The sequence below is a fragment of the Akebia trifoliata genome, chromosome 13 (genome assembly GCF_017979445.1).
Source record: "Akebia trifoliata isolate Shusen 1 chromosome 13, ASM1797944v1, whole genome shotgun sequence".
Taxonomy (NCBI): domain Eukaryota; kingdom Viridiplantae; phylum Streptophyta; class Magnoliopsida; order Ranunculales; family Lardizabalaceae; genus Akebia; species Akebia trifoliata.
The window spans coordinates 28,932,483-29,004,571 of record NC_141387.1 but is presented as its reverse complement, the minus strand read 5'-3'; the positions used below and the strand labels follow the sequence as shown (position 1 = coordinate 29,004,571).

Below are 72,089 nucleotides of genomic sequence, written 5' to 3'. Positions count from 1 at the left end.
ATTGGAGATCTAAGGCTGCACAAATGTGGGATAGACCATCAGAGAAAGAACAAATGGCGATCATATTGAAAAATCTTTCACAAAGGTATGCTCAGCATTTAGTCACCCAATACCTCCCCACATTCGAGTCCCTGTTACAAGCCAGTAATCAAATCGAGGATGCCTTCTCTTCCGGGGTCCTTTCCAACCCTTCAGACAATAAGCTCAAAAAACCCTTCCCCAATTCCAAGCCTAGTACTAATCATGCCTATGTAGCCAATACATCTGCTACACACATCCATTCCACTACCTCACCTATTAACGAGCCTAATTCTAGTCAACCTCGGCCGCATAGGAAATTCACTAATCTTAGGATGTCTTTGAACGTTATTTTTCAGAAACTATTAAGTAAAGGGCTCATTACACCTCTTCAACCTCGACCTCTACCAAGTCCACTCCCCGCCTCTCATAATCCCAACTCATTTTGTGAGTTTCAACAAAATCTTGGTCACCTTACTAATCAGTGTGTTGCCCTTCGTCACACCGTTCAAGACCTCATCGATGCCAAAAAAGTTACCGTCCCTACCCCTAAGCAACCAAATGTTACCACCAATCCTTTACCTACGTACCAACCTCCCCAAACCTTGAACATGGTATCCAATACCCATCTCCCATTTGACCCTGTCATCGTCATCCACCCAGTCAATCCTAAATCACCTAGCCCTCCGCTTATTGGAATGATAGTCCTCAAGGAAGTTCTCACCACTGGCTGTGAACCATTCAACTTAACTTCAGGTGGAATATATTGCTTGTCTCTATCTCATCGTGATAGCTCTACTCTCATCACTCAAACGGACTTGGAAGAATCTAGTTTTTTAAAAGATGAAAATCCTTACTTATTGGATCAAGAATGGGAGCACTTCTCCCTCTATTGCAATGAATGTGAACATGTGACTCGAGAAGAAAGAACCTTCAAAATATTTGAACTCAATACGACCTTGGCCAAGGGAGAGGAATCAAGTCTGAATAAATAAATGATAGAAAAGGGCAAAGAATCCGAAAAAGAAGTTTAAGACCGGCAAACTAGCACAGAATTTCTCAACATTGTCCAGTTGTTCTTCGAAAATTACTACGCTTCAGTTGTATCGGTTGAAGGCGATGTCTTGAGTCCTTAGTCTATAATCAAACCCATTATGGGTACTTGTCTTTATTTTTTTCATGAGTCATGTGGTTATTTCGAGTCTAGTTTTCTTATTTCGTAATATTTTATTCTTGTTAGATCGAGTCTAGCCTTTTATGTCTACTGAGTCAAGTCAGTTTGTCGAGTTTGCAATGGTATCTGTCGTCCCATTTAAATTTAATTGAATAAAAGAAATTTTTGAATACCTCGAGGGCATTAACGAGTTAATTAATAATCTTGCTTTAGGAGAGGATCCTCCAACAAGGAATCCCCTCAGGTTCAACCTCTAATCGAGGAAGCAAAGGTCATTGACCTCAGAAAAAATAATTCTCAAAAAATTCAAATCGAAACTGACTTATCCCCAAAGGAACACGAGGAGATGATGAATTTATTTATAAAACTCAAAAGACGTGTTCACGTGGTCCTATGAGGATATGTTGGGTAAGCGTGGGTATTGTTCAATAAGAAATGGGTACATATCTTACGAACTAGAGCGGAATCATATAATCAAAGGACGAGTCACATTATTGCTGAATTTCTCAAAAATGGAAAGGAATCCAAAGTGGAGCACTGTTAAGGCAGCTAATAAGAATCTTGAAACTTCTATCACAAATGTGTTAGACACATTGAGATTGATAAGAGAAATCATAGTTCACGCCTTCAACATGTGAAACTTCGACTCAATTTTCTATAAAGACTACTCAGGGTGTTATATTATGTAGCATGAAAGGAAGTTTGAAATGGAAAGTTCGTTTCTTAAAGTACTAATAAAATACCCATCGTTAGAAGCGAATTTGATTTACTGCCATTTTGATACGAAAGTGAAAATGCGGGACATGCAAGTTGAAGATTAAGCCGTTAAAGAAAATTGCAAATCCAACAAGGAAGGTCATCCAGTCACCAAGATAAGACTATTTGGAAAAGCTGTTAGACTTCAAAGATTATCACGACACCAAAATGCAAGAATCAATCAACCTTGGCCAGATCGAGCGGTACTATATCTAAGGAGGCCATCTTTGGCCGAACCAATTTTCATATTATCCAGCTCAATATTTCCTTTTTCAGCCCTTTTGTAGTCTTTCAAAAAAAAAATATTGCCTTTTTCTTTTCAGTCCGATCACCTAACCTAGGGCAGGGAATGTATTTGAACTACGTTTTGGTCTGATCCAAAAATTTTGGAGTACGTAGGCAACCTGAGAAGTTACTTCAGGCCCGACCACATCAAAATAAAAAAATAGATTCCCCCACGAAGAAAAAATTCAAAAAGAAAAAAAAATAAAAAAAAAGGATATTGTCATAATGGGGAAGAAAATTCAAAGAAAAAGAAAAAAATTTAAAAGAAATGCCACACCAAGGGCATTTGGGTTTTTGAGCCTCAAAATTCTTTTTTTTTTATTCCCAGTCCTAAGCTTACCTATGAAAGTCCTCCTAAGTACCATGCGAAAAAGTCAAGGAAGGAAACAAAGTATGATCAGACAGATAACCCGCTAAAATGAAATATCAAATTAAAAAACTCAAAATTCAAAACCAAAAATCTTAAGTAATTGACCAATCAAAACGAATAAAAATCCAATTGATCGTACAAAACGAATCCAATCGATAAGAAATAAAAAATTAAAGCTAAAACCAATCGACCATAGGGGACTATTATACTACGAGTAGCAGGGAATCCCCACCATCATTCTCCAATTTGAAACATAAAAAAAAAAGTAAATACGTGTTAATCAAAAAATTAGAAAGAGAAAAAAATTGAAATAGAAACATGTTTCTATTTAAAGAGAGACGTCTCTCTCTAAGAAAGAGGCTGGACTTCTTCTTCCTTCACGTCTTCTCCAACGCCTCTCTCTCAACTCTCTCTTCTCTTGGCTGCTAAAAGGTTGAACGTGGCCTCTCTTTCCACGTCTCTTCCCCAACGAATTGGCTGGGTTCACACACGTCTCTCTCCCTGCTCTCCTCCTCTCTTCTCATTGTTAGACCATCTTCTTCTCCAATGAAGTTGCTATCCAACAGACCTTTTCTATCACGTGTATCTTCGACTACAATAGCCACATCACCGATGTCCTCACAGCGTTGCAAACCTCTTCACTACTTCCTTCATCGCCATCATCTCCATTACCTCACCACAAAACATAGCCAGCCTCACTCCACTACAACCCATCTCTCAACCCTCATCACTAACGCCCCAGTAAACTCCTCTTTCTGATCTCTCCTCCATGTTTCTCAGCTACTGAATCTGCTCACTCTACACTTCCACGTTTTTTAGCCAATAAACATGCTCTCTCTATTTCCCATGCATTTCAGCCATTAAACCTTTTCTCTCCCTACGGCATTCATGTCCTAACAGCCCATTACGACCTTGTTGCAGTCGCCTCTTTCCTCTCTCTGTCATACAACCCCCAGCACACCCACTTCTCTGCTTGGGCTTTTCGAGTTACTACCACAGCTCTATTACCGTGTGTATGATAACGTCTCTCTCTTTGTGCTTATTTCCCAGCAACTAGCACTCGTGATTCTTTGAGTTATACCTGAAGGAACTAACTCATTATTCCCTGTCCAATAGGTAAATTTATTTTTATTTGTTTTTGTTTTTTTTTTTTCTTTTTGCATGACAATAGGGTTGGGAGAACTTTTTATTATTTAGTTTTTTTTTCTATGTAGGTTTCTAGGTGTTTTATTTTTTTATTTTTTTTATGTTGATGGGATTAAGGGTTTCTTTATATTTATTTTGCATATTGATTGGATTTGGAGAATATTTTGATTTTTGATCTTTTGATTTTTTATTTTTTTATGCATTCTTTTTTTTATGTTTTATTTATTCTTTTTCGTATTGATAGGTTACGAAATTTTTTTATGCATCCATCTTGTTTATTTTGATTTTGTTATTGTTTATTTTATTTCTTGCACATTAGTAGGATTAAATTGTTTTTTTTTTGTTTTGTGTATTTTTTGTGTTTGCATATCAATAGGATTAGAAAGGTTTTTTTTTTTCTCTTTACGTTTTTTTCTACCTTTTTGTGTGTCCTTGGATATTAATAAGGTTAATGAGTTTTCTTTAGGTACTTTTGTGTTTTTATATTGATAGGATTAGAAGGGTATTTTATTTATTTATTTTTGCATTTTTTTTATGAGTTTGTGACGACATGATCTTCGCGTCTAGGCATGATGGCCCTATGTGATTTTTTACAATGAATTTGGGATGAGTTGGTGATGAGTGTACCCTTTGACTTGATGACTATGCATGTCGTGAATAATAATGGTTTTGAGAAAAATTGAGAATTAAATACGCATGCCCGTTTGGTCAATTTAAAATTGGATGAATGTGAGTTTCTTTTGCGTTATCTATACTTCCAATTTGGTGATTTGTTGTGAATTCTTGAATTTCTACTTTGAGACTCCATGATCTAAAATCCTTCTTTGAAAGTTATAAATTGTTGGAATTTCTTACTCAAATTTGTTATTCCAAAAAGGTGTAAACAAAATTTACATTGGAAAATTCAAATTTGGAAAGTTCACTTTCATGGAAATTTGGGAGTTTCAAATTTAGAAACTTACATTTTTTGGGATGTTCTATTTTAGAAAATGTATCTTTTTAAAATTTTAATTTGGGAATTCAGCATATATCTCCTGAATTCTAATTTAGGAAATTTCATGTTCCTAATTTGAAAATATTATAAGTCCCAATTTGGCAGGTTTCTATTTATAATCTCTTCGATTAGAATATTCTCTTGAGTTTCTATTTTATACAGTTTGGGAAATACTTGCAGGTGGGATTTCTTAATTGATTTCAGGTCATGGAGCTAATTAGGGCTTTTTCAAATCCTTCCATATTTTGTGGAATTCAAAGAATAATCATGTAACAGTTGGGACAATTTTTAGTGATAGGATTTATTTGAAAATCTAACATAAATTGATGATGATGATTGGATTGTGACCTTTACCGTAGTCTTTGTATGTTGACCACAGGATGATTTTGGATTGTAGTAGAGATCGATCATCTTGATCGAGCGGGTTCGGTGCCTAACGCTTTCCAAAACCCGTAATCTGACCTCTTACCCATATCTTTGATCCGTGGATCGATCCATATCCATTTGGAGTTATTTATGGTTCCTAAACCTAAACTAGGTGGTGACTCCCATTTCTCAAAAGTCCCCCATTTATAAATCGGGCGAAAACGGGGTCGAGGCGATTTCACTCATTGATTTTTAATTAGATTGACTCATTGATTTTGTGATGTTAACGGATCAATTCTTTGATTGATTTTTAATTGAATCGATTCATTGATTTTGAGATATTAATGGATCAACCCATTGATTATTAATATTATCGGATTGATTTACTTATTTTGTGATGTTAATGGGTCAAATCTTTGATTTTGCAAAATGTATGGGCTAATTCATTAATTTTGGCACACGTGGTGAGTTAAGAAATCAAAATTTCTTTGATCAAAATTGTCGAGTTGACTCACCGATTTTGTGTACATTGGAAGTTTAAAATTAAATTTTCTATGAAATGGGCATATGGGTCGACTCGTTGATTTTGCCTACATTGGAAGTTTAAAATTAAAAATTTTCATGAAATGGGCATGTGAGTCGACTCACTGAGTTTTGTATCTGAAATTTTATCTGAAATTTGGCATGTGAGTTAACTCACTGATTTTGGTGCATGTAGCGATTCAAAATACCAAGTTTCTTTAATTAATAATTTGTGGATTAACTCAGTGATTTTAGTACACGTGGCGATTCAAAAAATCAAATTTTTTTATTAATAATGTGTAGGTCAACTCATTGATTTTGGTGCACGTGGTGATTCAAACAAAAAAAAAAACAAGTTTGTTTGATTAAAATATGTGGGCTAATTCATCGAAATTTTTTTTTTGTGCACATAGGAAGTTTACAATCGGATTGTTTTTATAAATTTTGTCAATGAATCAATTCACAAACTTTCTATACATGGCATTAAAAATCGATTTCATGCTTTTCAAAATATGACTGAATTGATCCATTAATTTTTGGTGCAACGTAAGTCTTATTAAATCGTGGGATTCTGCTATGCGAAATTCGAGAAATCATGTAATTACTTTAGCCGTAAGATTTGTTTAGCAAATCTGATGCAATTTGATGAATATTGGACCCTAGTTTGACCTTTAGTTTTTGAATGTTGATCGTAAGATATTTTTGGATCATAGTAGAGACTGATCATCTTCATCAGGCGGGTTCGGTGCCTAATATCTTCCGAAACCCATAATCTGACCCCTTACCCATTATTCATAGACCAACCTAATTCATTTTAGAGTTATTTATGGTTCCTAAACCTAAACTAGGTGATGACTCCCTATTCTTTAAAAATCTCCAATTTTATGAATCGGACCCCTATTCGCTATTTAGTGGACGGCCGGGTCAAGTGGATTTCAATTATAACTTCTTAATAGTGTTTGCTTACATTCATAAGGTAATTAGGGTTCATGAAACTAACCAGTAATAGTTATACTCTAATTATATTGCCCTCCTAATTTATTTTAGATCAAGCATTGACTAAGTTGATAGATTGTATGATATCATCCACCTGACCATGATATCTTCTCTCATCATAGACATGACATCCGTTCTTGGGTTGATTCTATGTATATTTATAATTTTACAACAGTAAAAAAGGGAAGATTACAATAGGTTGAATAGGCTGTCATTACTTAAATCAAGAATTGTTACCAACTGTGATTGCATAAATATAGGGATAGTTACGGTAACAATTGAAATATTATCCTTCTATAGATATCTAGTAGACAATTATATAGGTTTTATCATCCCTTATGAATAAAATAGATGCCAATTATATTAATAAAAGGAGATACACGTAATCACAAACATGCACCCTCAATATGCAGGTGATCCACCAAGTTATCAATCCTGAATACAATTCACTTATAAAGAAAAAATGAATTCAATTAAAATTTCAATATCTTACATGATTGTACTTAGGTTTAAAAAGAAATATTTTATGTGTCAAAAAAATTGAAAATTGACAAAGAAATTTCGTAATTAATTGATCTTAGTTAAGCCTTATTTTATACTCTACGCATAAATAGAAAATTGTAAATGTTAATTTACCCAAGTCATCTAAACATCCAAAACTGTGTCTTACCACAGACATTCTGATGAGCCACACTGCTAATGATTAATGAGTTGGTGTATCTCATGCCTCCTTATAAGATGATGTATTATTGTTCGATAGAAGTTTCGACATTGGAATAAAAAAATTCTAATAGAATGATGGAGAAAAAAGTCTACAAAGCGAACAAGTAGTTCAATGCAAAAGCATAATGAAAATAGAGGATTATGAAAAATTCTAAATTCATGTGAAGTGAAGAATAACGAAGGGACGTGGAAGCACTAGGCTAAATAGCCCTTCCAATGGAACATGAGTTTTTATTGGGCCAATGAGGCTTGATAATAGGGGATTTAGAGGCTTCAAGATGGGAGCTTAAAGAGGTGAGCATGATCATGTGCCTTTTAGAGGCACGAGATACAGAATTTAAGCGCTAAAATTTCAGATATTCGATTGGTTTCCAATAGGATTGGTCTCTAGCAATTAGACTTAAGCCAATTGAGGTCACTTAAGTTGTGTCAAGATGATAATGGAAATTTAGTTAGGAGAAGTGAACAGGTGAGAAGGAATTTGGTTACCACAATGTAAACGTGGAGAAGATAGACCATTAGAGAGAGATGGAATATTTTTATATGATCACTTTTGAAGAAGAAGGGGGTTTCTTATCATCGGCTAATACGAGAGATGTCAAGGAAGGCTGATCAGTTGAAGTTGGAGTCTTATAAGGACTTGCCTTCCTAGACCTCTAATTAAATAAGCAAGCCTGTTACAAAAACTAACTCGCCTTCTTCTAATTCTAAGGGAAAAGTTAAAGGAAAAGGACGGAAGGTCTGTTTTATATTCTTCGTGTGTCTTCTACTGACCCAAATATTCAACAGTTATTCTGATTCCATAGGTAAAGAATCTAGAGAATAAGTTACAAAATTTCCCTCTGTGAATGAATTACTTCCCACTGAACACTCTTCAAGAGATGCAGGAAATCCCTTACCCATTCTTAAAATATCCAGGCATGAACTATGATGTCGTGCAAAATATCTTGAGAAAACAAAGAAAAGAAGAAGATAATTATCAATTAATTTCATAAGTTTGACGCAGAACTTTCTCAATGACTTGAAGGGACTTATATTCTATGAATTTTTATTTTGATAGAAGTATTTATAATTGAGATTAGGCTTGAGGGAATATTTGTAGAGATGACAGTTTGTTGAATTTCGAAGCCTTTTGTTTGATTATGGAAATTAATTGCGGAAAAAGATGATGGAAGATGATTTGTTTTCTGTTTAGAATACCATTTTTATCTAATTTATTTTTACTACTTGATAGTGTTTGCTTACCTTCATAAGGTAATTTGGGTTCATGAAACTAATCAGTCATAGTTATTCTCTAATTATATTGCCCTCCTAATTTATTTTAGATCAAGCATTGACTCAATAGATAGATCGTACGACATCATCCACCTAACCATGATATCTTCCCTCATCATAGACATGACATCCGTTCTTCAGTTGATTCTATGTATATTTATAATTTTTACAATGATAAAAAACGAAAGATTACAGAAGGCTGAATGGGATGTGATTACTTAAATCAGGGGTTGTTACCGACTGTGATTGCATAAATATAGGGACTGTTATGGTAACAATTAAAATATTATCCTTTTATAGATATCTAATGAGCTTGTGTATCTCATGCCTCCTAAGAAGATGATGTGTGCTTGTTCGATAGAAGTTTCGAAGCTGGAATAAAAAAATTCTGATAGAATGATGGAGAAAAAAGTCTACAAAGCGAACAAGTAGTTCAATCCAAAAGCATAATGAAAATAGAGGATGATGAAAAATTCTAAATTCATGTGAAGTTAAGAATGACAAAGGGACGTGGAAGCACTAGGCTCAATAGCCCTTCCAATGGAACATGGGTTTTTATTGGGCCAATGAAGGCTTGATAATAGGGGATTTAGAGGCTTCAAGATGGGAGCTTAAAGAGGTGAGCATGATCATGTACCATTTAGAGGCACGAGATACAGAGTTTAATCGCTAAAATTTCGGATATTCAATTGGTTTCCAATAGGATTGGTCCCTTCCAATTAGACTTAAGCCAATTGAGGTCACTTAATTTGTTTCAGGATGATAATGGAAATTTAGTTAGGAGAAGTGAACAGGTGAGAAGGAATTTGGTTACCCCAGGGAAAACATGGAGAAGATTGACCATTAGAGAGGGATGGAATATTTTTATATGATCAATTTTGAAGAAGATGGGATTTTCTTATCATTGGCTAATATGGGAGATGTGGAGAAAGGCTGATTAGCCGAAGTTCGAGTCATATAAGGACTTGTCTTCCTAGATCTCTAATTAAATAAGCAAGCCCGTTACAAAAACTAACTCGCCTTCTTCTAATTCTAAGGGAAAACGTAAAGGAAAAGAACGGAAGGTCTGGAAAAAGTCTACAGTCCAATTCGATATATCTCTTTCAGCATGGAACGCGATAAGGCAGAAATATTCAAATATAGGGAGATCAATATAGGAATTCATAAGTTTCGAGGTTTAATTGATGGACCCAATCCGTGTGATGACTCTAGTTCAGGTTTGTAATGGCTTTTCAGTCTAGTTAGTGATTTGTTAATGTTCCTGCTGTCGCCTCCTGGATATTTTCAATTTGAAACATCACTTGTTTATGTTGCAAACTTGGGAATGTATAGTAGGGTTAAAAGACTAATTACAATCAGTGGGTGGTGTTTGGCGATTTTAATACTATCAGTGCATTCGTTAATGGATGACTTAATCAGTGCAATTGGGTCTCCTATCAATTGCGCCTGCTTATGTCGGAGAACTGATTGCATGCTAAAGCTTAGGATGTGGGATGTTGTCTATGTATAGGGTACTACTACGTTAAAAATGTCAAAACGGCGAAAAAAGTGGGGAATAGGGGAAGGTTTGGGAGGATTGAGAGCAGAAAAATGATTTCCAAGTAAAGACTCCATGATGTTCAGGGACAAATCCATATGAATCTGGCATTTCAGGAGAAGACTGAATTTGCAGATGTAAATAAAGTGTTCCCCATCAAGGAATCAGTCTTTACAGCATTGATTTGCATATGTAGAAGAGAATGCCAGGAAACGATGGACTACATTTAATGTTCAAATAATGCTATGATTATTTTTGGCCAAGCATGCAAGAGAATGCATCAATAAAACTTTTTGTACAAGGGTGTTTAGGATGAAATAGGGAATTAGGACCAGTATTAGTTCCTCCAAATTATTAGACAAATTTTCACTCATTCATCAGCCAACCAAGGAGCATAGAGCTTGATTGAAGCATTACAACTTGGCAAAGAAAATCAGAATATCTATGTGACTAAAAACAAATATACCAGCAGCCTACACCACGCCTTACTTGTCTCTGAATTAAAAGTGTATCCACCACCTGCCAAACCAGGATCGACAATGCTACGGCCATCAACATTGATTATAAACCAATCTATTGATGTCGTCTTTGGCTTCCTCAACTCACAACATCACTAAAATATGTTTATCATCAACACCACCTATTCTTCTCAGACTTTGACTTTAAAATTCTGCCAACTCTCTTCACCAAGAAAAGGTGCTATTCAATCGAAAATTCGAAAAAGATAATATCATTTAGTAACTGATTTCTCCATCCTGGTACCATTTTGTCAGATATGGGCCACATAACTCAACACTACAAATAATCCACATGCTCCACAATTATTAACTTCCACAATTAATTGAGTAAATATAAATTGAGAATTTCATTCTATGTTTAAAACATAATAGATCTTATTTATGTCTAAAATCTCTAAATTAGTCGCTAATTGTGATATATATATCTTGCATCATATCTTGAAATAACACAGCAAAGGAAAAGGGAACTTATCAATCGATTCGATAGATGTAATGTGCATGCATCACTACAAAAAAATTGCAAAATAGGAACAAATATTTAAAACGGCATTAAGCCGTTTCTATTTAAAGACAGTATTAAACCGTTTTACCTATTAAAGCCGTTTCTTTTTAAAAAGAGTATTAAACCGTTTTACCTATTAAAGCCATTTTAATCATGTTTTAAACATCCTATTTCCATCTCATTCTATGGCAACGAACCACTCTCTCTCTCCTCACATTACTGCTGCAACCACTTCTCTCTGCCTTCATTTTCTTCACCTCCTAGCACAGTTACTTCGCTCAGCCTTCATCTCCATAACTCAATGCAACGTCCCCTTGCTGCACCTCACCACCATAGCCGATGTACTACCCCCTCCACAACTCCCTCTCTCTGTCTTCATCTCCCTCACATACCAGCAGCAATGCCTCGGCTCTCTCTGCCCAGAACCACTGTTACAACCACACCACGTTCTGCCCAATCTCTTCAACTCACTACTACAGCACCTATAAGAACGTCTCTCTCTGTCCTCATATCTTGCATCTCCACAGCAATGAATACTCACAATTCTTTTGGTCATACCTGAAGGAATCTCTTTTATTTTTTATTCTCTTCTTTCTTTCCTAATTCTACATGGAAAATTCATTATTTTTCTCTACTTTAGCGTGTTAAATCTGCCCCTACATTGACATCTCACGTTAATTTTTGGCATCATGATCCTCATAAAGTTTGTTATGAAAAAGATTATTTTCCTCTTTGGAATTGCGACGCTATATAATATTTTATCGTGTTTCAAATAACTCACCATAGGGGAGATACATATTTCTTTATATTTACTTGTTGCAAATTAATAGGATTAGGAGAATAATTTGTGTGCATCTCTTTTATTTTTTTATTTTTATGTTAATAGGATTATGAGATTTGTTTTTGTTAAAATGTTACGATCATTGTGCTCAGATTGGATTTGTATGACTTATGATGATATTCAAACTCCTTGCATTATTTTAGGGTTGAAAAATATATTTTTACGATGAATTTGTGATGAGTTGAAAATTATTCCATGTCATAATTCATTTCCTAACTTGATGAATATGCAGGTCGGTGAATGATAATTGATTGTTCGGAAAAATCAAAAATTATGTATGCATACCAGCTTGGTTAATTTCAGAATTGGATGAATGTGTATTTTTCTTCAAATTTGGAAATTTTGTATGCATTAATATTTGTCAATCTCCAATGTGGTAAGAATAATAATGTGAATGTTTATTTTTTATTGTTATTTTTTAAATTTCCATCTTGGTGACTTGTTGTAAATTCATAATTTTCTAATTTAGGACTCCATGTTCATAAAATTCTTCTTTTGGGAAGTTATATTTACAAATTGTTGGAAGATTCATATTTCAAACTTTCTAATATGAAATTGCATGATTTTCTATTTTGGAAAATTATATATTCATAAGTTTTTAATTTAGAATTTTAACATTTAAATAATTTCCCAAATTAGGAGATTTTACATTTCATATTTAAAAATTTCACGTTCATAGAAATTTGTGATTTTCTAATTCGGAAATTCTATATTTTAAAGTGTTCTATTTTGAAAAATTCATGTTTTGCAAATTTCTAATTTGGAACTCATTATATATTTGTTATTCTCTATTTTAAAAAATTCATTTTTATGAATTTCTAATTTGGGAATTCATCATATTTGCAAATTTCAGATTTGAAATTTTTTCTTAACTTGGAAACTTTATAAATTGCTAATTTAGAAATTTTACTTTCATAGTTTTCTAATTTTAAGATTTTTACAAATTTTTGTTTTATTCGATTTGAAAAATGTTGCATATGTAGATTTTCAACTGAAAGATATTGCCATGTGAATTTTAGAGAATGAGATGAAATTAGGGCATTTCCAAAGTTTTTATTTTTGCTTGGAATTCGAGAAATCATGTGATGCTTGGAAGAATCTTAGCCATAAGATTCGTTTAGCAAATCTAATATAGATTCACAATGATTGGATACTAGTTTGACTTTTAGTGTTTGTATGTTGACCATAGGATAATTTTGGATCGTAAAAGGACCAATCACCTCGGTCGGACGGGTTCGGTGCTTAACACCTTCTAAAACCCATAATCTAACTCCTTACCCATTTCTCTGATCCGTGGAACGATCCATCTTCATTTGTAGTTATTTGTGGTTCCTAAACCTAAACTAGGCGGCGACTGCCATTTCTCGAAAATCTCCTATTTACTAATTTGACTCCTCTTTACTATTTAGTGAAAAATGGTCGAAGTGATTTCACTTGTGTTTTGTTTTTTCTATTTGTTTTCTTATTTTGATTGAGTCGTTTTCTTATGACTCTGGTTTTATCATGTTTTGATGGAATAAGGTCATGAAAGTTTAAAATGGACTGCATAATGTGTTTAGCATTCCTAAGCAAACTGGGTGGTGGGACACTTGTTAATCTGTTATCGTTGAATTGTTTAGAGCTTGACGTTGTTGATAAAGGTGTTGAATGTTAGAGATGACAGCTAAAAAGGTAAGCTTAACCTTCATTAATAATATTTCTAGAAATTGAAAATGGGGTCCTTTTCCCAATTAACTAGAATACTTATATTTATCGTGGGGAACAAATATACCCAACGATAGAAGAGACAAATATTCTTTCCTTAATTGATGGCATCATTTATGCCATATGTTAAACGAATGTTGGATTGTGATCAAATTTGGTCACAGATCCGTGAGCAAAAATTCACTCTCTAAAACTTCAGCCTATACCAAAGAAAAGGGGGGGGGGGGGGGGGGGGGGGAGTTAATAAAACATTATACCACTCTCTTAGCAAATGAATATGAAAAGAGCAGGTGCTTAATCGACTCTACGTCCTTACAGCACACTGCTCATTATACGTCAAATCGTTGGATCTCTCTCTAAAAGTTCGGCTTATCAAAAAACAAATAAAAAAAAAATAACCGGGGGGGGGGGGGGGGGGTTAATAAAACTTTATACCACACTCTCTTAATAAATGAATAAGAAAAGAAAATTGCTTAATGGACTCTACGTCCTTATAACACATTGCTCATTCAACCTCAAATCATTCACTTGGATGATAGAAGAATAGTTTCAACAAAACTATCTAATCTTGACATTGTATAAAAATGAAATAACAAACATAATCAAAATCTATGATGGAGATGATTGCTTAAAGTGTAACAAGACATAATCGAAATGACGACAAAATTCACTATTATTATTGTACCTTAGACAGAACTTCTCTAAACTCATAGATCTAGCTGAGATGGAAGGAAAAATATTCAGGTTATCTAGAGATGAGCACATGTTTTTGATCTATCTTCTTGGAGAATCCCCAGGAATTTTAATCAACATTAGCATTTTTTCCTAGTTTATTTGTTGTTTTGTTAAGGTGCATTGAATGCACCTTTGAACTTATTTTGTAAAATCTTTTATTAAGGCATTTTTGGAAAGAAAATAAATTTTCAAGATGTAATTAATACACTTTAATGTTAGCCTTACGATACATGTTCACAAAACAATCCTAAAAACATGAAATTAAATTTTCTTTTCGAACAAATTATCAGAGAAAGAAAGAACTTTCCATGTCAGCCAATATTCAATCAATCGAACGGATGAAATAGGATGATATTCCCTAGGGAACCTTCTAGTGAATTAGCCGTATGATTGAATAGATGGCTGAGTCCTTGTAACTGAAACCCTAAAACAAGATTATAAATACCCTATTTTCAAAAGACTCATCATCCCTAGCTGCTTCAAGCAAAGGGATGAAAAGACGATCTTTCACAACAATGGCTACTTCTCTCTCTCCCTCAAATCGCTGGTAAGATGAGATTCCATTAGATCCCGAAGTCTTTGATTTTGGATTTTAATATCTTGTTTGAAGATAGGATACATTTTAACCATTTAAAATGAGGTTTTATTTAACAGTACTGCACTTGTTTTATGAACCATCTATTCAGAGAATCTGTTGAAATTTCCTTCCATTTTAGCATATTTCCTTATTTCAGAAGTAGCCTTTCAATTTTTTAAATAAAACCTAATTAATGTTACAAACAATGGTACATCTTTTTGAAGGAAATAGTAGCTTCAATCCACATTTTAAACGTCTCTATCTAACTGACAATTGGTATAGCCTAATCCTTAGAAGATCTCTATTCATCTGAAACTAAAACTATTTGGGCTTTTCAATCAATTGAACGGCTAAATAGATGGTTGAAGCCTTGGAATTGTAACCCTAAAGAGATGTTACAAATACCCAAGTTTCTAAAGACTCAATTTGTCTTGCCTTTGGTTTTGGAGTTTAATCTTTCATAGGAAGATAGGATACATTTTAATTTGTCTTTGTTTTTCTTTTCAATGCAGGAAAAAAAAATAGAGAAAAAGGATTTATACTGAAAGATTGACATGGATCGATGATTTACCTGACCTTGACATCCTCCAAGAGATATTGTTCGAAAAAGATAATTCAAAGAGACCAGGGATTGTAATAGTAGATTATTTGGTGAGGTTGGGATTGCGGAGTGTAGCAAGCCTGATCCACTAAGGATGGAGAGGGAAATGTGGCATGGAGATGCAAAGTTAGAGACCATATCGATGATTTCTGATATGTGTATGAGTGGTTGCATGGATGAGTCATTTTTTTTTTGTTATAACGATAGGTGGTTTAGGCTTCATTTTTCAACCTGGTGGTCTTTATTTTTGTTTTCGAGAAAGCAGCCATTTGAGCAGTAGGTCCTCCTCTAGGGTTCTATTGTTCGTCTTCTTCTTAATATTACTTCTCAAATTGGGTCTCATTTTTATGTTTTTCTTTGCATGTGCTACTTCACAAATTTCCCAAGCCGAATCTTGTAAACGTAAGCTCATTTGCATTGTCAAAATAGGCGCAATTCTCAGTTGTGTAGTTGTTAATCGATGTAAATAAGTCTTTAAAATTTATTTATTTTTGTTGCTAAAACACCAACACAATATATTTTATTTTGTAGGTGTGCCTTCTACTGACCAAACATACAAGAGTTATTTTGATTCCATAGCTAGAGAATCTAGAGCATAAGTTACCAAATTTCCCTCTGTGAACACATTACTTCCCACTCAACACTCTTCAAAAGATGCCAGCAATCCCTTAGCCTTTCTTAAAATATCCAGGCATGAACTATGCTGCTGTGCAACATATCTTGAGATAACAAAGAAAAGAAGAAGATAATTATCAATTAATTTCATAAATTTGATGAAGAACTTTCTCAATGACTTAAAGGGAATTATAATCTATGAATTTTTATTTTGATTGAAGGATTTAATTGGCATTAGACTTGAGGGAATTTTTGTAGAGATGACAATTGGTTGAATTTTTAAGCCTTTTGTTTGATCATGGAAATTAACTGAGTAAAGAGATGATGGAAGATGATTTATTCCGTGAAAAAAACTCAAGAATAACAATTGTAGTGGGGGAAGTTCAGATTAATTAGCCCCCATGCCTGGAAAACATCCGGATGGTGGATATAGGGAAAGGAAAGAAGTTGGGTCAGGGGCAAAACTTGAGAAAAAACGAAGAGATTTTTGCTTGGTTGATAAACAAAATGTCGGGGATAAGCCCCGAAATGATCTACCATCACTTAAACGTTGAGCCGACTATGAAGCTTGTAAAGTAGAAACCAAGAAGACTAGTAAATCATTTCAAAGAACTAGTAAATGCAGAAGTGAACAGACTGATCAGAGTAGGATTTATCAGGGAAGTGCATCTCCCTTATTGGATAGCTAATATAATGGTAGTATAAAAGAAGAATGGAAAAGTCAAGGTGTTTATCGACTTTACAAACTTAAGTAAGGCCTGCTCGAAGGATTGCTTTCCCTTGCCAAGGATCGGCCAGTTAGTAGATGCCACCTCAGGTCGTGAAAGACTATCCTTCATGGATGGCTACTATGGTTACAATAAGATTCAACTCAGTCCTGTAGATATAGAGAAGATGACCTTCATCACCAAGCAATGGCTATACTATTACATGCCCTTTGGTTCATCACCAAGTAACAGAGTTCTTCAGAGATTTATTAGGCAACACCGCGGAAGTCTACCTTAACAATTTACTAATGAAGAGCAAAAAAAAATGAGGATCATGTTGCTAACTTGGAAGAGGTCGTCTCTCGAGAAAGGAAGGTCAGAATGAAGCTTAACCCCAAAAAATACACTTTTTTGGTTAGCTTCAGGGAAGTTCCTTGGATACTTGGTGAGGGGGATTGAAGCAAACCCGAACCAAATTATAGCACACTACTAGAAATGCTATAGCCAAAAATGCATAAACAAGTTCAAAAGTTGTCAGGGAGGGTCACAGCAATAAATAGGTTCATTTCTAGGTCTTCTGATAAATGCAAGCCTCAGTACCAGTTGTCACAAAAGAACGCCAGGTTCATATAGATAGAGGAGTGTGAACGTGCTTCCACAGAGTTGAAGAAGTACTTGGGTCGACCGCTTAAACTCTCCAAACCCAAAGTTGGGGTGGAGCTTGGGCTGTACCTGGCAATTTCACTAATATTATGAAAAACCCTAGTAAGATTTCTTGGGTATTTTTATTTATCAGTTTGGTGAATGAGTGTAATCTCTAATTGCGAGTTCTTTTTCTTCATAGTGGAATTAGTGTGATTTATGGACGTACCTCCATGTAGAGGGAAGCACATAAAATTTGGGCGTTTTTTTGTGTGATTGCATTTTGTGTTTGATTTTTTCTATTTGTTTTCTTATTTTAATTTGAGCCATTTTCGTATGACTCTAGTTGTATCATGTTTTGATGGAATAAGGTAATGAATCTTTAAAATGGATTGCAAAATTTGTTTGACTTTCCTAAGCAAACTAGGTGCTGAAACACTTTTTCATAGTCTTATCATCGAATTTTTTACAACTTGACGTTGTTGATAAAGGTGTTGAATGCTAGAGATGCCTGCTAAAGAGGTATGCTTAACCTTCATTAATGATCTTTCAAGCATTTTAAAATAAGGTCCTTTTCCCAATTAACTAGAGAATTTATATTTCTCGTGGACAATCAATATACCCAATGACAGGATAGAGAAATATTCTTTCCTTAATTGATGATGTCATTTATGCTATATGTCAAATGGGCGTTGGATTATGATCAAATGGGGGGGGGGGGGGGGGGGTGGTGATAAAACATTATACCACTCACTTAGGAAATGAATAAGAAAAGAATAGCTGCTTAATCGACTCTACATCCTTATAACACATAGCTCATTCAACGTCAAAACTTTCACATGGATAATAATTAAAAGATTAGAATAATAGTTTCAACAAAACTATCAGAGCTTTACATTGTATAAAAATGAAATAAAAAGCATAATCAAAACTCAATGCTAGCAATGATTGCTAATGTGTAACAAGATATATAATCGAAATGATGACAGAATTCACTGTTATTATTTTTCCTTTGAAAGGACTTCTCTAAACCCAAAGATGTAGCTGAGATGGAAGGAAAAATAATCAGCTTATCTAGAGATGTGCACATATTTTTGATCTATCATCTTAGAGAATCCCTTGGAATTTCCTTCAACATAGTGTACTTTCCTATTTTATTTGGTGCTTTGTTAAGTGCTTTGGTTAGAAAATAAATTTTATAGGTGTATTTAATCCACTTTAATGAGAGCCTTACCATACATTTTAAGGAAAACATCCTAAAAATACCAAATTAAATTTTCTTTCTAAAGAAATTATTAGAGAAAGAAAGAGCTTTCCATATCAGCCGCTATTCAATCAATCGAGTCATTCAAGGCTTTCAATCAATCGAACGGATGAAATAGGACGATATTCCCTAGGGAATGTTCTAATGAATTAGCCGTATGATTGAATTGATGGTTGAACCCTAAAACAAGATTATAAATACCATATTTTCTAAAGACTCATCCTCCCTAGCCACTTCAAGCAAAGACATGGAAAGACGATATTTGAAAACAATGGCTACTCTTCTCTCTCCCTCAAATCGCTGGTAAGATGAGATTCCATTAGATCCCAAAGTCTTTGATTTTAGAGTTTAGTCTCTTGTTTGAAGGTAGGATACCTTTTAACCATTTAAAATGAGATTTTATTTAAGACTACTGCACTTGTTTTATGATCCATCCACTAAGAGAATCCATTGAAATATCCTTCCACTTTAACATATTTCCTTATTTCAGAAATAGCCTTTCAATTTTTTTTAAAAAACCTAATTAATGTTCATGGTACATTGTTTTTATATGGAAATACTTGCTTCAAGCCTCATTTTAAAGGTCTCCATCTTACTAATGGTTTAGATTTGAGTATTCCAAAAGAAGCTATATAGGCTAATCCTTAGAAGATCTCTATTAATCTGAAACTAGAACTGTTTGAGGTTTTCAATCAATTGAATGGCATAGTAGATGGTTGAAGCCTTGGCACAGTAACCCTAAAAAGATATTACAAATACCCAATTTTCTAAAGACTCAATTTGTCTTGCCTTTGATTTTTGAGCTAGGGTGAGATTTCTTAAGATCTCAAAGGCCAAAGCCTATGATTTTAGAGTTTAATCTGTCGTAGGAAGATAGGATACATTTTAATTTATCTTTCTTTTTCTTTTCAATGCAGGAAAAAAGAAAATTGACAAAAAAGAAAACTGATGTATACTGAAATATTGACATGGATAAATGATTTACTTTACCTTGACATCCTCCAAGAGAGATTGTTGAAAAAAGATAATTCAAAGAGACCAGGGATTGTAATAGTAGATTATTTGGTGAGGTGGGATTGCGGAGTGTGGCAAGCCAGATCCACTAAGGAGGGAGAGAGAAATGTGGCGGGGAGATGCGAAGTTAGAGACCATCTCGATGATATCCGATGAGGTGCATATTGAATGCATGGCTGACTCATTGTTTTTCATTATAACGATAGGTGGTTTAGGCTAGATTTTCTAACCTTCTTTTGGTTTTCGAGGAAGCAGCCATGAGAGCTGTAGGTCCTCCTCTAGGGTCCTGTTGTTCGCCTTCTTCTTAATATTATTTCTCAAATTGGGTCTCATTTTTTTGTTTTTCTTTGTATGTGCTACCACACAAATTTCCCAAGCCGAATCTTGTAAATGGAGGATCATTTGCTTCGTCAAAAAATGCGCAATTCTCTGTAGTATAGTTGTTAATGGATATAAATAAGTCTTTTAGAACTTTTTTTTTTTGTTGCTAAAACACCAACGCAATATGTTTTATTCTCTTGGTGTGTCTTCGATCTAGTGACCCAAACAAACAAGAGTTATTTTGATTACATAGCTAAAGAATCTAGAGCATATGTTACCGAATTTCCCTCTGTGAACACATTACTTCCCACTCAACACTCTTAAAATATCCAGGCATGAACTATGTTGTTGTGCAACATATCTTGAGATAACAAAGAAAAGAAGATAATTATCAATTAATTTCATAAATTTGATGCAGAACTTTCTCAATGACTAAAAGGGACTTATAATCTATGAATTTTTATTTTGATTGAAGGATTTATAATTGAGATTAAACTTGAGGGAATTTTGTAGAGATGACAGTTGGTTGTATTTCTAGGCCTTTTGTTTGATCATGGAAATTAATTGGGGGAAGAGATGAAGGAAGATGATTTGTTATGTGTTTAGAGTTTCATTTTTGTATAATTTATTATTGTAGACACCCTATTTTTGCATCTACCTAATTTGACAATTCTTCACCGGATTGTTGTAGATTCCTAATGATGAGCATAAAGAAGTCAAAGGCTTATGAGTACTATACTTGATTCCTTTTACTTTTAGTTTTTTTTTTAGTAACCCAAGTCGTCACGACTAGACATCAAAATTTATGCCCACTTAGGTTCGATACACAGTTCGATAATTTCGAGACTTCGCTACGCTTGAAAAATATGACTTTAGACTTAGAAATAATCAGATAGAGACTGAAATAAACCTCGCACTAAAATTTGTAAAAATCACCAAAATGACGAAAATACCCCTCATATATTTCAAATGACGTTAAACCTCATCACCGCAGTCATAGCTTCATCACGTTTTCTACCATTAACCATCTTCTCCAGCAGCCACACTCGCACCACATTAGCTGCCACTAAAGTCTTCTCTAACACCTTTATCAGGTCATCTGCCATTAAACCTTGTGGCACCCATCACTATTATAATTTTTAGTCATACTCTCTTTGCTCTTGGACACCTCTCTCTACTCTCCTTACTCTTCATTCGGTCCCTAACTGCCATAACAACAACCATAATCATAATCACATTTTTATTTATTATTATCTTTCTTTGGTATACCTCGTAGCCACATTGAACCGCACGGCACAACTCATAAGTTATTTCGAGGTTTTTTTGAAGGAATCCATGGATCCGAAATTATTTGACGAAGGTAATTTTTCTTTTTTACTTTTTTATTTTATTTTTTATTTTCTTGATTTCATTTTTTATGCTTCTGAAATCGATTCATCGATTTTTTTGGTATACGTGGCACTAATACCTTGCAGCCACATTGACCCGCACGGCACAACTCATAAGCTATTTCGAAGTCTTTTTGAAGGAATCCATGCATCCAAAATTATTCGACGAAGATAATTTTTCTTTTTTACTTTTTTATTTTATTTTTTATTTTCTTGATTTCATTTCTTTATGTATCCAAATCAATTCATCAATTTTTTTGGTATACGTGGTACTAATAGTAATCTTTGAGTTTTCAAAGTATTAGTGGATCGATTCATTGATTTTAATGTTGATAGATCGATCAAGTTAATTTTCATACAAAATTAAAGAGCCGGCTCATTGATTTTTAATTAGATTGACTCATTGATTTTGTGATGTTTACGGATCAATTCATTGATTGATTTTTAATTGAATCAATTCCTTGATATTGGGATATTAATGGATCAACCCATTGATTATTAATATTATCGGATTGATTTACTTATTTTGTGATGTTAATGGGTCAAATCTTTGATTTTGCGAAATGTATGGGCTAATTCATTAATTTTGGCACACGTGGTTAGTTAAGAAATCAAAATTTCTTTGATCAAAATTGTCGAGTTGACTCACCGATTTTGTGTACATTGGAAATTTAAAATTAAAATTTCATGAAATGGGCATGTGAGTCGACTCATTGATTTTTGTATCTGAAATTTGGCATGTGAGTTAACTCACTGATTTTGGTGCATATAGCGATTCAAAATACCAAGTTAAATCGATTTCATGCTTTTCAAAATATGACTGAATTGATCCATTAATTTTTCGTGCCACGTAAGCCTTATTAAATCGTGGGATTCTGCTATGCGAAATTCAAGAAATCATGTAATTACTTTGGCCGTAAGATTTGTTTAGCAAATCTAATGCAATTTGATGAATATTGGACCCTAGTTTGACTTTTAGTTTTTGAATGTTGATTGTAGGATATTTTTAGATATAGTAGAGACTGATTATATTCATCAGGTGGGTTTGGTGCCTAATACCTTCCAAAACCCATAATCTGACCCCTTACCCATTATTCGTGGACCAACCTAATTCATTTTGGAGTTATCTATGGTTCCTAAACCTAATTTAGGTGATGACTCCATATTCTTTAAAAATCCCCAATTTTATAAATCGGACCCCTATTTGATATTTAGCGAACGGCCGGGTTAAGTGGATTTCAATTATAACTTCTTGATAGTGTTTGCTTACATTCATAAGGTAATTAGGATTCATGAAACTAACCAGTAATAGTTATACTCTAATTATATTGCCCTCCTAATTTATTTTAGATCAAGCATTGACTAAGTTGATAGATTGTATGATATCATCCACCTAACCATGATATCTTCCCTCATCATAGACATGACATTCGTTCTTGGGTTGATTCTATGTATATTTATAATTTTATAACAATAAAAAAGGGAAGATTACATAAGGTTGAATAGGCTGTCATTACTTAAATCAAGGATTGTTACCAACTATGATTGCATAAATATAGGGACTATTATGGTAACAATTGAAATATTATCCTTCTATAGATATCTATTAGACAATTATATAGCTTTTATTATCCCTTACGAATAAAATAGATGCCAATTATATTAATAAAAGGCGATACACGTAATCACAAACATGCACCCGCAATATGCAAGTGATCCACTTAGGTTTAAAAAGAAATATTTTATGTGTCAAAAAAATGGAAAATTGACAAAGAAATTTCCTAATTAATTGATCTTAGTTAAGCCTTATTTTATACTCTACGCATAAATAGAAAATTGTAAATGGTAATTTACCCAAGTCATCTAAACATCCAAAACTGTGTCTTACCACACACATTGTGATGAGACACACTGCTAATGATTAATGAGTTTGTGTATCTCATGCCTCCTTATAAGATGATGTACTATTGTTCGATAGAAGTTTCGACACTGGAATAAAAAAATTGTGATAGAATGATGGAGAAAAAAGTCTACAAAGCGAACAAGTAGTTCAATGCAAAAGCAGGATGAAAATAGAGGATGATGAAAAATTCTAAATTCATGTGAAGTGAAGAATAACGAAGGGACGTGGAAGCACTAAGCTCAATAGCCCTTCCAATGGAACATGAGTTTTTATTGGGCCAATGAGGCTTGATAATAGGGGATTTAGAGGCTTCAAGATGGGAGCTTAAAGAGGTAAGCATGATCATGTGCCATTTAGAGGCACGAGATACAAAGTTTAATCGCTAAAATTTTAGATATTCAATTGGTTTCCAATAGGATTGATCTCTACCAATTAGACTTAAGCCAATTGAGGTCACTTAAGTTGTGTCAAGATGATAATGGAAATTTAGTTAGGAGAAGTGAACAGGTGAGAAGGAATTTGGTTACCACAATGTAAACGTGGAGAAGATAGACTATTAGAGAGAGATGGAATATTTTTATATGATCAATTTTGAAGAAGAAGGGGTGAAATCGCCTCGACCCTTCTTCATTAAATAGTGGATAAGGGTCCGATTTATTAATGGGGGACTTTTGAAAAATGGGAGTCGCCTCCTAGTTTAGGTCTAGGAACCGTAAATAACTCCAAATGGATATGGATCGGTCCACGGATCAAAGATATGGGTAAGGGGTTAGATTACGGGTATCGGAAGGTGTTAGGCACCGAACCCGCCTGATCAAGATGATCAGTCTCTATTATGATCCAAAATCATCCTATGATCAACATACGAAGACTACAGTCAAGGTCACAGTCCAATCATCATCATCAATTCATGTTGGATTTTCCAACCAAATCTCATGGCTAAAAATTGTCCCAATTCTCACATGATTCTTCTTTGAATTCCACAAAATATGGAAGGGTTTGAAAAAGCCCTAATCAGCTCCATGACCTGAAATCAATTAAGAAACTCCACCTGCAAGTATTCCTCAAACTTGTCCAAAATAGAAAATCATGAGAATGTCCTAAATAAGAAGATTACAAATAGAAACCTGTCAAATTGGGACTTAATATTTCCAAATTAGGAACGTAAAATTTCCTAAATTAGAATTGGAAGAATGTATGATGAACTCCAAATTAACAGTTTTTTTAGAAAAATGGAATTCTCCCAAAATAGAAGATTTTCGAAGGTATGAAATTTTGAATTAGAAATCCTCAAATCTATAAACATGAACTTTCTAATATGAAGGTACCGAATCTTCCAAATTGAGAACTGCTAAGATGTGGACTTTCTAAATTAGAAATTTACATACAAGTGATTTTCCAAGATGAACGAAAATTAACAAAAATAACAATGAAGAATTCCACATTACCATGCTCATCAAACCGAAGATCAACAAATACCAATGCCTACGAACTTTACAAATTTGGAGAAAAAATCCACACTCAATCAATTTTCAAAGTAACCAAACGTGCATGCAAGCATAATTTTCAATCTTTTCAAAACAATTAATCGACATGCATATTTATCAAGTCAAAGGATACATTAATCACATGGAATAATTCTAGACTCACCACCAACTCATCCCAAAAATATATTTTCTATCCCCATTACAAGAAAATTGAATATCATCATGAGTCATACAAATCAAACTCGGGCACAATGATCATAGCACTTTAATAGTAACAATCTCCTAATACTAACATGCAAAAATAAAATAAAAATAAAATGTAACAATATTGCCCTAATCCTATCAATATGCAAAAACAAATAAAACCCAGAAAAATGCCTAAGAAAATTATCCTATCCTATCAATATGCAAAAGAACAAAATAGAAAATAACACCCACGTGAAACAAACATGTAAAACATGAAAAACATATAAAACAAAGGCATAAAAAAAATATTCTACCAACCTTATCAATATGCAAAAAAAAATAAATAGAAAGATAAAAATAAATAAAAACATTCTCCTAACCCTATTAAAAAGCAAACAAATAAGAATATAAAAAAACCTAAAAATGCTTTTCTAATCCTATTAACATACGATAAACTATGCCATAAAAAAAAAAACAAGAATGAAAATAAAAATGAACCAAAATAAACTTACCTAATAGAGAAAGATGACGAGTTGATTCCTTCAGGGAGGACTCAAAGCTTGTGAGTGCTCGCTGTTGCGGGGACGCAAGGGAAGAAGGCAGAGAGAGAGAGAGGCCCTCTTATGAGTGCTGTAACGGTGAATCCAAGTGACTGGGCAGAATCTGATGTGGCAGTAACAAAATTGGCAGCAATGTGTGTATCACAGGGATGTGAAGAGGCTGGGCAGCAAGGTGCAATGGGGATGTTGGTGATGTGCTAACGCGTGAGGCGAAGGTTGATCGAGGAGTGACTGGGCAGATGGCTGCAGCAGCCACGTTTTGCAAAGAAGGCTATTGAAGGTGATGAAGGAGAGGTTGTTAGAGAAGAGGGCGGAAAAAGTGAATATGAGAGGGCGTTGAAGGTGCTGGCTGGGGCGTTTTTGGTTTAACGGAGAGAGAGAGAGGCTGTGGAATGCTGTAGAGGGGAGAACATGAAGAGAGGTGTTGTAGGGGCTGTAATGGAGGTGAGGGACGTGAGAGAAAGACGAAGTGCAGAGAGAGAAAATGGAGTGCAGTTGCTGTTTCTATGAAACGTGGGTGAGGTCACTGTGCTGTAGTGGGGCCATTGGAGGAGAAGACGTGGGAGAAGAACTCCAGCCGTTCAGCCTGTTTTCCCTTAGAGAGAGACGCCTGTGAGTTAAAGTCTAAGAGGAGGAGACGTGCTGCTACAACAGTGGCGAAGAGTTGGGCAGCTATGGGGACGTTAAAAAGAAGACTGAAACCATTAGTTAAACAAATTGATGGGAGGCTAAACTGTGAGTTTTTATGCTGGTTTCAATGGTGGAGAAAAAATGGAGGTATGTGGGTGGTTCTAATGGCAGAAAAACGAAGAGGAGAGGAGGTATTTGGGGCTGTTGCAGCAACTTTGTAGTGGAAGAAGAAAGTCTGAGAGTGAGGGAGAGAAGAGAGGGACCTCCTTGGCGTTAGAGAAGAAGGCGTGAAGGAAGAGGGAGAAGTCGTAGATGAGAGAGAGCTCAGCCAAAAACGAAGAGAAGACGAAGATCACAGATAGTGGAGGAAGTGAAAAGATTTGTAGTCATTGTTAGGCTTATTAGAGACAATATTTTAATGGGTATAAGAAAAGAACTTCACCCGATATTGAATAGGGGAAAGTTGTTACTACCACCTGCATGTTATACAATGGTTTTAGTTGAGAAAAAAAAAAGTTTTGTGAATAGTTGAAGCATGTAAAAGTACTAGATAGTTATTCATCTAATTGCTCAATATGTGTTCAAATCAAATAATACAAGATTTTAAGGCTCAAGAGTCATGATTGTCATGTTCTGTTGCAACAATTTATTCCACTTACGCTAAGAGGAATCTTGCCTAGGAATGCGTGTTTGATTTTACTTGACTTATCCACATTCTTCACACAATTATGCTGTAAGGTTCTAAGGACATAAGAGTTAGAATGCCTTGAATATCTAATTTAGCTAATATTTTGCAAAATGGAGATGATATTTCCATTGACTTTCTTTAATATTACAGTGTACTTGCCTATTCATTTAACCAATGAAACTAAGTTGGCCGGACTAGTGCAATATAGGGGGATGTATCTTATAGAAAGGTACTTGCATAAGCTAAATTCATATGTGTAAACTAAGTTGGCCGAACCAGTGCAATATAGGTGGATGTATCTTATAGAAAGGTACTTGCATAAGCTAAATTCATATGTGTAAAATAAAAACCATCTAAAGGATTCTATTGCTGAAGGGTATCTTTCTGAAAAATCGTTGACATTTTACTCAAGTTACTCACATGGGATTGAAACGAGGTTCAATAGACCAGTACATAATAACGATGTTGTTAATGATGGTTTAAGTGAAAAATTATCGATTTTCAAAGAAAATGATCATGTTATAAGAAAGGCAATCTCACAAATGTCGGGACAGAGTGAGTGAGAATAAGCTCGCCTGTACGTGCTAAGCAACTGCGATGAAATTGTTATATTTGTTCGATAAGATAATTCATTTTAAAACTTTTAAATTTATATTCATAATTAATAGTTGTCTCTAATTGAAGGAATAATTTATTGTACAGACAACACAAACAGATGATTAAAAACATTTATAATCACATGAGTGTTAGGGATGTGATACGAAAAGATGTGGAGTTCGCTAAGTGGTTTAAGCATCATATATGTGATAAATATTATCAAAATTTGTTAAACCACTTAAATATAGTTCTAAATGTATTAATTTCATTCTTTGATCTTAATAGGTTTCACAAATGCGATTAAATGATGAATACATAGATGAACAAATCTATCAGTTAACTCTTGGTCCTTCCCATAATGTGATGTTTTTCAAAGGGCTTCATTATAAATGACTTTAGATTTCACACCAAAGAATGAGATAGCAAAAGAAAAACTCAAAATAGTGGAGTATTTATCTTTGTAGAAACACATCATTTTGCAAGCGCTAAGGACATTAATTTGGTGATAGGTAATGTAGGATATTACGGCATCTTAAATGATGTTTTAGAGTTGAAGTATCCAGGTGGGAATCGGGTCATACTATTCAAATGTCATTGGTGGAATGTCATAAATTGTGGGTATTTAAGCAAGATGAATATGGTTTCAAGTGTTTGAATGTTACACGGAACTTAACCACCAATGAACCATACACTCTTGCAAATCAAGCATAACATGTATTTTATATAAAAGATACCACCCATTGTGATTGGCGTGTTGTAATAAATACACAACCATGAGACTTATACAATATGAAGCTGACAGATGCAAAACCTTTCCAAGATATTGAGTTAGGGTTACATCAAAATGCAATTGATACAAATGATGATGTTATCATTTGCAAAATGAAGGATATCGAAGGAGTACTTGTCAAAGGATATATCGGTGATGATCAAGGCTTCATTAATGATGATGATGATGATTACGTCTAGCATATGATTATGTAAATTGTTAATTTTTTATAATAGTAGTTCATTTTAATAAAATGAAATCAATCTGTCATTTGATGAATATATTGATTTTAATTATCTGAGAAATTGTTTGTTAGATATGTTGCATAGAAAATCATCCAAGTAGGTGGTCTAACAGACAGAGGGGAGAAATAACTTATCAAATTTAGTCTTAGATGCATCATCTAGTATAGCAAGACTAAGTATGAGAGTTGGAAATGGGAGCAGCAATACAAGTATGATATGTTTTATTAAGTTAGTTTAAATACCTTCAACCCACATTTTAAAGGTCTCCATCAAACTTATGGTCGAGATTTGAGGGATTCCAAAACAAGTTGTATAGCCTAATCCTTAGAAGAGCTTTATTGATCTGAAACTAGAACTGTTTGAGGTTTTCAATCAATTGAATGGCTGAATAGATACTTGAAGCCTTAGAGCAGTAACCCTAAAAAGATGTCTTACAAATGCCCAATTTTCGAAAGACACTATTTGTCTCGCCTTTGATTTTTTAGTTAGGGTGAGAATTCTTAACATCTCAAAGCCAAAGCTTTTGATTTAAGAGTTTAATTTCTTGTAGGAAGATAGCATACGTTTTTATATTTCTTTCTTTTTCTGATCAATGCAGGAAAAAAGAAGATTGGAAAAAAAGAAAAAGGATGTTTACTCAAAGATTGACATGGATAATTGATTTACCTGGCCTTGATATCCACCAAGAGAGATTGTTGAGAAAAGATAATTCAAAGAGACCAGGGATTGTAATAGTAGATTATTTGGTGAGGTGGGATTGCAGAGTGTGGAAAGCCAGATCCACCAAAGATGCATGCAGAGAGAAATTTGGCGTCGAGATGCGAAGTTAGAGATCATCTCTATGACATCTAATGTTGTGTAAGATTGGTTGCATGGATGAGTCGTTGTTTTCCATTATAACGATGGGTGGTTTAGGCATGATTTTTGAAATTGGTGGTCTTTCTTTTGGTTTTCGTGGAAGCAGCCATAAGAGCAGTACGTGCTCCTCTAGGGTTATGTTGTTAGTCTTCTTAATATTACTTCTAAAATTGGGTCTCATTTTTTTGTTTTTCTTTGTATGTGCTACTACAAAAATTTCCCAAACTGAATCTTGTAAATGGAAGCTCATTTGCATCGTCAAAACAGGCGCAATTCTCTGTTGTATGGTTGTTAATGGATATAAATAAATCTTTAAGAACTTTTTTTCTTTTGTTGCTAAAACACCAACGCAATATGTTTTATTTTCTTGGTGTGTCTTCTACTGACCCAAATATTCAACAGTTATTCTGATTCCATAGGTAAAGAATCTAGAGAATAAGTTACAAAATTTCCCTCTGTGAACACATTACTTCCCACTGAACACTCTCCAAGAGATGTAGGAAATCCCTTACACATTCTTAAAATATCCAAGCATGAACTATGATGTCGTGCAAAATATCTTGAGAAAACAAAGAAAAGAAGAAGATAATTATCAATTAATTTCATAAATTTGACGTAGAACTTTCTCAATGACTTAAAGGGACTTATAATCTATGAATTTTTATTTTGATTGAAGTATTTATAATTGAGATTAGACTTGAGGGAATATTTGTAGAGATGACAGTTTGTTGAATTTCTAAGCCTTTTGTTTGATCATGGAAATTAATTGTGGAAAAAGATGATGGAAGATGATATGTTATCTGTTTAGAATACCATTTTTATCTAATTTATTATTACTACTTGATAGTGTTTGCTTACCTTCATAAGGTAATTTGGGTTCATGAAACTAATCAGTCATAGTTATTCTCTAATTATATTGCCGTCCTAATTTATTTTAGATCAAGCATTGACTCAATAGATAGATCGTATGAAATCATCCACCTAACCATGATATGTTCCCTCATCATAGACATGACATCCGTTCTTCAGTTGATTCTATGTATATTTATAATTTTTTCAATGATAAAAAAGGAAAGATTACAGAAGCCTGAATGTGCTGTGATTACTTAAATCAGGGGTTGTTACCGACTGTGATTGCATAAATATAGGGACTGTTATGGTAACAATTAAAATATTATCCTTTTATAGATATCTAATGAGCTTGTGTATCTCATGCCTCCTAAGAAGATGATGTGCTCTTGTTTGATAGAAGTTTCGACATTGGAATAAAAAAATTCTGATAGAATGATGGAGAAAAAAATCTACAAAGCGAACAAGTAGTTCAATCCAAAAACATAATGAAAATAGAGGATGATGAAAAATTCTAAATTCATGTGAAGTTAAGAATGACAAAGGGACATGGAAGCACTAGGCTCAATAGCCCTTCCAATGGAACATGGGTTTTTATTGGGCCAATGAAGGCTTGATAATAGGGGATCTAGAGGCTTCAAGATGGGAGCTTAAAGAGGTGAGCATGATCATGTACCATTTAGAGGCACGAGATACAGAGTTTAATCGTTAAAATTTCAGATATTCAATTGGTTTCCAATAGGATTGGTCCCTTCCAATTAAACTTAAGCCAGTTGAGGTCACTTAATTTGTGTCAAGATGATAATGGAAATTTAGTTAGGAGAAGTGAACGGGTGAGAAGGAACACTACGTCATATTGGGGTTTTGCGACGTTGGAATCGCGCTAAAAACAACTGCGAAAGGCTGTCGTTTAACCGTCGTTTCAACGATAAGTAGTAAAAGTTGGGGTGCCAATAGCCACTCTAATTTTTTTTTTCTCATCTTCGTTTACAAAAGCTCGTCTCCTTCTTCTCTGTCTCACTCTCATTGATAAACTCTATCTCTCCCTCTCACTGATCTGTCTCTCACTCTCACTAAGTAAACTCTATCTCTGTCTCAACTCCGTCGCTCTTCTCTCTCTCTCTCTCGAATCTCTCTCTGTCGAATCTATCTCTTTTTAAGTTTCGATCTAGAAGATCAACTCTCTAAGTTTCGATCTAGAGAGATAGATCAACTCTCTCTCTAGTGAATCTCTTTCTCTAAGATCGACTCTCTCTAAGTTTCGATTTGCAAATTTTAGGGCAGAATCGATCGAAGTTTGATCGAAGGTGTTAGTGATTTGTTTGATCTCCCTCCCTTTGCTTGGTTTGTGATCGAATCTTCAGGTATGTTAAAGTTTTTTATTGAATCTCTGATTTTCCTTAATTAATTTATGGTTTCAAATGATGCTTGTTGTCTAGATTTTAATTTCTTCTTTAAAGCATTATAGGTATGCCTCAAGAATATATATATTCCTCGTCTGAGTTTTGTTGGCCCTGGTTATGAAATATTATATATTTGTTAATTGTAGATTTTTGAAAGCAAGAAATTTCGAAATTGATAAAGCAAAACACATGTGGGCTGAAATGATTCAGTGGAGGAAGGATTTTGGTGCTGACACTATTCTAGAGGTATTTTGGTCCTGGTTTTAGACTTCTATGGAGCAGTGTCCCAAATCCCAATCACTTACATTCTTGGAATTGTTCTGATTAGTTGGAGTTGATGCACTCATAGTTATTCTTTAACGTGAATTAGCATGTCTCTTATTCCAAGCTGTAATATATACAAAGTAACTAACTTATGGATTCACAGGATAGGTGGGGTACATTTTCACTTGGATTTGAAATGGCGAACGGTCTAGCTCCTTTGTCAAACCTTGGCAAAAGAACAAAAGGTTACAACTAAAACTTTTCCAATGTTTCTTGCATGTATAAGAGAACTAAGATATGTTTTCGATATAATTGAGATGGTTCGATTGATATCTGTTTTGTGTGATATTATGACTTTCAAGTTTTATTTTTATACCATTTGGCACTATATAGACTCATGACCAATGAACAAAAGACACAAACAGTTGTATTACTATCTGAAACCAACAAGTTTCACATTTGATAAGCCCCATAAATGGGAAAATATATATTTCACATACAATAGTTCATGTTAAGCATATAGCATTGAAACTGTCTCTTTAAAGAAATTGTTATACACTATCAGATGAAACATTTTCAATCAAACGAATTACATTACTTTAATGCTTCACACATATTCGATATGTGCTTGTGCTGGTGGATCGAATTACTTTATGGTTGTTGAATGATCTGAGTATATTTTTTTTTTTTTTGTAATTAGAGTTCGATTGGTTTTGTTATGGTTTGTTGAGATTTGGTAATTAGGAAAATTGAAACTTGGACCAGACACCCAATTGAAGGATGTTTTTTTTCAAAAAATTGATTCGATTTATCTTACTTGAGCTAAAAGTGTTTTGTTTTTCTTCCTATTTCGGGAGTTCTAGATTATAAAGAAAAATGTTGGCAGGAAATAGCCTTTTTTACTTGATTTATTATGCTCTTCAAGTTCTCAAAGAAGATTTTGTTTGAATGTATTTGTATTTGATTCCAAGATTTGATATACTTTTCCACATTGGCATTAACTTAGCCTCTTGTCGCATAGAGTATGTGTGGCACTCAAGCTAATCCCCTAATATAGCCTCACCTAAGAGTCCAAGGAGTTCCTTTGATTTCACTAAGGCACTCACTTACTCAACAAAATACTCACACACTTAGAAAGAGGGATCCACCATAGGTGTGATGAGGGAAAAAATGATTGAGTATGTATAGTTCATAGTTCTGTTCATGTCTTCATGATGTACGTTGTCTATGTGAAGATATGTATGTTTAGGAGAACTACATGCTTCTGTCCTTTGTAGGTATGCTAAAGAGGTACTTCAAAAGGAAATGCTTCCCCATGGTAGAGTTGAGGAATATTGTGAAATAAAGAAAGCTTATTATTTTGGGTAGGTTCTGCCTACCCTTGTCTCTTGTTATTGTCGTGTTTTACTCTTTGTTTAGAGCAATTGAATTTTCATTTTGATGTCGTGTTGTAAGCATTGGACTATTAATTGTGAGAGCATCCTATAGAAGCGTTATGTAATGTGGATTACATAACTGTGTTCTTGTTTTCAAGGACATATATTGATAAGAAATGCCCATTTACTGGCAATGTTTCCTTAGGGATGTCCATGGTGATTATCTTGCTTTTGACACAAGATTCTTTGAAGGATATTTTTATTTTTTGTTAGATCATTCTTAGAAAGCAAAATAGAATGTTTTCCTTTTGGAAGGATCATTACTAAAGGAGGTACGCATTGCTAGTTAAGGCTTTTTGATAGACTAGGTCATATGTTGCACACAAAATTTCTTGTTTTTGTTTTATTTGAACTTAAGTCAAAGCTTTACAAATTTCCTACTACTTTAGTGTTTAGCATTTTATCCAAATTTTGTGCACGTATGCTCAAACGTTTGTTTCAGAGGAGCTGGGAAATTCTTTATTTTTGTATTTTCCATTTAAGTTGATATATGGACTTTGTTAGTTCGATTGTTAAAAGATGGTTGGATGTTTGTTTCTTGCATTGCACTATTTACACATTCATAGGTCAAAAGAGGCATTTATTTCCCCAACACCATAGAGTTAGTAAGTGTGGTAAGGTACTGTGCTGTTGTAATCACTCATGTTCTCCTGAAAAACTAATGCTGGAACCTAAAACACTAAAGTAGAAATGGTAAAGCCTGAAACATGAGGAGTTGCAGTCCAAGAAACAATGTTGACAGCAACTAGAACCTTTGGGAAGTTCTAATATGTGGATAAGATGCACTTGGGGATTATTAGTTTGCCTTAACCGTAAATGCCTTTTTTTGGGGTCATATATGATTTCAAGTTGTCCAAGGTGGACGACCTAGGAAGTCATTTGATCCATGAGACCTCCTATCTTCTTCTTCATTTTCTGTGACCTAGGAAGTCAGGGGTCTATTTTTCGAAGATTCCTTATATAGATGAATGGAGTAGTAGATTGTAGTGTCTTCCTTGTAACATTTTATGGCTGGTCATCTTGGTCGTTTTCTATTGAATATATTTATACCTATAAAAAAAGTTTAACAGAAATGTTGGCATTTGATGCTTAAAATGACAATTAATTTTATTGTTATTTTAGAATTGCATTCTGCTCTTTAATCAAACGTTTCATATGTGGCTGTTGGACAGGTATGTCTTGTTGAGTCATTTAGATTGTCCCTGATTGTTTTTGAATGGGACTATTGTTACTGTAGTAAATAAGTAGTGTTTTTTTGCAGCAATTGTCTCTAAAACAAGAGGTAGAAGGTCTTCAAGACCTTCACCAGTCAGTAGAGATTTTGATTCGTTTGCTTTGTGTTGTTCCTAGGTGGGGAGAGAAAAATGTTCAGGTACTTAATCTATTTGTTTATATGACTGAAGGGGATCTATGGGGGTTTTATGGATGCTTTAGATAACTTCTCTCATTTTTTGGGACATCAATTCTAGTCTTGAATATATCTGAACAGTAGCCAGGACTACTTTGAACTTGCTTCTTTTCCTACATCCTTATGTTCATCTACGTGCCCTTTTTTGGTTGTGTTTATTGACTAATGTATTCTTAAACAACTTTCCATCATTTTTTAGTGTCATTGAAAGTTCAGTGGCGACCATTTCTATGACACTTTGGTGAATACTCACTTCATGCGGTGAGTTTTCTGTTCTACCCTTTTGTTCTGATGCTTTATGTTCTTAAATAATTCAGTGGGGATTGGAATTTTAGGATATATGCAATACTTGTCTTGGTGCACATGCATGTCAGTGATTGTATGTTTGTGATCTGATTAGATTACCATATTCATTGAAAATATTTATTTATGACATTAAAGATTGTGATATTTGTTTATACTCTTTTGCAAAAACATTGCAATCTTCAAATGGCTCCCTCTATTGACACCAATCATTTTCTTAGTAACTAGATTGCTAAATAAGCTACCATTTGATGCGCTTGGGTTGTCCCGTTGAAGTAGTCTGCCCATTTTTTTAACAAAGTATAGAATGCTCCATACAGTTGAGTTTTCTGGATACACCTTAGACTACTTGTCATGATTGGCATGCCTTTCTTTGTAAATGAATATAAATGGTATATATTATCAAAAGGAGGGTGGAGGAGGTTGAGGAGACGTACCTCCAACAAGGAGAAGGAAATTGAAGAACAAGCAAACAATGGGATGTGTTGTCACCAAACTGCTTGCATCGAAGTACACATGCCAAGATGTGTTGGCAAAACTTGCCAACACATCTTGATTTTGGGGTGACCAAAATTAGACATTATCCTAGCTTGTCTTGATTTGTCTTTCAGGATGTATGGGCCATCAATTCGGAGAGAAATATCCCATTTTTGGGAGGATCTAGATTACAGACATGAGAGATGAACGTGTTAGGTAGCTAAGTTGGTAAAGTCTATGGAGGAAAAGTTCAATTTGGCCAATTTGGTGGTCCAACAGTCTATCCCAAAACCTATTTCGTACTACCATCCCACTTGACTCGAGCTAAGAGTGTTTTCGCCAGACCCTTTTAGATTATAGAATTATTGCGAGATTGGTGAAATTTGGTCTCTATTTCGTGTAGACTGATTGGGGTGTTTAGATAGGTTTTTTGAGAGGGTGGATGTGAAAAAGATTTTTCTATTGGAGAAAATAACTAGTAATTAGATATAATATATAAGAGGACAGTGAGTCATCGTTGGAACAGAAGATGAAAATAGAGTTGCAATTTTTTTTTAAGCCAATGGTGAAATAGCTAGTTGAAGGAAAAGGAACAGTTAAAAATAAAAATTCCCTTCTCAGATGGCCAATACCCATAGGCCAAAAGAATAATAAGATAGCATTCTTGTATATGTTATTGCAGGTACCTGTAGCAAATGGCAGTGGATCATACCCATTTTATGTGGATGTTCCAAGAAATATGAGGTTCTTGTTTTCAAACAAAGTGATCACACCAGCAAAGGCCATTGCCAAATCAATTGTAAGGAAGATGTTTCTCTTGTCATGTATTTTTTTTTTCTTACCCTCTTTTCATTTTTTAAGGATCAGTGTATGTTCTTACGCATTGGGTAGTTTTTTTTATGGCCATTCAAGTTTTGATGGTTCATCAGTTGTTCATGATACTCTACCATATAATTGGAAACTATTGCAGGTGTTTCTGTTAAAGCCAGGGAATTTGGCATAAGAATATTTCGAGAAATTGGTCAACTCTTACATGGAAGACTATAATATGGAATATATATATATATATATTTGCCTTATATCCATTCCATTGAGTACATCGGTACTTCCCATGGTCTTCATTATCATAGCTATGAATTCATAATAAAAATTTTGGCTAGTTGTTTTTTTTTTTAAATGTTCACTTCCTTAAGTCTCTTTATGGTTAATGAGGGTGGCTATTTAATATTTTTAACACCCAAACTTGGAAAAGATTTCTCTTGCTCACACTTCCTTTTTTTTTTCCTATCGCGTATTTTCAATGATATTACAGGGAAATTGCAAAACATCTCTCACTGCCCCCAGTGAAGCTTCATTGCAGCATGCTTGTAGAGGATGCAATAAAGGCAACTGTTAAAAATTATGAAGCAAAGCGAGCCAAGTTGGGAGGGAGTGCCAATGCTGCACCTGTTGAGAACTCAACTGATGTTTGAATGAAAATTTACGTGTCAGAAATAGAGAGAGAAAAAAAATAAAACAGAAAAGAGAGAGAGAGAGAGAGAGAAAAGTCTGGAGAAGAAGTGTATGATCTATAACCCGTATGTCTCAATGATCTGCACTCGGTTATATGTTCCAGATTGTGGCAATTACAAGTGCTGCATTGGACGTGTTTAAGAATGAAGCAAAGAAGACAGTGGTTGCACTAGTTGATATGGAACGTGCTTTTGTTCCTCCCCAACACTTCATCCGTTTAGTGTAGAGGAGGTATGTTCAATAATTATTTGTTTTCTATATATATATTTTACTCCAAAATACGTACACACATCATCATCAACCCCTCATCTCAATTATTGGGGTCAGCAACATGAATCCTATATATCTGCATTACATGGTGTTTAATTACTTATAATCTTTTAATTACATGGGAGAGATACCAATAATAAAAGAACCTTAGAGGAAAATGAGGCAAATGAGGCTAAGTGATAGTACTAATGGGCTGAAATTTCACTATTTAACTTGCAAATGGGAGAGATACATGGCCTAGTTTTTAAGACTAGAACCACTGACAATTGTTGGGTTTTCAATTATTTTCAAGTGTGATTTATAAACTATTAATTCCCCATTTACCGTATAGTCATGACTTAACTTTTAAGATATTAGTGGTTTATCTCAGATCCAAATGATCATAAAAGAGCCCTTCTCATTAGATGAGGTATAGCTAACTCTACTGATGTTGTTGCTATCTTTAATGGCATTATTCAAGTTTTACTATTTCTTTGTTTTTGAAGTCGATCTGTCATATCTTGTTAATGTGGTTTGTTGTGTTGTAGATGATCAATCTGGCTGCTATTTGTAATCTAGCGGATTACAATATGCGTCCTCTTGATACAATTTAAAGCTATTTCATTGATGCACTCCCTTTGGTAAGCTTTTAGATCATCTGCTTTAGTGGAATCATGTGTATGTGTGTGGAAATTGATGAAGGTGTGTGATGTTGAATTCTTTAGGTTACGTATTGTATAGATGCCACCCAAATGACCGCCTTGAAAGCGTGCTGATTGGTGATCGATAGGGTCCTTATCATTTAGTTTAATTTCATATATGCAACGTTAAATTTGCATAATTGTTTGATTTTACTTTCTAAAAATAAATAATTTATAGTAGGTGGCTGAAAATAGTTAGATTTATGAAAGTTGAAGATGAGGGGAGGGGCATTTGGGTCTTTTCATGTTATTAGTTGGGGTGTAGGTCATCAATGTCAAAACATAGGGGAATCTCCAACATTTAGCAACATGTGAGGGGGTCAGGTATAAAATAAAATTTTTTTTTAAACAAAATACACTATAGCGACGGTCGGCAACCGTCGCTATATCTCTATTTACTGTCGTTTTTTCCGACTGCCTTGGACAGTCGTTTTTAAAAAACCACTCCTTTTAAAACGACTCGTTTTCTGACTGTAAGGGCAGTCGTTTTTGGCGCATTATGACGTAGTGGAATTTGGTTACCCCAGGGAAAACATGGAGAAGATTGACCATTAGAGAGGGATGGAATATTTTTATATGATCAATTTTGAAGAAGATGGGATTTTCTTATCATTGGCTAATATGGGAGATGAGGAGAAAAGCCGATTAGCCGAAGTTCGAGTCATATAAGGACTTGTCTTCCTAGATCTCTAATTAAATAAGCATGCCCGTTACAAAAACTAACTCGCCTCCTTCTAATTCTAAGGGAAAAGCTAAAGGAAAAGGACGGAAGGTCTGGAAAAAGTCTACAGTCCAATTCGATATATCTCTTTCAGCATGGAACGCGATAAGGCTGAAATATTCAAATATAGGGAGATCAATATAGGATTTCATAAGTTTCGAGGTTTAATTGATGGACCCAATCCATGTGATGACTCTAGTTCAGGTTTGTAATGGCTTTTGAGTCTAATTAGTGATTTGTTAATGTTCCTGCTGTCGCCTCCTGGATATTTTCAATTTGAAACATCATTTGTTCATGTTGCAAACTTGGGTATGTATAGGTCTTCATTGTAGACTGATTTGAGAAGGTTAAAAGACTAATTACAATCAGTGGGTGGTGTTTGGCGATTTTAATACTATCAGTGCCTTCGTTAATGTATGACCTAATTAGTGCAATTGGGTCTCCTATCAATTGCGCCTGCTTATGTCGGAGAACTGATTGCGTGCTAAAGCTTAGGATGTGGATGTTGTCTATGTATAGGGTACTACTACGTTAAAAATGTCAAAACGGCGAAAAAAGTGTGGAATAGGGGAAGGTTTGGGAGGATTGAGAGCAGAAAAATGATTTCCAAGGAAAGACTCCATGATGTTCAGGGACAAATCCGTATGAATCTTGCATTTCAGGAGAAGACTGAATTTGCAGATGTAAATAAAGTGTTCATCATCAAGGAATCAATCTTTACAGCATTGATTTGCATATGTAGAAGAGAATGCCAGGAAGGGAGAGCAACATAAATTGAATAAAGCAAGCTTATGATGAAAGAAACGATGGACTACATTTAATGTTCAAATAATGCTATGATTATTTTTGGCCAAGCATGCAAGAGAATGCATCAATAAAACTTTTTGTACAAGAGTGTTTAGGATGAAATAGGGAATTAGGACCAGTATTAGGTCTTCCAAATTATTATACAAATTTTCACTCGTTCATCAGCCAACAAGGAGCATAAAGCTTGATTGAAGCATTACAACTTGGCAAAGAAAATCAGAATATCTATGTGACTAAAAACAAATATACCAGCAGCCCACACAACGCCTTACTTGTCTCTGAATTAAAAGTGTATCCACCACCTGCCAAACCTGGATCGACAATGCTACAGCCATCAACATTGATTATAAACCAATCTATTGAGGTCGTCTGTGGCTTCCTCAACTCACAACATCACTAAAATATGTTTATCATCAACACCACCTATTCTTCTCAGACTTTGACTTTAAAATTCTGCCAACTCTCTTCACCAAGAAAAGGTGCTATTCAATCGAAAATTCGAAAAAGATAATATCGTTTAGTAACTGATTTCTCCATTTGATCAATGTTCATCCTGGTACCATTTTGTCAGATATGGGCCACATAGCTCAACACTACAGATAATCCACATGCTCCACAATTATTAACTTCCACTATTGACTGAGTAAATATAAATTGAGAATTTCATTCAATGTTTAAAACATAATAGATCTTATTTATGTTTAAAATGTCTAAATTAGTCACTAATTGTGATATATATATCTTGCATCATATCTTGAAATAACACAGCAAAGAAAAAGGGAAGTTATCAATTGATTCGATAGATGTGATGTGCATGCATCACTACAAAAAAATTGCAAAATACGAACAAATATTTAAAACGGCATTACGCCGTTTCTATTTAAAGACAGTATTAAACCGTTTTACCTATTAAAGCCGTTTCTATTTAAAAACAGTATTAAACCGTTTTACCTATTAAAGCCATTTTAATCATGTTTTAAACATCCTATTTCCATCTCATTCTATGGGAACGAACCACACTCTCTCTCTCTCACATTACTGCTGCAACCACTTCTCTCTTCCTTCGTTTTCACCACCTCCTAGCACAGTTACTTCTCTCAGCCTTCATCTCCATAACTCAATGCAACGTCCCCTTGCTGCACCTCATCACTATAGTCGATGTACTACCCCCTCCACAACTCCCTCTCTCTGTCTTCATCTGCCTCACATACCAGCAGCAATGCCTCCGGCGCTCTCTGCCCAGATCCACTGTTACAACCACACCATGTTCTGCCCAATCTCTTCGACTCACTACTACAGCAGAACGTCTCTCTCTGTCCTCATATCTTGCATATCCACAGCAATAAATACTCACAATTCTTTTGGTCATACCTGAAGGAATCTCTTATATTTTTTGTTCTCTTCTTTCGTTCCTTATTCTAGATGGAAAATTCATTATTTTTCTCTACTTTAGCGTGTTAAATCTGCCCCTACATTGACATCTCACGTTAATTTTTGGCATCATGATCCTCATAAAGTTTATTATGAAAAAGATTATTTTCCTCTTTGGAATTGCGACCCTATATAATATTTTATCGTGTTTCAAATAACTCACCATAGGGGAGATACATATTTCTTTATATTTACTTGTTGCAAATTAATAGGATTAGGAGAAATATTTGTGAGCATCTCTTTTGTTTATTTATTTTTATGTTAATAGGATTATGAGATTTGTTTTTGTTAAAATGTTACGATCATTGTGCTCAGATTGGATTTGTATGACTTATGACGACATTCAAACTCCTTGCATTATTTTAGGGTTGAAAAATATATTTTTACGATGAATTTGAGATGAGTTGAAAATTGTTCCATGTCATAATTCATTTCCTAACTTGATGAATATATAGGTCGGTGAATGATCATTGCTTTTTTGGAAAAATCAAAAATTATATATGCATACAAGTTTGGTTAATTTCAGAATTGGATGAATGTGTATTTTTCTTCAAATTTGGAAATTTTGTATGTATTAATATTTGTCAATCTCCAATGTGGTAAGAATAATAACGTGAATGTTTTTTTTTATTGTTATTTTATAAATTTCCATCTTGGTGATTTGTTGTAAATTCATAATTTTCTAATTTAGGACTCCATGTTCATAAAATTCTTCTTTTGGGAAGCTATATTTGCAAATTGTTGGAAGATTCATGTTTCATACTTTCTAATATGAAATTGCATGATTTTCTATTTTGGGAAATTATATATTCATAAATTTTTAATTTAGAATTTTAACATTTAAATAATTTTCCAAATTAGGAGATTTTACATTTTCATATTTAAAAATTTCACGTTCATAGAAATTTGTGATTTTCTAATTCGGAAATTCTATATTTTGAAGCATTCTATTTTGAAAAAATCATGTTTTGCACATTTCTAATTTGGAACTCATCTTATATTTGTTATTCTCTATGTCAAAAAATTCATTTTTATAAATTTCTAATTTGTGAATTCATCATATTTGCAAATTTCAGATTTGAAAATTTTTCTTAACTTGGAAACTTTGTAAATTGCTAATTTAGAAATTTTACTTTTATAGTTTTCTAATTTGAAGATTTTTACAAATTTTTGTTTTATTCGATTTGAAAAATGTTGCATATGTAGATTCTCAACTAAAAGATATTGCCATGTGAATTTTAGAAAATGAGATGAAATTAGGGTATTTCCAAAGTTTTTATTTTTGCGTGGAATTCGAGAAATCATGTGATGCTTGGAAGAATCTTAGTCGTAAGATTCGTTTAGCAAATCTGATATAGATTCACAATGATTAGATACTAGTTTGACTTTTAGTCTTTGTATGTTGATCATAAGATAATTTTGGATCGTAAAAGGGACCAATAACTTCGGTCGGACGGGTTCGGTGCTTAACACCTTCTAAAACCCGTAATCTAACTCCTGACCCATTTCTCTGATCCGTGGACCGATCCATGTCCATTTGTAGTTATTTGTGGTTCCTAGACCTAAACTAGGTGGCGACTGCCATTTCTCGAAAATCTCCCATTTACTAATTTGACTCCTATTCACTATTTAGTGAAAAATGGTCGAAGTGATTTCACTTGTGTTTTGTTTTTTCTATTTGTTTTCTTATTTTGATTGAGTCGTTTTCTTATGACTCTGTTTTTATCATGTTTTGATGGAATAAGGTCATGAAAGTTTAAAATGGACTGCATCATGTGTTTAGCATTCCTAAGCAAACTGGGTGGTGGAACACTTGTTCATCTGTTTATCGTCGAATTTTTAGAGCTTGACGTTGTTTATAAAGGTGTTGAATGTTAGAGATGACAGCTACAAAGGTAAGCTTAACCTTCATTAACAATATTTCTAGAAATTGAAAATGGGGTCCTTTCCCCAATTCACTAGAATACTTATATTTCTCGTGGGGAATCAATATACCCAACGATAGGAGAGACAAATATTCTTTCCTTAATTGATGACATCATTTATGCCATATGTTAAACGAATGTTGGATTGTGATCAAATTTGGTCACAGATCTGTGGGCAAAAAATCACTCTCTAAAACTTCAGCCTATACCAAAGAAAGGAGGGAGGGAGGGAGGGAGGGAGGGAGGGGGGGGGGAGGGAAGGAGTTAATAAAACATTATACCACTCTCTTAGCAAATGAATATGAAAAGAGCAGGTGCTTAATCGACTCTACGTCCTTACAGCGCACCGCTCATTATACGTCAAATCATTGGATCTCTCTCTAAAAGTTCAGCTTATCAAAAAACAAATAAATAAAAAAATAATGTTAATAAAACTTTATACCACACTCTCTTAATAAATGAATAAGAAAAGAAAAGTGCTTAATGGACTCTATGTCCTTATAACACATCGCTCATTCAACCTCAAATCATTCACTTGGATGACAATTAAAAGATTAGAATAACAGTTTCAACAAAACTATCTAAGCTTGACATTGTATAAAAATGAAATAACAAACATAATCAAAATCTATGATGGAGATGATTGCTTAAAGTGTAACAAGACATAATCGAAATGACGACAAAATTCACTATTATTATTGTACCTTAGACAGGACTTCTCTAAACTCATAGACGTAGCTGAGATGGAAGGAAAACTATTCAGGTTATCTAGAGATGAGCACATGTTTTTTATCTATCTTCTTAGAGAATCCCCAGGAATTTCCATCAACATTAGCGTTTTTTCCTATTTTATTTGTTGTTTTGTTAAGGTGCATTGAATGCACCTTTGAACGTATTTTGTAAAATCTTTTATTAAGGCATTTTTGGAAAGAAAATAAATTTTCATGATGTATTTAATACCCTTTAATGTTAGCCTTACGATACATGTTAACAAAACAATCCTAAAAACATGAAATTAAATTTTCTTTTCGAAGAAATTATTAGAGAAAGAAAGAACTTTCCATGTCAGCCAATATTCAATCAATCGAACAGATGAAATAGGATGATATTCCCTAGGGAACCTTCTAGTGAATTAGCCATATGATTGAATAGATGGCTGAGTCCTTGTAATTGAAACCCTAAAACAAGATTATAAATACCCTATTTTCAACAGACTCATCATCCCTAGCCGCTTCAAGCAAAGGCATGAAAAGACGATCTTTCACAACAATGGCTACTCCTCTCTCTCCCTCAAATCGCTGGTAAGATGAGATTCCATTAGATCCTGAAGTCTTTGATTTTGGATTTTAATATCTTGTTTGAAGATAGGATACATTTTAACCATTTAAAATGAGGTTTTATTTAACAGTACTGCACTTGCTTTATGATCCATCTATTCAGAGAATCTGTTGAAATCTCCTTCCATTTTAGCATATTTCCTTATTTCAGAAGTTGCCTTTCAAGTTTTTAAATAAAACCTAATTAATGTTACAAGCAGTGGTACATCTTTTTGACGGAAATAGTAGCTTCAACCCACATTTTAAACGTCTCCATCTAACTGACGATTGGTATAGCCTAATTCTTAGAAGATCTCTATTGATCTGAAACTAAAAGTGTTTGGGGTTTTCAATCAATTGAACGGCTAAATAGATGGTTGAAGCCTTGGAACTGTAACCCTAAAGAGATGTTACCAATACCGAATTTTCTAAAGACTCAATTTGTCTTGCCTTTGGTTTTGGAGTTTAATCTTTCATAGGAAGATAGGATACATTTTAATTTGTCTTTGTTTTTCTTTTCAATGCAGGAAAAAAGAAAATTGGAAAAAAAAATAGAGAAAAAGGATGTATACTGAAAGTTTGACATGGATCGATGATTTACCTGACCTTGACATCCTCCAAGAGATATTGTTCGAAAAAGATAATTCAGAGAGACCAGGGATTTAATAGTAGATTATTTGGTGAGGTGGGATTGCGGAGTGTGGCAAGCCTGATCCACTAAGGATGGAGAGGGAAATGTGGCATGGAGATGCGAAGTTAGAGACCATATCGATGATTTCTGATGATGTGTATGAGTGGTTGCATGGATGAGTCATTTTTTTTCGTTATAACGATAGGTGGTTTAGGCTTCATTTTTCAACCTGGTGGTCTTTATTTTTGTTTTCGAGGAAGCAGCCATTTGAGCAGTAGGTCCTCCTCTAGGGTTCTATTGTTCGTCTTCTTCTTAATATTACTTCTCAAATTGGGTCTGATTTTTATGTTTTTCTTTGCATGTGCTACTTCACAAATTTCCCAAGCCGAATCTTGTAAACGTAAGCTCATTTGCATCGTCAAAACAGGCGCAATTCTCAGTTGTGTAGTTGTTAATCGATGTAAATAAGTCTTTAAAATTTATTTATTTTTGTTGCTAAAACACCAACACAATATATTTTATTCTGTTGGGGTGCCTTCTAATGACCAAACATACAAGAGTTATTTTGATTCCATAGCTAGAGAATCTAGAGCATAAGTTACCGAATTTCCCTCTGTGAACACATTACTTCCCACTCAACACTCTTCAAAAGATGCCGGCAATCCCTTAGCCTTTCTTAAAATATCCAGGCATGAACTATGCTGCTGTGCAACATATCTTGAGATAACAAAGAAAAGAAGATGATAATTATCAATTAATTTCATAAATTTGATGAAGAACTTTCTCAATGACTTAAAGGGAATTATAATCTATGAATTTTTATTTTGATTGAAGGATTTATAATTGGCATTAGACTTGAGGGAATTTTTGTAGAGATGACAGTTGGTTGAATTTTTAAGCCTTTTGTTTGATCATGGAAATTAACTGAGGAAAGAGATGATGAAGATGATTTATTATTATTTCTTGACTGTGTTTTCTTAACTTCATAAGGTAATTAGGGTTCATGAAACTAATCATTCATGGTTATACTCTAATTATATTGCCCTCCTAATTTATTTTAGATTAAGCACTGACTCAATAGATAGATTGTACGACATCATCCACCTAACTATTATATCTTCCCCCATCATAGACATGACATCCGTTCTTGGGTAGATTGGATTTATATTTATAATTTTTACAACGATTAAAAAGGAAAGATTACAGAAAGTGGAATTGGTGGTGATTACTTAAGTCAAGGGTTGTTACCAGCTGTTATTGCATAAATATTGGGACCGTTATGGTTACAATTAAAATATTATCCTTCTATAGATATCTACTTGACAGTTATATAGCTTTTACTATCCCTAACGAATAAAATAGATTGCAAACTAATTAATAAAAGAAGATACACAAAATCACGAACATACAAGCCCTCAATACGCTGGTGATCCACCAAGTAATCAATCCAGAATAGAATTCACTTCTAAAGGAAAAATGAATTCTATTAAAAGTTTCAATATCTTACATGAATTGTAATTAGGTTTAAAAAGAAATATTTTGTCTCAAAAAAATTTAAAATTGACAAGGAAATTTCCACTATTGATTGAGTAAATATAAATTGAGAATTTTGTTATCTAGGCAATGCTGGCTAGCAATTTAGTTGGAGATTCTGTTATAATTAAAAAACAGCTAGCAATCAATTTAAAGTACCTCAATAAAACATAATAGATCTTATATATGTTTGAAATGACACAGCAAAGAAAAGGAGTACTTATCAATTGATTTAATAGATATGATGTGCATGCATGAACTAGCTCATTGGTTTTAAGTCACTTCTCTCTGTATGATGATATAGAGTTTTTATTGAGGAATTTATAATAGAGGCCACGAGACTTAGGGGAAGTTTTTGGAAAGATGAAAGGTGAATTTTTTTATGTTTTTTGTTTGATCTTGGAGATCAATCGAGCTGGCTTTAGATCCTAGAGGAACGTTGTGTCCAAGCCATGACCATAAGGAGATAATGGAAGACCGATTATAAATCCCTCTAATTGGTTTGGAGAGTCAATAATTTTCTTCCAATAGAAAGCTGTGGTCTGGCTAGCTAACTGTGCTTCCAATTTTCTTTCATGCCAACTTTAGATTGATTTTGGTAAGGCAAGTACTGTCATGACCAACCAGGTATTGAAAGAATCATGGAATCCATTGGAGGATGGAAGCTTTCTGGTTCATGGGATCATTTAAGATTAATTTCCCATGTGAAAAAAAATTTTATTGCTCAATGAAATATGATCACCACGTGGTTGAAGGTAATTAAGGATAGTGGTTACTTTATTTTACTTTTTAAATTTTTTTGCCAAAGGAGTTTATTCAAATCCCCAAAAGGTAGTATGCTTTCGAGGCCTTTCGCATTATCTCCTTTAAAGATGAGAACAAAGTAAAATCATTCTGGGAACCAGAGGATGCTAAAGCATCAGTTACTGCATTTCCTTACTTGAAAATATGTGGAACAGAATAGTTCAGGACTTTCAAATTATTATACAAAATTTTTGTTCATTCATCCATAACCCAAGGGTAGGATATATCCACCTTTCGACTTGGTAACAAGTAGCATGGAGTTCGAATAAGGAATCACAGCTCAGGCAACCAAATCAGAATATCCATGCCCCTAGCTTCAAATTCCAAAATGTTATAAATTATATATACTAGCATCCAACACCACACCATACCATCCTCCTCATATCCAAAACTAGATACACCATCTATATTGAATTTAGGCCAACTTGTGGCTGTTGTCTATGCCATCTATTCATAACTTCACTGAAATATGTTTATCATCAGCTTCACCTACTCCAGACTTGGAATTTTAAATTCCTTCCAACTCTCTCAACCAAGCCAAGATGCCATCCATAGCCTCGTAGACTTATTTTACCAAGGATCACCTAATTGAAAAAGTGACTCCATGGACTACCTTACAAACCGGCTGCTTTCCTTAACAATTAACACAAATATTTATTGATGAGGAGGAAAGTGGCCAAATAGGTATAAAACTTCATCTTATAAAAAAAAAGTTATAAGAAAAAGGGATAAAACTTCATACTACACTCTCTTAGCAAATAAATGGAAAAAGAAGAAGTGCGTTATTGACTCTACTCCTTATGATACATTGCTCATTTCGGACGATAATTCAAAGATTAGAATAACTGTTTCAACGAAACTATCTGAGTATGTTGTTGTATAAAAATGGGGGGATAAAAATAGATGCAAAACTATATGCTGATGGTAGAGGGAAACAATCACTCAATCAACATTCGTATCGTTGCTTAGCAGAAGGGTAGGCCAAGATAGAAAGCGCTTGATCTGGCTAGAAGTACAACACAATCCTAAACAAGACCTGACCTGCTAAGCAGGGCCGACTTGGTCAAAGAATATTTATAAAGTCCAAAGATCTCGGAGGATATCTCTATAGAATAGCAAACTCAATCCCAAATATCCCAATTCCGTTTAAGATCCTAGGAAATAGGGGATTCTCTGTGATCGCCTCCCGTGAGAAGGGGAAACTCTGATTCAAAGGAAGGATCCATAAATAGTGAAATTGACAGAGGTCGAAAAATATTTTTTTGGGCAGATTAAGGGTCCAACCAATAATAACCATTATTTTTATGCAACTCTAACTTGAGCGTTGAAGAGTTTTTTGCAAGTACCACACCGGTGCTGATAGGGAGGTGGAAAGAGCAACTTCGAATGAGTAAGACAGAGTCAATCAACACCATCACTAGAATCTAACCCCACAAATCTGGCGTCGTTTATGAGAATCACCGTAGCATATTGATTTTTGTTGAAATAATGGTGAGATCCACAAAAATAGCCGAGGCTCATATTCCCCCACTAGTGACACCAATCGTGGATGCTAACCTTTTAGTAATGTTGGAAGCCATGAGAAAGCAACAAGAGGACATGCAGAAAATGATGGATGTCTTGGCTAATTAGAATTGAAATCTAAGTCAACGATTAGAAAATCAGTAGAAAGTAAGACAAGATTTCCCACCGCAAGAAACTCCAACTCTTGTTAGAGATTATCACACCTCAAATGTTGAAGGCAACTCTCAATCGTGAGATCAAATTGGGGATGGAGACATGGAAGTTGCCACTACTATTACTCGAGGTGAATCCACAATAGATCTAACCATTGAGGAGATCAGAAAAATGATTTGAAAAAAGAAGGAAACTTTGAATAGTGTAGATATAGGCACAGTGGTGGTGCAGGTCTTCAAGGTTATTTAGAGATCTCCTTTACAATGGAGAGCTTGGTTGGAGAGAATCTAAGAAAACTGTACCACCACATTTTAGCCCTTACTCTAGAACAAAGGACTGAGAAGAGCACTTATTCCACTTTTGACAGATGCTCATGTTGTGGGAGAGGAATGAGAGTTTAATGTGCAGACTTTTTCCTTCTAGTTTGTAGGGAAATGCATTGACCTAGTTCCACAAGCTGCCTTTGTAACATGTTACACTAGCAACAGAAAGAGTAGTAGAGATGTGGATGCTAGGCTCAGCATGAGAATGCAATCTAGGAAAAGCCTTAGAGAATTTTCTAGGAGATTTAGGAAAGAGGCAATGCCCCTGGAAAGTTGTGATGTGAGAATGGTGGCAATAGCATTCAAGAACTCTTTGCCATCTGACTCAAGGTTGTACAAGTCTTTACGAAGAGGAGGCTAGAAATGGTAAGTGAACTGTTGAAAAAATCAGAAAAATACACCAACTGAAAGATAATCCTCATAATCTAGTTGGGAAAAGCAATATCATATACATTGTGACAAAGTCTAGCAAACAGTAGTAGCTACAGTTGAAGAGTAGGAAAAGATTGCTCAAATAGGGCAGTGAGGAGAGGAGAAATGGGACATACTTCCCCATGCCCTGAGTAGTCGGCACAACTTCCTTAATATCAAATAAAGCAAGAGGAGCGATACTTCAAATATCATAAGGTGCAGTCCCATACTACCAACAAGTACCAAGCCTTGAGAAGATTTCTACAGAGGTTGGCAGAGCTATGAAATCACCTCGACCCCGTTTTCACTAAATAGTGGATAGGGGCCCGATTTATAAATGGGGGACTTTTGAGAAATGGGAGTCGCCACCTAGTTTAGGTTTAAGAATCATAAATAACTCCAAATGGATATGGATCAGTCTCTACTACAATCCAAAATCATCCTGTGGTCAACATACAAAGACTACGGTAAAGGTCACAGTCCAATCATCATCATCAATTTATGTTGGGTTTTCTAAACAAAACCTATCACTAAAAATTTTCCCAACTGTTACATGATTATTCTTTGAATTCCACAAAATATGGAATGATTTGAAAAAACCCAAATTAGCTCCATGACCTGAAATCAATTAAGAAATCCCACCTGCAAGTATTTCCCAAACTGTCGAAAATAGAAACTCAAAGAATATTCTAAACGGAGAGATTACAAATAGAAACCTATCAAATTGGGACTTATAATATTTTCAAATTAGGAACATGAAATTTCCTAAATTAGAATTCAAGAGATATATGCTGAATTCCCAAATTAAAATCTTAAAAAGATACATTTTTTATACTAGAACATCCTAAAAAATGTAAGTTTCTAAATTTGAAACTCCCAAATTTTCATGAAAGTGAATTTTCCAAATGTGAATTTTTCAATGTAAATTTTGTTCACACCTTTTTGGAATAGCAAATTTGAGTAAGAAATTCCAACAATTTATAACTTTCAAAGAAGGATTTTAGATCATAGAGTCTCAAAGTAGAAAATCATGAATTCACAACAAATCACCAAATTGGAAGTATAGATAACGCAAAATAAACTCACATTCATCCAATTTTTAAATCGACCAAACGGGCATGTGTATTTAATTCTCACTTTTTCTCAAAACCATTATTATTCAACGACATGCATAGTTATCAAGTCAAAGGGTACACTCATCACCAACTCATCCCAAATTCATTGTAAAAAATCACATAGGGCCATCATGCCTAAACGCGAAGATCATGTCGTCCCAAACTCATAAAAAAAATGCAAAAATAAATAAATAAATAAATAAAATACCCTTCTAATCCTATCAATATAAAAACACAAAAGTACCTAAAGAAAACTCATTAACCTTATTAATATGCAAGGACACACAAAAAGGTAAAAAAAAACGTAAAGAGAAAAAAAAAACTTTCTAATCCTAATGATATGCAAACACAAAAAATACACAAAACAAAAAAAACAAAAGCAAAAAAAAACAATCTAATCTTACTAACGTGCGAGAAATAAAATAAATAATAACAAAATAAAAATAAACGAGATGGAAGCATAAAAAAATTTCGTAACCTATCAATACGCAAAAGAATAAATAAAACATAAAAAAAAGAATGCATAAAAAAATCAAAAATCAAAAGATCAAAAATCAAAATATTCTCCAAATCCAATCAATATGCGAAATAAATATAAAGAAACCCTTAATCCCATCAACGTAAAAAAAATAAAAAAATAAAACACCTAGAAACCTATATAGAAAAAAAACTAAATAATAAAAAGTTCTCCCAACCCTATCGTCATGCAAAAAGAAAAAAAAACAAAAACAAATAAAAATAAATTTATCTATTGGACCGGGAATAATGAGTTAGTTCCTTCAGGTATAACTCAAAGAATCGCGAGTGCTTGTTGCTGGGAAATAAGCACAGAGAGAAAGGCGATATCATACATACGGTAATAGCACTGTGGTAGTAACTCGGAAAGCCCAAGCAAAGAAGTGGGTGTGCTGAGGGTTGTATGGCAGAGAGAGGAAAGAGGTGACTATAGCAAGGTCGTAATGGGCTGTTAGGACATGAATGTCGTAGGGAGAGAATAGGTTTAATGACTGAAATGCATGGGAAACAGAGAGAGCACGTTTATTGGCTAAAAAACGTGGAGGAGTAAAGAGAGCAGATTCCGTGGCTGAGAAACATGGAAGAGAGATCAGAAAGAGGACTCTACTAGGGCGTTAGTGATGGGGGCTGAGAGATGAGTGTATTGGAGTGAGGCTGGCTGTGTTGTGTGGTGAGGTAATGGAGATGATGGCGATGAAGGAAGTAGAGAAGAGGTTTGCAATGCTGTGAGGACGTCGGTGATGTGGCTATTGCAGTCGAAGATATACGTGAGAGAAAAGGTCTGTTGGACAGCAACTTCGTTGGAGAAGAAGATGGTTTGAGAATTAGAAGAGAGGAGATCGTAGAGAGGAGGAGAACAGGGAGAGAGACGTGTGTGAACCCAGCCAATTCGTTGGGGAAGAGACGTGGAAAAAGAGGCCACATTCAACCTTTTAGCAGCCAAGAGAAGAGAGAGTTGAGAGAGAGGCGTTGGAGAAGACGTGAAGGAAAAAAGAAGTCCAGCCTCTTTCTTAGAGAGAAACGACTCTCTTTAAATAGAAATGTGTTTCTATTTCAATTTTTTTCTCTTTCTAACTTTTTGATTAACACGTATTTACTTTCTTTTTTCTTTTTTTGTTTTTAAAATTGGAGAATGATGGTGGGGATTCCCCGCTACTCGTAGTATGATAGTCCCCTGTGGTCGATTGGTTTTAGCTTTGATTTTTTATTTCTTATCAATTGGATTCGTTTTGCACGATCAATTAGATTTTTATTCGTTTGGATTGGTTAATTATTTAAGATTTTTGGTTTTGAATTTTGAGTTTTTTAATTTGATTTTTCATTTTAGTGGGTTATGTAATTTTTAATTTAAGTTCATTTGATTTTGGTTTTGTTGGTTGATCGATTAAATTTGGTTACTTAAATTTTAATTATTTGATTTAATTTTAATTGCTTGATTTTAAATTTGAATTTAATTTTTTATTTCATTAGATTTTAAATTTTAATTGTTTAATTTTTACTTTGATTTTTATTAGATTAAATTTTAATTGTTTAATTTTGAATTTGATTTTTATTAGACTTTAAATTTTAATTGTTTAATTTTGAATTTGATTTTTATTAGATTGGATTTTTAATTGGATATTGATTTTTATTACATTTTCCTAAGGATCGGAATTTCTAAGTTGAATTTGGAGGTTGAGGGGCATTTCGGACATTTTTATGATTTTTCTTAAATTTCTCTGTTTTTGTTGGTTTGGGTCCCGTTAGACTTGAAAACATGTTCTGAGTGCAATGGAGGTACTTTCAAGGTCTTTCGGAGGTCTAAAATTTATGAGGGGTATTTTCGTCATTTTCTCAATTTTTGTGGATTTTTGCGAATTCTGGTATGAGGTTTCTTTCAGTCCCTACGTGATTATTTCTATGTTTCAAAGTTGTATTTTCCTATCGTGGTGAGGTCGCTAGGTTATCGAACTGTGTAGCGAACCTAAGCGTACGTGCTTGCTAAATCGGGTGTAACGTGTGGCAATCCTAAGCGTGCGTAAATTTCTATGTCAAGTTATAACAAGTAGGGGAGATGAAAATAGTGAAAACAGAGAAAATCAAGGACAGTACTCACAAGCCTTTGAGTTTTTTATGATCATCATTAGGAATTCACGGTAATCGGAAAACGAATTGTTGAATTAGGCAGATGCAAAAATGGGGTGTCTATAGATGCCCCTCTTTGGCAAAGGGTGGAAGCAAACTAGATGGCCAATCTATTGTGATAGATTGTGCGACATCCGAATGCCAAAGCCAGTGACAGCTCATTTTGCAACCTGATTCGGCAATTTGTCAAAATGTCCAGATCCCGGAGGGTAAGCTCTCCTTGGACTAAAAATGTCAAATCTTTAAATTTTGGAAAATTCTCCTTGACTGATGCAAATGCATTGCAAGTGCGTGCGTGTACAATTGTGTAGTGCTGATTTTAAAAAGGCGCATCTCCATTCAACTCATTCATACTGAGAGGATAACAAACTTCTTGATGAAAAACTACGTAATAAGATCTGAGAAAAACTTGAGAAAATTATAAATTAAAAATTGAGTAAAATATGAGCATACACTGAGCATAACTGAACATAAGGTCTAAGCATAATTTGAGCGTAATCTGAGCAAAAGTTGAATATCTTACTCTACCTATCCTGGGTGAATGAGTAACGAACTTATTTTTTGAGAGTTTTATTCTACCTACTCAGAGTGTAAGAGTAATAAACTTTTTTCTGGGAGTTCTGCTCTACCTACTCGGGGTGGAAGAGTAATAAACCTTTTTTGGGAGTTCTACTTTACCAACTCGGGGTGCAAGAGTAATGAACGATTTTCTGAGAGTTCTACTCTACCTACTCGGGGTGGAAGAGTAATGAACGATTTTATGAGAGTTCTACTCTACCTATTCGGGGTGAAAGAGTAATGAACTGTTGTCTGGGAGTCCTACTCCACCTACTCGAGGTGGAAGAGTAATGAACGATTTTCTGAGAGTTCTACTCTACCTACTCGGGGTGGAAGAGTAATGAACGATCTTCTAAGAGTTATAATTTACCTACTTAGGATGAAAAAGTAAAGAACTGTTTGTCTGGGAGTTCTACTCTACCTACTCGGGGTGGAAGAGTAATGAACTGTTGTCTGGGAGTCCTACTCTACCTGCTGGAGGTGGAAGAGTAATGACCTGTTGTCTAGGAGTCCTACTCTACCTGCTCAGGGTGGAAGAGTAATAAACCTTTTCTGGGAGTTCTACTCTACTTACTCTGGGTGAAAGAGTAATGAACGATTTTCTGAGAGTTCTACTCTACCTATTTGGGGTGAAAGAGTAATGAACTGTTATTTGGTAGTCCTACTCTACCTACTTGGGGTGGAAAAGTAATGAACTATTGACTGGGAATCCTACTTTACTTACTCGGGGTGGAAGAGTAATGAACTGTTGTCTGAGAGTCCTACTCTATCTACTCAGGGTGAAAGAGTATTGAACTATCAGGGTGAAAGAGTATTGAACTATTTTTCTAGGAAGTCTTACTCTACCTATTCGGGGTGGAAAAGTAATAAATTGCTTATCTGGACAAAACAATTAGGAGATTAATAACACTTTTTGAAAAAATTAGATTTTATGAAGGTCCGGTCAACATTTTAATTTTCTTTGAACCTCGGGGATTTTCAAAAATTACAATCAAGAGGGTAACTTTCAATTCAAAGTCAACCTTATCTTTTGGAATCGAAATTGATCAGGTTTCATAACAAAATGCCCCAAGTTTGATAAGGAATGTTGCATTGGGGATAATCGAACACGTTTTAAAAAATAAATAAATAAATAAATAAAAAATGCCCCTTGTGTAAGGGAGGAAGTGAACTCTTTGGAAAAGGGAAGTGCCCCTGTTATGAAAGTTTGAAATCTTTGATTACCGCAAGCGCAATAAAGTTTTAACTTTTAATTTTGACTTTTTATATTGAAGATTTTTGAGTCAGGCTCGAAAAAATTGGAACAAAATATTTTTTTTTGAAATTCATCATAGAATCTGTTCTTTCTCCCCATCAGTTCACTTAGGGACGTGAAGCTCTTTAGATCAATTGTAGACTAGACACTTGTATCCATTGAATCTATATTTGGCTCAAATTGGGTATTGATTATATGATGATTAATTGTTCGCCCCAAAGTCGATGCAGTTGTCCCTTTAGACTTTTAATGTTTTGGCTCGGACCGCCTTTTAGATTCTCAACTTGACTGAGATTTTCCCTTGATTGCTCTGATTTTTGCTTAGACCGTCCTTTCAAGTTTTTAATCTAGCGAACGTGCTCTAACTTTTGCCTAGATCGACTTTTCAGGTTTTCAATCTAGCGAACGTACATTTTTTCTTCTATTTCTTTTCTTTTTGCTCTAATTGTTGCCAAGGCCGTCCTTTTGAATTTTCAACCTTGTGAGCTTGCCTTGATTTTTGCCTAACTCGTCCTTTCGGGTTTTCAACTTAGCAGGTTTTATTTTTGTTTTTCTTCTTTTTTGAACTTCTGGAATTATTGTCTGATCACACTTTGTTTCATTCCTTGACTTTTTCACACAGTACTTAGGAGGACTTTCATAGGTAAGCTTAGGATTGGGCATAAAAAAAAAGAATTTTGAGGTTCAAAAACCCAAATGCCCCTGGTATGGCATTTCTTTTAATTTTTTTTCTTTTTCTTTGAATTTTCTTCCCCATTTTGACAATATCCTTTTTTATTTTTTTTCTTTTTGAATTTTTTTTTCGTGGGGGAGTTTATTTTTTTATTTTGATGTGGTCGGGCCTGAAGTAACTTCTCAGGTTTCCTACGTACCCCAAAATTTTGGGATCAGACCAAAACGTAGTTCGAATACATTCCCTCCCCTAGGTTAGGTGATCGGACTGAGAAAGAAAAAGGTAATATTTTTTTTTGAAAGGCTACAAAAGGACTGAAAAAGGAAATATTGAGCTGAGTAACATGAAAATTGGTTCGGCCAAAGATGGCCTCCTTAGATATAGCACCGCTCTATCTGGCCAAGGTTGATTGATTCTTGCATTTTGGTGTCGTGATGATCTTTGAAGTCTGACAGCTTTTCCAAATAGTCTTGTCTTGGTGACTGGATGACCTTCCTTATTGGATTTGCAATTTTCTTTAAAGGTTTAATCTTCAACTTGCATGTCCTGCATTTTCACTTTCGTATCAAAATGGCAATAAATCAAATTCGCTTCTAACGATGGGTATTTTATTAGTACTTTAAGAAACGAACTTTCCATTTCAAACTTCTTTTCATGCCACATAACATAACACCCTGAGTAGTCCTTATAGAAAATTGAGTCGAAGTTTGACATGTTGAAGGCGTGAACTATGATTTCTCTTGTCAATTTCAATGTGTCTAACACATTTGTGATAGAAGTTTCAAGATTCTTATTAGCTGCCTTAACAGTGCTCCACTTTGGATTCCTTTCCATTTTTGAGAAATTCAGCAATGATGTGACTCGTCCTCTGATTATATGATTCCACTCTAGTTCGTAAGATATGTACCCATTTCTTATTGAACAACACCCAACATATCCTCATAGGACCACGTGAACACGTCTTTTGAGTTTTATGAATAATTCATCATCTCCTCGTGTTCCTCTGGGGATAAGTCAGCTTCGATCTGAATTTTTTGAGAATTATTTTTTCTGAGGTCAATGACCTTTGCTTCCTCGATTAGAGGTTGAACCTGACATTTGTCTTCTTGTTCAAATAATTCGATTGATTCTAGAGGGGATTCCTTATTGGAGAATCCTCTCCTAAAGTAAGATTATTAGTTAACTCGTTAATGCGCTTAAGGTATTCAAAAATTTCTTTTATTCAATTAAATTCAGATGGGGCGACAGACACCATTGCAGACTCAGCAGACATAAAAGGCTAGACTCGATCTAAGAAGAATAAAACATTACAAAATAAGAAAACTAGACTCGAAGTAAACCACATGACTCATGAAAAAAATAAAGACAAGTACCCACAATAACTGTGATTACAGACTAAGGACTCGGGACATCGCCTTCAACCGGTACAACTGAAGCGTGGTAATTTTCGAAGAACAACTGGACAATGTTGAGAAATTCTATGCTAATTTTTCGATCTTGAACTTCTACTTCAGATTCTTTGCCTTTTTCTAACATTTCCTTATTTAGACTTGATTCATCTCCCTTGGCCAAGGTCGTATTGAGTTCAGATATTTTGAAAGATTTTTCTTCTCAAGTCACATGTTCACGTTTATTATAATAGAAGGAGAAGTGCTCGCATTCTTGATCCAATAAGTAAGGATTTTCATCTTTTAAAAAACTAGATTCTTCCAAGTCCGTTTGAGTGATGCGAGTAGAGCTATCACGATGAGGTAGAGACAAGCAATATATTTCATTTGAAGTTAAGTTGAATGGTTCACAGCTAGTGGTGAGAACTTCCTTGAGGACTATCATTCCAATAAGTGGAGGACTAGGTGATTTAGGATTGACTGGGTGGATGAGGATAATTAGGTCAAATAGGAGATGGGTATTGGACACCATGTTCAAGGTCTGGGAAGGTTGGTACGTAGGTAAAGGATTGGTGGTAACATTTGATTGCGTAAGGGTAGGGACGATAACTTTTTTGGCATCGATGAGGTCTTGAATGGTGTGACAAAGGGCAACACATTGATCAGTAAGGTGACCAGGATTTTAGTGAAACTCACAAAATGAGTTGGGATTGTGAGAGACGGGGAGTGGACTTGGTAGAGGTCGAGGTTGAAGAGGTATAATGAGCCATTTACTTAATAGTTTCTGAAAAGCAACGTTCAAAGACATCCCAAGATTAGTGAATTTCCTACGCAGTCGAGGTTGACTAGAATTAGCTTGGTTAATAGGTGAGGTAGTGGAATGGATGTATGTAGCAGATGTATTGGCTACATAGGCATGATTAGTATTAGGTTTGGAATTGAGGAAGGGCTTTTTGAGCTTATTGTCTGAAGGGTTGGAAAGGACCCCGAAAACGAAGGCATCCTCTATTTGGCTACCGGCTTGTAATAGGGACTCGAATGTGGGAAGGTATTGGGTGACTAAATGCTGAGCATACCTGAAAGCGCCCTCGATCCGCGGGGTGTGCGGATCCGCTTTTGACCCTTGAGGTTTGGGAGTCGCCACCTAGTTATTATGGTCTAGGAACCGATCAATGACTCTAAACGGATAAAAACTAATCTAAAACAAAAAAAAAACTGAATTCGGGGATCATGTTACGGGATTGGAAGGTGTTAGGCACCAACCCCGCCCGGCCAAAGCCGGTCTCTACTAAATTCCCAAGTAAATTACATTGCTAAAACCTAGATAAAAATAAATAAAAATAAAAGGTTTACCTTTCCGATGGCAAGGACTTGGTTCCCTCAGATCTGACAAAAAGAACTCCTTGTACCGTGCTCCCTTGCTTCGTTCTGCTTCCGGATTTGACTTCGGATCTCCAAGGCAAGGTATCTCCTTATTTTTGAATCTGAACTCTTCAAGTTCGTTGTGGATTTGGGGATGTTTTTAGAAGGCTTTTCTAGACTAAAATTGAAGGAGGGATGTTAGCTAAGGAGTTGGGGCTCCAAAACTAGGGTTTATGGGGGGCTAGGGGAGCTTCTAGACCTACTTATCTTAGGGTTTATTATTTGATACGAAAATAGGGTGTGAGCACCTCTATTTATAGATGTTTTTAGGGGTTGCTTTGGATAGAGTTAGTGTTTAATTAGAGTTGTGTTTTAGTTTGACTTGTTTTAGGTAGAATTGTGTTTTAATTAGAATTGTTTTAGGTAGAATTGTGTTTTAATTCAAATTGTTTTAGGTAGAATTGTTTTTAAGTTAGAATTGTTTTAGGTAGAATTGTGTTTTAGTTAGAACTCTATTAGATAGAGTTATTATTTAATTAGATCTCTATTATGACTTTTGGTCTTATTTGATTGACTTTTAATGTTTTGACTTTAGTCTTGCTTGATTGACTTTTAATATCTTGACTTCAGTCTTGCTTAATTGACTTTAATTTTGACTTCAGTCTAACTTGATTGACTTTAATACCTTGACTTTAGTCTTGCTTGATTTACTTTTAATTTTTGGAGAAGGCCCCTTTCATTATTTCTTTAATTCTTTGGACCCCCAAATTGAGGGGTTCTTAAAGAAATATCTCACGAACCCTCAACAATTTTGCCTGAGAGCCCGATTGATCGATTTTTTAGGTTCAAAATTTTAAATTAATTTCATTAATGTTTAAATTTAATTATTTCATATTTTATTCATTAATTTCGAAATTTTTTATCATGAAAATTGTGAAATTATCGTTTTGCCCCCGGAGAGGACTTTTCACGTTTTAAGTCAGTTTTTGATGTTCTATGATGTTTTAGAATCAGTTTTTCGTAAGGAATTCAATGGAAATGTTGGTTTGTATCCTTTATGAAAATTTTTATGTGAAATGATTGTGAACTTTATGAGGGGCATTTTTGTAATTTTGTCAAATTCTATTAAAATTGGTGAAATGATCTATTTGCTTCCGATTTGTTATTTTATGTGTTCGAGAGAGTTTTCCTAAGCGTAACGTAGGCTCTAGGGTTATTTTGATGTTAGGGGTATTTTGGTAATTTGTTCAATTTTTAGTGATTTTTATCGTGAAGCTTCTTTTTGTCTGAAAGATGATGATTCCTATGTTTCTGGGGTCGTATTTTCCTAGCGTAGCGTGGTTTCTAAGGTTTTGTCAATTCGAGATACTTCATCTGGATTTCTGAAACAAATCTGGTAATAAAGTAAAGCAATGAAATACACATCCATCATTGGGAGTCCTTGCGATCGGGTTGACGAGTTGATTAATCAGGCGGATGCAAAAATGGGGTGTCTACAATACCCTTGTGAAAGATTTTTCAATATGATCGCCACTTGTTCTTTCTCTAATGGTCTATCCCACATTTGTGCAACCTTAGATCTTTAACGGCTAATAAAGTCAGTAAATGTTTCTCCATTCTTTTGCTTAGTTGATTCTAAATCCCTTCGAGAAGTTTCGATCTCGGTACTATACTTGTACTGGTGCCAAAAAAGCTTTGACATATTCTCCTATGTCTCAATTGTAGACGAATCTTGAGACATCAGATATCGTAACGCTGATCCCGATAGGGTATGTTGGAATAGTAATATCATATGTTCATTACTTAAGCCCAGAATGCACATGTTAGTGACATATACTTTGAGGTGTGTTCTTGCACAATCTACCCCATTGAATTTTTCCATTTATGGCATTCCAAACTTTTTAGGCAAACGGATTCTGAGGGTTTGATTTAGGGCCTCGATGCCTGCTGTGATTAGCCAGCACCGGATTTTCATTGAAGTATTTTTCATTTCCATCAAGCCCGTAGACATCTTCTAGATTTTTAACAATACTTCCTTCAAGTCCTTTGCACATTTGATCATCAGGGGGATTTCTTGTCGATTCAGAGATCTGTTCTAGCACTTCTACCTTGTTTTTTATGTTGTTTATATCCATTGCGAAGACGGTCAAGATCTTACGAATTTCTGCAAGTTCAGATTCAGAGGTCATTTCTGATGGTTCACTTGGTGCTGATGTTCGCTCTAACCGACCCGACTCTCGACTCCAACTAGGTGGTAGACGCTTAAGCTTAGGAACAATGATATCCTGAAATCCCATCAATAGTGGATTATTTGATGAAGACCCGAGGGTAGGTTTCAACAATTAGAACTAAAGGTCTCTCTTGATAGCATTTATTAGATTAACCCCTTAGATTCAAAGTCTCTAACTGATGAAACATTCCGAGCAAGGGATTACATGAAAATGATTTGCTAATTGATCAAGAATCTTAGAAAATTTTCGAATCATAATTAAGGATTGCACGACCTTCAAAAAGTAAGATCCAGATTGTACCAATCGATACATCCCTTAAAATGACTTTACTAATCTCGATTTTGTTGATTATAAAATATTCAGTCCATTGAATTAAATTGGCCAATAAAAGTGATTGGGACTATGTACCCATTTGAGTTTGGGCTGGTTCGACCCAATGGATCTGAATGTTCTACTCGAATTGTTTCATGTACTATTTTTAAACCAATTAGTCCAACCGGTCTATGTGTTGATCCATAAGATCCATTTACCAATTGGACAAACTAGTTTAAATTGATATTGATCGACATGTTTCATCAGTTATATTTATTGGATTGGACCGATATTGCGGTTTCAATTTGAGCGGTGTGGACTGGCTTACCCTCTTACCTTTTGGTTAAATCAAGTAAAGCAACCCGGGAGCACTATTGATCGATTCGAGTCGTGGCCTAGTGGGACCGTACTTAGGTTCAAGGTTCTAAGCTCACTATATGATTGAGGCTAAGTTAGGACAAAACTTAGGTCACTTCAGCCTAGAACACCGATATATTATCCCAATTTCACTTGGTCAAGTAGTACGTGGTGCTCTAGTTTGATATACCTGAAGGTACTGTACTAAAGTTGTAGCGTTTACTATCATCCCCCGTGTCCCGAAGGACAGGGTTAGCTTGGATCCGGCTACGGGGTTTGGAGGGATATGTTATGATGCAAAAATGAATATGCATGCTCGTGAGTGTGTGCAAAGGGACAAAGTGCGCCCAGGGCATTTTCGAGAATATCCAATCATACAAATCACATTTATCTCATCATCAAACCAATCACGTTGAATACGATAACTGATTACACTCAATCACAACCCAATGAAAAAAATGACAAAATCTAACCTAATCTGAGTGTCTCATTGAGTCAACAGGGTTGACTCAAGCAAAACGTCAACCTAAGGATAGTCTTGGATCGAGTCAAGTTTGACCCTAATATCCCCAGTGGAGTCGCCACTGAAATCGCCTCGGCCACGTTTTCACTAAATAGTGGATAAGGGCTCGATTTATAAATGGGGGACCTTCGGAAGGTGTTAAGCACCGAACCCGCCCGATCAAGATGATCGGTCTCTACTACAATCCAAAATCATTTTATGGTCAACATACAAAGACTACGGTAAAGGTCACAATCCAATCATCATCATCAATTTAGTTGGGTTTTCTAAACAAATCCTATGGCTAAAAATTATCCCAACTGTTACATGATTATTCTTTGAATTCCACAAAATATGGAAAGATTAAAAAAGTCTTAATTAGTTCCATGACCTAAAATCAATTAAGAAATCCCACCTGCAAGTATTTCCCAAACTGTCCAAAATAGAAACTCATGAGAATATTTTAAACGGGGAGATTATAAATAGAAACCTGCCAAATTGGGACTTATAATATTTCCAAATTAGGAACATGAAATTTCTTAAATTAGAATTCAAGAGATATATGCTGAATTCTCAAATTAAAATTTTAAAAAGACTAATTTTCTAAAATAGAACATCCCAAAAAATGTAAGTTTCTAAACTTGAAACTCCCAAATTTCCATGAAAGTGAACTTTCCAAATGTGAATTTTTCAATTGTAAATTTTGTTCACACCTTTTTGGAATAGCAAATTTGAGTAAGAAATTCCAACAATTTAAAACTTTCAAAGAAGGATTTTAGATCATGGAGTCTCAAAGTAGAAAATCACGAATTCACAACAAATCACCAAATTGGAAATATAGATAACGCAAAAGAAACTCATATTCATCCAATTTTAAATCGACCAAACAAGCATGCGTATTTCATTCTGAATTTTTCCCAAAGCCATTATTATTCAACGACATGCATAGTCATCAAGTCAAAGGGTACACTCATCACCAACTCATCCCAAATTCATTGTACAAAGTCACGTAGGGCCATCATGCCTAGACCCGAAGATCATGTCGTCACAAACTCATAAAAAATATGCAAAAATAAATAAATAAATAAAATACCCTTCTAATCCTATCAATATAAAAACACAAAACTACCTAAAGAAAACTCATTAACCTTCTTAATATGCAAGGACACACAAAAAGGTAGAAAAAAACATAAAGAGAAAAAAAAAACTTTCTAATCCTATTGATGTGTAAACACAAAAAATACACAAAACAAAAAAAACAAAAACAAAAAAAAACAATCTAATCCTACTAACGTGCGCGAAATAAAATAAACAATAACAAAATAAAAATAAACAAGATGGAAGCAAAAAAAATTTTCCTAACCTATCAATACGCAAAAGAATAAATAAAACATAAAAAAAAGAATGCATAAAAAAATCAAAAATCAAAAGATCAAAAATCAAAATATTCTCCAAATCCAATCAATATGCAAAATAAATATAAAGAAACCCTTAATCCCATCAACGTAAAAAAAATAAAAAAAATAAAACACCTAGAAACCTACATAGAAAAAAAACTAAATAATAAAAAGTTCTCTCAACCTTATCGTCATTCAAAAAGAAAAAAAAAACGAAAACAAATAAAAATAAATTTACCTATTGGACCGGAAAAAATGAGTTAGTTCGTTCAGGTATAACTCAAAGAATCGTGAGTGCTTGTTGCTGGGAAATAAGCACAGAGAGAGAGACGCTATCATACACACGGTAATAGCGCTGTGGTAGTAACTCGAAAAGCGCAAGCAGAGAAGTGGGTGTGCTGGGGGTTGTATGGTAGAGAGAGGAAAGAGGCGACTGCAGCAAGGTCATAATGGGCTATTAGGACATGAATATCATAGCGAGAAAATAGGTTTAATGGCTGAAATGCATGGCAAACAGAGAAAGCACGTTTATTGGCTAAAAAACGTGGAGGAGTAGAGAGAGCAGATTCAGTGGTTGAGAAACATGGTGGAGAGATCAGAAAGAGGAGTCTACTGGGGCGTTAGTGATGAGGGCTAAGAGATGAGTTGTAGTGGAGTGAGGGTGGCTGTGTTGTGTGGTGAGGTAATGGAGATGATGGCGATGAAGGAAGTAGTGCAGAGGTTTGCAATGCTGTGAGGACGTCAGTGATGTGGCTATTGCAGTAGAAGATACACGTGAGAGAAAAGGTTTGTTGGACAGCAACTTCGGTGGAGAAGAAGATGGTCTGAGAATGAGAGGAGAAGAAATCGTAGAGAGGAGGAGAACAGGGAGAAAGACGTATGTGAACCCAGAAAATTCGTTGGGGAAGAGACGTGGAAAGAGAGGCCACGTTCAACCTTTTAGCAACTAAGAGAAGAGATAGTTGAGAGAGAGGCATTGGAAAAGACGTGAAGGAAGAAGAAGTCCAGCCTCTTTCTTAGAGAGAGACGTCTCTCTTTAAATAGAAACGTGTTTCTATTTCAATTTTTTTTCTCTTTCTAACTTTTTGATTAACACGTATTTACTTCCTTTTTTCTTTTTTTTTTTTCAAATTGGAGAATGATCGTGGGGATTCCCCGCTACTCATAGTATGATAGTCCCCTATGGTCGATTGGTTTTAGCTTTGATTTTTTATTTCTTATCGATTGGATTCGTTTTGCACGATCGATTGGATTTTTATTCGTTTTGATTGGTCAATTATTTAAGATTTTTGGTTTTGAATTTTGAGTTTTTTAATTTGATTTTTCATTTTAGTGGGTTATGTAATTTTTAATTTAAGTTCATTTGATTTTGGTTTTGTTGGTTGATCGATTAAATTTGGTTACTTAAATTTTAATTATTTGATTTAATTTTAATAACTTGATTTTAAATTTGAATTTAATTTTTTATTTCATTAGATTTTAAATTTTAATTGTTTAATTTTTACTTTGATTTTTATTAGATTAAATTTTAATTGTTTAATATTGAATTTGATTTTTATTAGACTTTAAATTTTAATTATTTAATTTTGAATTTGATTTTTATTAGATTGGATTTTTAACTGGATTTTGATTTTTATTACATTTTCCTAAGGATTGGAATTTCTAAGTTGAATTTGGAGGTTGAGGGGCATTTCGATCATTTTTATGATTTTTCTTAAATTTCTCTGTTTTCGTTGGTTTGGGTCCCGCTAGACTCGAAATCATGTTCTGAGTGCAATGGAGGTACTTTCGAGGTCTATCAGAGGTCCAAAATTTATAAGAGGTATTTTCGTCATTTTATTGATTTTTGCTAATTTTTACGAATTCTGGCGTGAGATTTCTTTTAGTGCCAACGTGATTATTTCTATGTTTCAAAGTCGTATTTTTCTAGCGTGGCAAGGTCTCTAGGTTATCGAACTATGTAGCGAACCTAAGCGTACGTACTTGCTAAATCAAGTTAAAACGAGTAGGGGAGATTAAAAGAGTGGAAATAGAGATAATCAAGGATAGTACTCACAAGTCTTTGAGTTTTTTATGATCATCATTAGGAATTCACGGTAACCGGAAGACGAATTGTCGAATTAGGCAGATGCAAAAATGGGGTGTCTACAGCTAAGCCAACTGAGGGACTTACCTAGAAGATAAAGAAAAAAATTCTCCCCAAGAAAAGAATCAGAGGCAAGATCAGCCACCTATTGAGGGGTAGGACAGAAGGGTAGCGATTATTCACGTTGTCCTAAAGCAAGAACTTAGGACGTCAAGCCTGGGCAAAATTGACGACAATCAAAAGGCGACGGCCAAAGCACCTCGTGCATGTCTAAACAACAAGGAGTGGGCCTACTAAGCAGATGGAGCCCTACGGATAGTAGACTGTGGCCTTCATAGAGAAAGACTTGGAACATAAGGCGAGTCCATACTTTGACGCATTGGTGGCAACCCTCAAGGTTAGCACCTTCATTCTCGAACGTAAGTTGATGGATAGCAGTAGTTCAGTCAACATGCTATACGCCTCAGTTTTTATAAAAAGTGGTCTCAATAGTAGCGTGTTAATCTAAGTAAGAGGCCCTTTGATTGGGTTTGACAGAAAGACTCGGGATAAAATAATTTTTCTTATGTAGGCAAGGCCGATAAATTTGATGACTAGATTTATGGTCATTGAGGCAAGCTCCCCTTACAATGCTACACTGGATAGATGGTGAACCCACATGATGAAGGTTGTACCTTCATCATACTATCAAGTCCAGAGATTCCCAATTCCGCAGGGCATGTGGGACATCCGAGGGGATTTAGTGGTAGCTCAGGTTTGCATACTAGGCAAAGAAGAGCTCTTCGTGAAAAAAACTCATGAATAACAGTTACAGTGGGGGAAGTTGAGATTAATAAGCCCCCATGCCTGGAAAACATCCAGATGGTAGATGTAGGGGAAGGAAGGAAGATTGGGGTAGGGGTATAACTAGGCTCAGAGGAGCTAAAGGAGTTAACAGACTACTTAAGAAGGAACATAGACATTTTCGCCTAGTTCATAGCAGAAATATTGGGGATAAACCCCAAAATGATCTGCCATCACTTAAACATTGAACTAACTATAATGCTAATAAAGAAAAAGCCAAAAAGACTAGTACCTCGTTTCAAGGAACTAGTAAATGAAGACGTGAACAAAATGATCAGAGTAGGATTTATTAGGGAAGTGCAGTTCCCTGATTGGATAGCTAATATAGTGGTAGTGCGAAAGAAGAATGGAAAAGTCAAGGCGTGTATCAACTTGACAAACTTAAATAAGATCTACCTAAAGGATAGCTTTCCTTTGCCAAGGAATGCCTAGTTAATAGACGCCACCTCTGGCCATGAAAAGCTATCGTCCTTGCATGGTTACTTTGTGAAATCGTCTCGACCCTTCTTCACTAAATAGTGGATAGGGGTCCGATTTGTAAAATGGGGGACTTTTGAAAAATGGGAGACGCCACCTAATTTAGGTCTAGGAACCATAAATATCTCAAAAGGAAATATTTTGTTGAGCCTAACTCAAAATCTTTTATAAAATTAATCAAAATTAAAAGTTGGATCTTTATTGTGCTTGTGATATCTTCTAGATTTATTCATTCATTCCCTGATTCGATCATTATTCTCCATATTCATTTTCAATCTCATTTAGATTCATTTTAATCATTCTGCTCCAAATTCATTCATTCTTTCCCAAATCTAATTCATTACTCTGCCAGTTTTGCTCAGATATTGCCAAGGGTTATCTTGGATTTTACTCAGTTGCCGCCAAGAGTTATCTTGGATTTTGCTCACAAGCCGCCAAGGGTTATCTTGGATTTTGCTCAGTTGCCATCAAGGGTTATCTTGGATTTTGCTCAGATGCCACCAAGGGTTATCTTGGATTTTGCTCAGTTGCCCCCAAGGATTAACTTGGATTTTGCTCAGTTACTGCCAAGGGTTATCTTGGATTTTGCTCAGTTTGCTCAGTTGCCGCCAAGGGTTAACTTGGATTTTGCTCAGTTGCCGCCAAGGGTTAACTTGGATTTTGCTCAGATGTCGTCAAGGGTTAACTTGGATTTTTCTCAGTTGTCGCCAAGCGTTATCTTGGATTTTGCTTAGATGCCGCCAAGGATTAACTTGGATTTTGCTCAGTTACCGCCAAAGGTTATCTTGAATTTTGCTCAGATGTCGTTGAGGGTTTTCTTGGAATTATGCTCAATTTTTACACAGCTTCACACAGTACACACACTCACACTTGCATTTTTTTTTCAGGGAGAATTCTTTAAAATTCAAGGATCTGACACTGTTAGTGAGAGCTCTCGCTCAAGGCCCTGACAACCTTTTAGTCCGGGGAGAGTTTTACCCTCAAGGATCTGAACGTCCTGACGAATTGCTAAATCAGGCTGCAAAATAAACTGTCACTAGCTTTGGCATTCGGATATCGTACTATCTACCAAAATAGATTTACTATCTAATTTACTTCAACCCTCTGCCAAGGGCATCTGTAGACACCCCATTTTTGCATTCGCCTGATTAACCAACTCGTTAACCTGATTGAAACGGTTCCCAATGATGGATGATTATTCCAATGCTATATTTTGTTGCTAGATATGTTTTAGAAATCCAGATAAGGTATCTCGAACCGACAAAATTGTAGAAACCATGTTACGCTAGGAAAATAGAACCCCAAAAACTTAGAAATCATCATTTTTCACACAAAAAGAAGCTTTACGATAAAAATCACTAAAAAAATGATCAAATTACCAAAATACCCCTAATCTTAAAACATCCCTAGAGCCTACATTACGCTTAGGAAAACCCATTCAAACACATAAAACAATAATATCGAAATCAAATAAACCATTTTGCCAATTTTCTCAGAATTCGATAAAATTACGAAAATGCCCCTCATAAAGTTCACGGTCATTTCGCACAAAATTTTTTATAAATGATATAAACCAATATTTCCTTTGAATTCCTAATGAAAAATCAATTCTAAAACATCCTAAATCATCAAAAATCGACTTAAAACGCAAAAGTTCTCTTGAGAGGTAAAACGATAATTTTCCAATTAAAAAAATTTAAAAATTTAAAATTAATAAATAAAACATTAAATAATGTAAATTGAAACATTAATAAAGTTAATTTAAAATTTTAAACCAAAAATATTGATCAATTAGGCTCTCAGGCAAAATTATTGATGGTTGCCAAGATATTTACTAAAAAACCCTCCATCTGGGGGCCCAAATAATTAAAGATATAATAAAGGGGGTTTCTCCAAAATCGTAAAGTCAATCCACTAAGACTAAATTCAAAAAATTAAAGTCAATCAAGTAAGACTAAAGTCAAGATCTTAAAATCAATCAAGTAAAACTAAAGTTAAGATATTAAAGTCAACCAAGTAAGACTAAAGTCAAAATCTTAAAGTCAATCAAATGAGACTAAAAGTCAAAACCCTAATAGAGTTCTAATTAAATAATAATTCTATTTAAAACAATCTTAACTAAATAATAACTCTACCTAAAAGAATTCTAACTAAATAATAATTCTATTAAAAATAATTCTAAATAAACAATAACTCTATCTAAAAGAATTATAATTAAACATTAACTCTATCAAAAGACACTTAAAAAAATATATAAATAGGGGTCCTTACAACCTATTTTCGTATAAAATAATAAACGCTGAGAGAAGTAAGTTAAAAAGCTTCTCTAGCCTCCCATAAACCCTAATTTTGAAGTCCTAACTCCTTACCTAACACCCATACCTCAACTTTAGCTCGAAAAACACTTAGAAGCCCTTCAAAAACACCCAGAAATCTATAAAAAAATTTAAAAAATTCAGATCTAAGAAAGAGATACCTTACCTTTGATATCTGAAGCCAATCCAGCGACAGGACGAAGCGAGGAATACCGTCCAAAGAGCGATTCTATCAGATTTGAGGGAACAAGATCGTTGTTTTCGGAAAGGTATATATATTACTTATTTTTATTATTATTTAGGTCTGTTAGCAATGTAGTTTATTTGGGAATTAATAGAGACCGGTGTTTGCCGGGCGGGGTTGGTGCCTAACACCTTCCAACCCCATAATGTTATCCCCGGACTCAATATTTTCTATAGTAGATTAGTTGATTTATCCGTTTAGAGTCCAAATTCGGTTCCTAGACCATAATAACTAAGTGGCGACTCCCAAACCTCAAAGGTCAAAAATGGATCCGTGCACCCCACGGATCGAGGGCGCTTTCAAGTACCTTCCTACATTTGAATCTTCGGTAGTTAACTAGAAGATGCCTTCGCTTCCAGGGTCCTCTCCAACCCTTTTAACAATAAGCTCAAAAACCCATTCATCAACTCCAAACCCAACACTAATCACCCTCATGTAGTCAATGCATATGTGACACATATCCATTTTACTAACCACCTATTAACCAAACTAATTCCAATCAACCTCGATCGCGTAGAAAATTCACTAATCTTGGAATGTCTTTGAGATTGTCTTTCAGAAACTATTAAGTAAATTGCTTATTACATCTCTCCAATCTCGACCTCTATAAGGTCCACTCCCTGCTTCTCACAATCCCAACTCATTTTTTGAGTTTCATCAAAATCCTGGCCACCTTACTGATCATTGTGTTGTCCTTCGTTACACCATTTAAGATCTTATCGACTCCAAAAAAGTTGTTGTCATTTCCTCTATGCAACCAACTGTTACCACCAATCCTTTACCCACGTACCAACCTCCTCATGCCTTGAACATGGTGTCCGATACCCATCTCCCATTTGACCCAGTCCTCCTCATCCACCCAATTAATCCTAAATCACCTAACCCTCATCTTATTTGAATGATAGTTCCTAAGGAAGTTCTCATCACTGATTGTGAACCATTCAACTTAACTTCAGATAGAATATATTGCTTGTCCCCACCTCATTAAGATAGCTCTACTTTCATCACTCAAACAGACTTGGAAGAATTTAGTTTCTTAAAAGATGAAAAATCCTTACTTATTGAATCAAGAATACGAATACTTCTCCCTCTATTGCAATGAACGTGAACATGTGACTCGGAAAGAAAGAACTTTCAAAATATCTGAATTCTGTACGACCTTGGCCAAGGTTAAAGAATCAAATCTGAATAAGAAAATGTTAGAAAATGACAAATAATCTGAAGAAGAAGTTCAAGACTGACAAACTACTACAAAGTCTCTCAACATTGCCCAATTATTCCTTGAAGATTACCATGCTTCAGTTCTACTAGTTTAAAACAATATCTCAGATCCTCAATTTGTAATCAAACTAGTTGTAGGTACTTGTCTTTAATTTTTCATAGTCATGTCACCTAGTTTGAGTCTAGTTTTTTATTAATTTTGTAATAACTTATTTTCATTAGATCAAGTCTAGCCTTTTTATTTCTATTGAGTCGAGTCGATTTGTTGAGTCTGCAATGGTGTTTATTGAAAGCGCCCTCGATCCGCGGGGTGCGTGGATCCGCTTTTGACCCTTGAGGTTTGGGAGTCGCCACCTAGTTATTGTGGTCTAGGAACCATACTGACTCTAACATGGATAAAAACTAATCTAAACCAAAAAAACCGAATTCGGGGATCATGTTACGGGATTGGAAGGTGTTAGGCACCAACCCCGCCCGGCCAAAGCCGGTCTCTACTAAATTCCCAAGTAAATTACATTGCTAAAACCTAGATAAAAAATAAATAAAAATAAAATTTTACCTTTCCGATGGCAAGGACTTGGTTCCCTCAGATCTGACAAAAAGAGTTCCTTGTACCGTGCTCCCTTGCTTCGTTCTGTTTCCGGATTTGACTTCGGATATCCGAGGCAAGGTATCTCCTTGTTTTTGAATCTGAACTCTTCAAGTTCGTTGCGGATTTGGGGGTGTTTTTAGAAGGCTTTTGGGTGTTTTCTAGACTAAAATTGAAGGAGGGATGTTAGTTAAGGAGTTGGGGCTCCAAAACTAGGGTTTATGGGGGGCTAGGGGAGCTTCTAGACCTACTTCTCTTAGGGTTTATGATTTTATATGAAAATAGGGTGTGAGCACCTCTATTTTTAGATGTTTTTAGGGGTTGATTTGGATAGAGTTAGTGTTTAATTAGAGATCTTTTAATTAGAGTTATGTTTTAGTTTGACTTGTTTTAGGTAGAATTGTGTTTTAATTCAAATTGTTTTAGGTAGAATTGTTTTTAAGTTAGAACTCTATTAGATAGAGTTATTATTTAATTAGATCTCTATTATGACTTTTAGTCTTATTTGATTGACTTTTAATGTTTTGACTTTAGTCTTAATTGATCGACTTTCAATATCTTGACTTCAGTCTTGCTTAATTGACTTTAATTTTGACTGTAGTCTCACTCGATTGACTTTAATACCTTGACTTCAGTCTTGCTTGATTTACTTTAAATTTTTGGAGAAGGCCCCTCCATTATTTATTTAATTCTTTGGACCCCCAAATGGAGGGGTCCTTAAAGAAATATCCCACGAACCCTCAACAATTTTGCCTGAGAGTCCGATTAATCGATTTTTTAGATTCAAAATTTTAAATTAATTTCATTAATGTTTCACTTTAATTATTTA

At 34.7% G+C, this 72,089-nt stretch overlaps 2 long non-coding RNA genes across 2 annotated transcripts; both read left to right on the top strand.

The window, feature by feature from the left end:
* Nucleotides 1-31,461: 31,461 nt before the first annotated feature.
* On the top strand, nucleotides 31,462-32,277 carry LOC147388221 (uncharacterized). The gene is made up of 3 exons (XR_015171334.1): nucleotides 31,462-31,727; nucleotides 31,913-32,012; nucleotides 32,199-32,277. It is a non-coding gene; the product is annotated as an uncharacterized LOC147388221 (long non-coding RNA).
* Nucleotides 32,278-44,119: 11,842 nt separating this feature from the next.
* On the top strand, nucleotides 44,120-45,293 carry LOC147388220 (uncharacterized). The gene is made up of 2 exons (XR_015171512.1): nucleotides 44,120-44,301; nucleotides 44,844-45,293. It is a non-coding gene; the product is annotated as an uncharacterized LOC147388220 (long non-coding RNA).
* Nucleotides 45,294-72,089: the final 26,796 nt, after the last annotated feature.